The sequence below is a fragment of the Plectropomus leopardus genome, chromosome 17 (genome assembly GCF_026936395.1).
Source record: "Plectropomus leopardus strain MGB_pleo_1.0 chromosome 17, ASM2693639v1, whole genome shotgun sequence".
Taxonomy (NCBI): Eukaryota; Metazoa; Chordata; class Actinopteri; order Perciformes; family Serranidae; genus Plectropomus; species Plectropomus leopardus.
The window spans coordinates 16,126,409-16,189,643 of record NC_142192.1 but is presented as its reverse complement, the minus strand read 5'-3'; the positions used below and the strand labels follow the sequence as shown (position 1 = coordinate 16,189,643).

The window sequence follows — 63,235 nt, the reverse complement described above, 5'->3', positions numbered from 1 at the left end:
TGAGCATTTTTACCTGAGCTATAGTATGGCTTTTTTCGCCATACTGTACTTTGGCTTAAAACGCTCAAAATATTGACTTTTTGGACAGTTTATTCAACAGAATGTACTATAAACTGCCTAAACATGCTGTACTAGGACTTTTTTCAGCATTTGGAGAGATGACTTTTTTGAGCATTTTTACCTGAGCTATAGTATGGCTTTTTTTTGCCATACTGTACTTTGGCTTAAAACGCTCAAAATATTGACTTTTTGGACAGTTTATTCAACAGAATGTACTATAAACTGCCTAAACATGCTGTACTAGGACTTTTTTCAGCATTTGGAGAGATGACTTTTTTGAGCATTTTTACCTGAGCTATAGTATGGCTTTTTTTTTCATACTGTACTTTTGCTTTAAACGCTCAAAATATTGACTTTGGACAGTTTATTCAACAGAATGTACTATAAACTGCCTAAACATGCTGTACTAGGACTTTTCAGCATTTGGAGAGATGACTTTTTGAGCATTTTTACCTGAGCTATAGTATGGCTTTTTTTCGCCATACTGTACTTTGGCTTAAAACGCTCAAAATATTGACTTTTTGGACAGTTTATTCAACAGAATGTACTATAAACTGCCTAAACATCCTGTACTAGGACTTTTTTCAGCATTTGGAGAGATGACTTTTGAGCATTTTTACCTGAGCTATAGTATGGCTTTTTTGCCATACTGTACTTTGGCTTAAACACTCAAAATATTGACTTTTGGACAGTTTATTCAACAGAATGTACTATAAACTGCCTAAACATCCTGTACTAGGACTTTTTTCAGCATTTGGAGAGATGACTTTTTTGAGCATTTTTACCTGAGCTATAGTATGGCTTTTTTCGCCACACTGTACTTTGGCTTAAAACGCTCAAAATATTGACTTTTTGGACAGTTTATTCAACAGAATGTACTATAAACTGCCTAAACATGCTGTACTAGGACTTTTTCAGCATTTGGAGAGATGACTTTTTGAGCATTTTTACCTGAGCTATAGTATGGCTTTTTTTTTCATACTGTACTTTGGCTTAAAACGCTCAAAATATTGACCTTTTGGACAGTTTATTCAACAGAATGTACTATAAACTGCCTCAACATGCTGTATTATGACTTTTTTCAGCATTTGGAGAGATGACTTTTTTGAGCATTTTTACCTGAGCTATAGTATGGCTTTTTTCGCCATACTGTACTTTGGCTTAAAACACTCAAAATATTGACTTTTTGGACAGTTTATTCAACAGAATGTACTATAAACTGCCTAAACATCCTGTACTAGGACTTTTTTCAGCATTTGGAGAGATGACTTTTTTGAGCATTTTTACCTGAGCTATAGTATGGCTTTTTTCGCCAGACTGTACTTTGGCTTAAAACGCTCAAAATATTGACTTTTTGGACAGTTTATTCAACAGAAAGTACTATAAACTGCCTCAACATGCTGTATTATGCCTTTTTCAGCATTTGGAGAGATGAGTTTTTGAGCATTTTTACCTGAGCTATAGTATGGCTTTTTTCGCCATACTGTACTTTGGCTTAAAACGCTCAAAATATTGACTTTTTGGACAGTTTATTCAACAGAATGTACTATAAACTGCCTCAACATGCTGTAGTAGGACTTTTTTCAGCATTTGGAGAGATGACTTTTTTGGGCATTTTTACCTGAGCTATAGTATGGCTTTTTTTTGCCATACTGTACTTTGGCTTAAAACGCTCAAAATATTGACTTTTTGGACAGTTTATTCAACAGAATGTACTATAAACTGCCTAAACATCCTGTACTAGGACTTTTTTCAGCATTTGGAGAGATGACTTTTTTGAGCATTTTTACCTGAGCTATAGTATGGCTTTTTTTTTCATACTGTACTTTGGCTTAAAACGCTCAAAATATTGACTTTTTGGACAGTTTATTCAACAGAATGTACTATAAACTGCCTAAACATGCTGTACTAGGACTTTTTTCAGCATTTGGAGAGATGACTTTTTTGAGCATTTTTACCTGAGCTATAGTATGGCTTTTTTTTGCCATACTGTACTTTGGCTTAAAACGCTCAAAATATTGACTTTTTGGACAGTTTATTCAACAGAATGTACTATAAACTGCCTAAACATGCTGTACTAGGACTTTTTTGAGCATTTGGAGAGATGACTTTTTTGAGCATTTTTACCTGAGCTATAGTATGGCTTTTTTCGCCATACTGTACTTTGGCTTAAAACGCTCAAAATATTGACTTTTTGGACAGTTTATTCAACAGAATGTACTATAAACTGCCTCAACATGCTGTATTATGACTTTTTTCAGCATTTGGAGAGATGACTTTTTTGAGCATTTTTACCTGAGCTATAGTATGGCTTTTTTTTTCATACTGTACTTTGGCTTAAAACGCTCAAAATATTGACTTTTTGGACAGTTTATTCAACAGAATGTACTATAAACTGCCTAAACATCCTGTACTAGGACTTTTTTCAGCATTTGGAGAGATGACTTTTTTGAGCATTTTTACCTGAGCTATAGTATGGCTTTTTTCGCCATACTGTACTTTGGCTTAAAACGCTCAAAATATTGACTTTTTGGACAGTTTATTCAACAGAATGTACTATAAACTGCCTAAACATCCTGTACTAGGACTTTTTTCAGCATTTGGAGAGATGACTTTTTTGAGCATTTTTACCTGAGCTATAGTATGGCTTTTTTCGCCATACTGTACTTTGGCTTAAAACGCTCAAAATATTGACTTTTTGGACAGTTTATTCAACAGAATGTACTATAAACTGGCTAAACATGCTGTACTAGGACTTTTTTCAGCATTTGGAGAGATGACTTTTTTGAGCATTTTTACCTGAGCTATAGTATGGCTTTTTTCGCCATACTGTACTTTGGCTTAAAACGCTCAAAATATTGACTTTTTGGACAGTTTATTCAACAGAATGTACTATAAACTGCCTAAACATCCTGTACTAGGACTTTTTTCAGCATTTGGAGAGATGACTTTTTTGAGCATTTTTACCTGAGCTATAGTATGGCTTTTTTTTTTCATACTGTACTTTGGCTTAAAACGCTCAAAATATTGACTTTTTGGACAGTTTATTCAACAGAATGTACTATAAACTGCCTAAACATCCTGTACTAGGACTGTTTTGAGCATTTGAAGAGATGACTTTTTTGAGCATTTTTACCTGAGCTATAGTATGGCTTTTTTCGCCATACTGTACTTTGGCTTAAAACGCTCAAAATATTGACTTTTTGGACAGTTTATTCAACAGAATGTACTATAAACTGCCTAAACATCCTGTACTAGGACTTTTTTCAGCATTTGGAGAGATGACTTTTTTGAGCATTTTTACCTGAGCTATAGTATGGCTTTTTTTTTTCATACTGTACTTTGGCTTAAAACGCTCAAAATATTGACTTTTTGGACAGTTTATTCAACAGAATGTACTATAAACTGCCTAAACATGCTGTACTAGGACTTTTTTCAGCATTTGGAGAGATGACTTTTTTGAGCATTTTTACCTGAGCTATAGTATGGCTTTTTTTCGCCATACTGTACTTTGGCTTAAAACGCTCAAAATATTGACTTTTTGGACAGTTTATTCAACAGAATGTACTATAAACTGCCTAAACATCCTGTACTAGGACTTTTTTCAGCATTTGGAGAGATGACTTTTTTGAGAATTTTCACCTGAGCTATAGTATGGCTTTTTTCGCCACACTGTACTTTGGCTTAAAACGCCAAAACATATGACTTTTTTGGACAGTTTATTCAATAACGTACTATGGGCCGCCTCAACATGTTGTACTAGAGGCTTTTTTCAGCATTTGGAGAGATGACTTTTAAGCATTTTTACCTGCTATAGTATGGCAGGCTTTTTCGGCCAGACTGTACTTCTGGGCTTAAACGCTTCAAATATACTGACTTTTTGACAGTTTATTCAACAGAATGTACTATAAACTGCCTAAACATGCTGTATTAGGACTTTTTTCATATTTGAGAGATGACTTTTGAGCATTTTTACCTGAGCTATAGTATGGCTTTTTTTTTCATACTGTACTTTGGCTTAAAACGCTCAAAATATTGACTTTTTGGACAGTTTATTCCACAGGTTATACTATAACCTGGCTAAACATGCTGTATTATGACTTTTTTCAGCATTTGGAGAGATGACTTTTTTAGAATTTTATGCTAAGCTATCGTATGGCGCTTTTTTTTTTGCCGTATTGTACTTTGGCTTTAAACGCTGAGAATATTGACTTTTTGGGACATTTTTTCAGTAGTCAAGTCAAGTCAAGTCAGTTTTATTTATAGAGCCCATTATCACAAAATGACTTGAGCATTTGCCTCGCTGTAAGGGCTTATACAGTGTAATTTACATCCCTCTGCCCTGCCTCTGGTTCAGCCTTATACAGTACTGCCTCAACATGTTGTACTAGGACTTGTTTTGGGCCTCTGTTTACCTGAGCTGCATGGGCAGAAGTTTATAAAGGCCTGCCTCAACATGTGCCAAAAAGTACTATTTGGACTTGTTTTTTAAGCAAAAGCAGCATTTGAAGTGGAAAAAATATGAACCTTAATTAGGTAAAATGGCTAAAAAAGTTACTTTCCAAACTGCTGAAAAAAAGCTATAGTATGGGTAAAGCATGTTGAGGTGTTTATAGTACAGCCTATTGCTGGAAAACTGCCCAAAAAAAAGTCAATATTTTGGATTGTTTTAGTTAAGTAAAAGTACAGTGACGATGGCTTAAAAAAGCCATACCATAGCTCAGTAAAATGGCGTTCTCAAAAAGTCATCTCTCCAAATGCTCAAAAAGTCATAAATATCAGTATTGCTGAGGTATGGCTTACAGTATAACCTGTTGAAAATGGTCCTAAAGTCCTAGTACAGTACTTTGAGTTGTTTTGAGGCAGTTTATGGTACATAAGGTATGGCAAAAAAAACTGCCCAAACTATAGCCTGGGTAAAAATGCTTCAAAAAGTCATCTTCCGAATGTTTTGAAAAAGTCAAAGCTAATATTACCTGAGCTACATGGCAGTTTATAGTGCCATACCATGCTCATTGGAAAAAATGGTCCAAAAGTCAACATTGAATGTTTTCAGTCTCTCCAAATTCAACAGTCTGTACTATAAACATGCCATGAATTACAGCTCAGGTAAAAATATAGACCTGTTGAAAATGGTCCTAAGTCATCTCCAAATACTTTTGAGTCGCTTTTTACCTAGAAATACAGTATGTGTTTAGGCAGTTTATACATACTAGAACTGTTGAATAAAAACTGTCCAAAAGTCAATATTTTGAGCAGTCTTAGTTGCAAGCACAGTATGCTGAAAAAAAGCCATAATAGCATAATGTAAAAATGAGGACTTCAAAGCAGTCATTTCCATAGTATGACTGTTGAAAAAAAGTCATAATAATGGTCCAAAAGTCAATGAGGCAGTTTTTTATAGTACTGTACTTGCTTAAAACCAGTCTGGCGAAAAGTCACTGCCATACTATAGCTCAGTGTTTTAAGCCAGCACATGCTCGGCGAAAAAAGTCATCGCCATCAACTATAGCCTAGGTAGAAATGGTCAAAAAAGTCCTATATCCAGGATGACTTTAGGAAAAAGTCGTAATATACATAGTATGGCAGTTTATCGTACATAAACTGTACTGGAAAATGTATTCAAAAAAAGTCACTATTTTGATTGTTTTATAAAAGCACAGCATGGCTTATTAAAAAAAGCTATAACATAGCTCACTAGTGAAATGGCCAAAAAAATCTCTGCTCCAAATGCTGAAAAAGTCTTAGCATTAAGGAAGGAGGAAATTTATAGTACATTGTGTTGAAAGTAAACTGTCCAAAAAGTCAATACTCTTTTCGCCAAATGAAGCGGAAAAAAATGGTATGTCTACATAATGTTGACTATAGGCCCAGTTTATGCTCAGCAGAACCTGTCATCTCCAAAAAATGGTTCAAAAAGTCCTAGCACAGATATTTTCAGCATTTATAGGTATAACATTTTTGAGCCAAAATGAGTCCAAAAAGTCAATGGCTGTTTTCGCTATAGCTCACTTTTTGGCTTAAAATTACAGTTCGGTCTAAAAGTCATGCCATACTATAGCTCAGGTAAAATGGCTGAAAAAGTTTCATCTCCAACATGCCGTATGAGGCAGTTTATCGTATGTGCCTGTTGGAATAAATGGTCCAAAAGCATGATGAGTTTGATTGTTTTTCAAAAGTACATTCTGTTGGCTTAAAAAACTGTCCATAAAGTACATTTCTGAAAGCGTTAGCAGCGCCAAAGGGCCAAAAGTCATCTTCCAAACTATAGCTCAGGTAAAAAGTCTGCTAATAAACACTCATCAACATGTTGAGGTATGACTTTATAGTAGCATTGTGTCCCTGAATAAATCAATCCAAAAAGTCAATATTTTGGAACGCTATAAAAGTACAGTCTGGCTTAAAAACTGTCCAAAAGCTCATTGGCAATTTTGAACGCTGGAAGCAAGGCGTATGCTCAATAGAATTTCATTCTATAGCTGCTCAAAAAGTCCTGCTACAGGACTTTTATTTCCAAATGCTGAAAAGTCTCAGTGAAGGCCAGCCAGTATAACATTTATGAAAAAATCTGTTGAATAACTGTCCAAAAGCTAAAGTCATTATTTTGAACGTTTTCAACTGAAGTACAGTATGGCAAAAACAGTCTGGGCGAAAGCCATACTTATAGCTCAGGTGTGTAAAAATGCTCAAAAGTCATGTCATCTCCAAAATGCTCTGAAAAAAGTCCTATATTAGCATGTTTTCAGCATGTTGAGGCAGTTCTAGGTAAGCATTAAATAAACTGTAAACTATCCAAAAAAGTCAATATTTTGTTTTTGAATAAACTGTACAGTATGGCAAAAAGCTCATACTAGTAGCAGGCGGGACAGGTAAAACTGCTCAAAAGCACTACTTAGCCTGCATCTCCAAAACTGCTCTGGAAACATCCTAGTATTATATGTTTAGCCAGTTTATAGATGACTGAAAAAGCATTCTGTTGAATAAACTGATCCAAAAGTATGGCTATGTTTTTCAGCTTATACTGTATCTTTGAATAAACTGTATGGCAAAAAAGCCAGTACTATAGCTCTTTTGGTAAACTGCTCAAAACACTTATCTCAACAGTACATGTATGCTGGATGTAAAAACTGCCTCAGTACATAGCTCAGGTAAAAATGACTTTATCAAAAAGTCATTCCTCGAAGTTGAATAAACTGTCTAAAAAGTCAATATTTTGAACGCTTTGAGTACAGTATGTTGAGGCAGTTTATAGTACAGTACTGCGTAAAAAACTGGGTCCATACTATAGCTGACATTTTGAGCGTTTATGCTCATAAAAAAGTATCTATGGCAAAAAGCTCTAAACAGTCCTAGTACTAGCATGTGTTTCAGGCCAGTTTGAAACTGACATTCTGTTGAATAAACACTGTCTAAAAGTCAATATTTTGGAGCTCCAAACTGAAGTGCAGTATGGCAAAAAAGTCCATACTAAATATTGACTTTTTGGGCCAGTTTTATGCTCAAAACACTTATCTCTCCAAATGCTAAAAAGTCCTAGTAAGGGCACTGTTTCAGCTAGCTTATAGTACACATTCTGTTGAATAACTGTCCAAAGTCAAGCTATTTTGGCGTTTTCAAAGAAAAAGTAGTATGGCTTAAAAGCCATACCACCATAGCTCAGGTAAAAATGCTCAAAAATATGCTCATCTCTCGAAATGCTCAAAAAAGTCCTAGTACTAGGATGTTTTTCAGGCAGTTTATAGTACATTCTGTTGAATAACTGTAAACTGATCCAAAAGTATTTTGAGCGCTTTTTGAATGCTAATAAAGCACAGTACAGTGTGGCTACAAAGCCACCATAGCTCAGGTAATACTGCTCAATGGACAGTCTGGTAGGTCAACAAATGCTCTGAAAAAGCTCATCTCTCCAAATGCTGAAAAAAAGTCCAGTACAGGACTGTTTATGGGCAGCATTTAGTACATGACATTCTGTTGAATAAACTGTCCAAAAGTCAATATTTTGAGCTGCTTTTAAGTTGTGCACAGTATGGGCTAAAAAGTCATACCATAGCCTGACTAGCTGACAGTTTAAAAATGCTCAAAAAAATATCATCTCTCCAAATGCTCTAAAAAAGTCCTAGGTATAGGATGTTTAGGCAGTTTATAGTACATTCTGTTGAATAAACTGTCCAAAAGTCAATCAATTTTGATTTTGAGCGCTTAAGTTAAAAGCGGCACAGTATGGGCGAAAAAAGCCAAGTACTATAGCTCAGGTAAAAATGCTCAAAAAACAGAATCTCATCTCCAAATGCTGGAAAAAAAAGTCCTAGTACTAGGACTATGTTTAGGCAGTTTTATAGTACATTTATAGTGAGCATCTGTTGAATAAACTGTCTGTGTTAATATTTTGAGCGCTTTTTTTAAAGTACAGTATGGCTAAAAAGCCATACTATAGCTCAGTAAAAATGCTCAAAAAAAGTCATCTCCTCCAATGTTGAAAAGTCCTAGTACTAGTGATGTTTAGGTAGGCAGTTTATATAGTACATTCTGTTGAATAAACTCCAAAGTCTAAATAATATTTTGAGCGCTTTGTTGCGCTTAGCACAGTATGGCAAAAAAAGCCATACTATAGCTCAGGTAAAAATGCTCAAAAAAGTCATCTCTCCAAAATGCTGAAAAAAGTCCTATTAGTGGATGTTTAGGATGTTTATAGTAGGGCATTCTGTTTAATAGCTACACTGCTTTCTGTTGTCAATATTTGTAGCGCTTTAGTTAAAAGTACAGATATTTGCAAAAAGCCATACTATTGACAGTCTTATTCAAGTAATGCTATGGCAAAAAGTCATCTCCAATGCTGAAAGCCATCCTAGTACTAGGGGACTGTTTAGGTAGGCATTATAAAAGATGACATTCTGCTGAATAAACTAAAGTCAATATTTTGAGCGTTGGTTAAAGCTACAGTATGGCTAAAAAAAAGCCATACTATAGCTCAGGTAAAAACGTGCTCTAAAAGTATTGACTATTCCAACAGTTTATTCAAAAATGTCTGTTGAATAAACTGTCCTAAACATCCTGTTGAGGCAGTTTATATACATTTGTTGGAATAAACTGTCCTTGACATAATATTTACCTGAGCGTTAAGTATGGCAAAAAAGCCACTACTAGCTCAGGCTTAAAAACGCTCATACCATAGCTCTGTGTAAGTCAATCTCTCCAAAATGTATCTGGAAAAATCCTAAACTTAGTACAGGATATTTTAGGCAGTTATAGTACATTCCTGTTGAATAAACTGTCCGTAAAGCTAATATTTTGAGCATGGCTTTTAAATGCCAGTACAGTACTTTGGCTTAAAGCACAAGTCAGGGACTATGCCAGTACTATAGCTCAGGTAAAAAATGCTCAAAAATGCTCATCTAAAAATGCTTCCAAATGCTGAAAAGTCCTGTATTAGGATGTTTCAGGCAGTTTATACATTCTGCTGGACATTCTGCTGAATAAACTGTCCAAAGTGTCAATATTTTGAGCGTTTTGACAAGTTAAGCCAAAGTACAGTATGGCTAAAAAGCCACTACTATAGCTCAGGTAAAAATGCTCAAAAAGTCATCTCCTCCAAATGCTGAAAAAGTCCTGAAAAATAATAGGATGTTTGAGCAGTTTATATAGTGGTTCATTCTGTTGAATAAACTGTCCAAAGTCAATATTTTGAGCTGCTTTGGAAAGTTTGGTTCAGTATGGTACAGTATAATAAAAAGCCAAGCTACCTAGCACTGTGTAAAAATGCTCAAAAAGTAAAAATGCTCAAAAAAGTCATCTTCCAAATGCTGGAAAAGTAGTCCTAGTACAGGATGTTTAGGCAGTTTGATAAACATACCTGTTGCTGAATAAACTGTCCAAAATAATATTGTGAGCTAGCCATTTTGAGTGCTTAGTTGAAAGTACAGTATGGCGAAAAAAGCCATCACTATAGCTATACTTATAGCTCAGGTAAAATGCTCAAAAGTTATCTCTCCAAATGCTCTGAAAACAGTCCTAGTACAGGATGTTTGAGTTTTAGGCAGTTTATAGTACATTCTGTTGACATAAACTGTCCAGGGGTGTCTGTGTTCACACTATTTTGAGCTGCTCTTTAAGCCAAAGTACAGTATGTTACAGGCAAAAAGCCATACTATATGCTCAGGGTAAAATGCTCAAAAGTCATCTCTCTCCAAATGCTCAAAAAGCTGTTATTAATCTTCAGCATGTTGGAGAGATGCAGTTTATAGTACATCTGTTGAATAACCACCAGCTGTCACAATATTTGGAGCTGCTTTTAAGCCAAAGCGCACAGCATGAAAAAAGCTACTATAGCTCAGGTAAAATGCTCAGAAAAGACTATCTCCAAATGCCCAAAAAGTCCTAGTATTAGTGATGCATTTAGGCAGTTTTAGTACATTACTGTTGACATAACTGTCACAAAAGTCAATATTTTGAGTAAGCCAAGTCAAAGTACGACAGTGTGTATAAAAAAGCCATACTATAGCTCTAGGTAAAATGCTCAAAAAAGTCATCTCCAATATTGCTGAGCAAAAGTCATAATATAAGCTATGTTGAGGTGGTTATAGGGTACAGCCTGCTGGATAAACTGTCTGGGAAGTCAATACTGAGCGTTGTTGTGCACAGTAAAAGTCAGGCTTAAAAAGCCAAAATACTATAGCTCAGGTAAAATGCTCAAAAGTCATCTCTCCAAATGCTGAAAAAAGTCATAATAGCAGTAGGCATGTTGAGGCAGTTTATAGTACATTCTGTTGAATAAACTGTCCAAAGTCAATATTTTGAGCGCTTTTAAGTTAAAGTACAGTATGGCAAAAAAGCCATACTATAGCTCAGGTAAAAACTGCTCAAAAACACTCATCTCCAAATGCTGAAAAAAGTCCTAGTACAGCATGTTTAGGCAGTTTATAGTACATTCTGTTGAATAAACTGTCCAAAAGTCAATATTTTGAACGCTTTAAGTTAAAGTACAGTATGGCAAAAAAGCCATACTATAGCTCAGGTAAAAATGCTCAAAAAAGTCATCTCTCCAAATGCTGAAAAAAGTCCTAGTACAGCATGTTGAGGCAGTTTATAGTACATTCTGTTGAATAAACTGTCCAAAAAGTCAATATTTTGAGCGTTTTAAGCCAAAGTACAGTATGGCAAAAAAAAGCCATACTATAGCTCAGGTAAAAATGCTCAAAAAAGTCATCTCTCCAAATGCTGAAAAAGTCCTAGTACAGCATGTTTAGGCAGTTTATAGTACATTCTGTTGAATAAACTGTCCAAAAAGTCAATATTTTGAGCGTTTTAAGCCAAAGTACAGTATGAAAAAAGCCATACTATAGCTCAGGTAAAATGCTCAAAAAAGTCATCTCTCCAAATGCTGAAAAAGTCCTAGTACAGGATGTTTAGGCAGTTTATAGTACATTCTGTTGAATAAACTGTCCAAAAGTCAATATTTTGAGCGCTTTTAGTTAAAGTACAGTATGGCAAAAAAAGCCATACTATAGCTCAGGTAAAAATGCTCAAAAAGTCATCTCTCCAAATGCTGAAAAAGTCCTAGTACAGGATGTTTAGGCAGTTTATAGTACATTCTGTTGAATAAACTGTCCAAAGTCAATATTTTGAGCGCTTTTGGTTAAAGTACAGTATGGCAAAAAAAGCCATACTATAGCTCAGGTAAAAATGCTCAAAAAAGTCATCTCTCCAAATGCTGAAAAATGTCCTAGTACAGCATGTTTAGGCAGTTTATAGTACATTCTGTTGAATAAACTGTCCAAAAAGTCAATATTTTGAGCGTTTTAAGCCAAAGTACAGTATGAAAAAAAAAGCCATACTATAGCTCAGGTAAAAATGCTCAAAAAAGTCATCTCTCCAAATGCTGAAAAAAGTCATAATACAGCATGTTGAGGCAGTTTATAGTACATTCTGTTGAATAAACTGTCCAAAAAGTCAATGTTTTGAGCGTTTTGGTTAAAGTACAGTATGGCTTAAAAAAGCCATACTATAGCTCAGGTAAAAATGCTCAAAACAGTCATCTCTCCAAATGCTCAAAAAGTCCTAGTATTAGCATGTTTAGGCAGTTTATAGTACATTCTGTTGAATAAACTGTCCAAAAGTCAATATTTTGAGTGTTTTAAGCCAAAGTACAGTGTGGCTAAAAAGCCATACTATAGCTCAGGTAAAATGCTCAAAAAGTCATCTCTCCAAATGCTGAAAAAGTCCTAATACAGCATGTTGAGGTGGTTTATAGTACATTCTGTTGAATAAACTGTCCAAAGTCAATATTTTGAGCGTTTTAAGCCAAAGTACAGTATGGCTAAAAAGCCATACTATAGCTCAGGTAAAATGCTCAAAAAGTCATCTCTCAAATGCTGAAAAAGTCCTAGTACAGCATGTTTAGGCAGTTTATAGTACATTCTGTTGAATAAACTGTCCAAAAGTCAATATTTTGAGCGCTTTTAAATAAAGTGCAGTATGGCAAAAAAGCCATACTATAGCTCAGGTAAAACTGCTCAAAACACTCATCTCTCCAAATGCTGAAAAAAGTCCTAGTACAGCATGTTTAGCCAGTTTATAGTACATTCTGTTGAATAAACTGTCCAAAAAGTCAATATTTTGAACGTTTTAAGCCAAAGTACAGTATGGCGAAAAAAGCCATACTATAGCTCAGGTAAAACTGCTCAAAACACTTATCTCTCCAAATGCTGAAAAAGTCCTAGTACAGCATGTTTAGCCAGTTTATAGTACATTCTGTTGAATAAACTGTCCAAAAGTCAATATTTTGAACGCTTTTAAGCAAAAGTACAGTCTGGCGAAAAAAGCCATACTATAGCTCAGGTAAAAATGCTCAAAGAAGTCATCTCTCCAAATGCTCAAAAAAGTCCTAGTACAGGATGTTTAGGCAGTTTATAGTATAACATGTTGAAAAAATGGTCCAAAAAGTCAATATTTTCAACGTTTTAAGCAAAATTACAGTCTGGCGAAAAATGCCATACTATAGCTCAGGTAAAAATGCTCAAAAAAGTCATCTCTCCAAATGCTGAAAAAAGTCATAATACAGCATGTTGAGGCAGTTTATAGTACATTCTGTTGAATAAACTGTCCAAAAAGTCAATATTTTGAGCGTTTTAAGCCAAAGTACAGTATGGCAAAAAAAGCCATACTATAGCTCAGGTAAAACTGCTCAAAACACTCATCTCTCCAAATGCTGAAAAAAGTCCTAGTACAGCATGTTTAGCCAGTTTATAGTACATTCTGTTGAATAAACTGTCCAAAAAGTCAATATTTTGAACGCTTTTTAAGCAAAGTACAGTATGGCAAAAAAGCCATACTATAGCTCAGGTAAAACTGCTCAAAACACTTATCTCTCCAAATGCTGAAAAAGTCCTAGTATTAGCATGTTTAGGCAGTTTATAGTACATTCTGTTGAATAAACTGTCCAAAAGTCAATATTTTGAACGTTTTAAGTTAAAGTACAGTATGGCTTAAAAAAGCCATACTATAGCTCAGGTAAAAATGCTCAAAAAAGTCATCTCTCGAAATGCTCAAAAAAGTCCTAGTACAGCATGTTGAGGCAGTTTATAGTACATTCTGTTGAATAAACTGTCCAAAAAGTCAATATTTTGAGCGTTTTAAGCCAAAGTACAGTATGGCAAAAAAAGCCATACTATAGCTCAGGTAAAACTGCTCAAAACACTTATCTCTCCAAATGCTGAAAAAAGTCCTAGTACAGCATGTTTAGCCAGTTTATAGTACATTCTGTTGAATAAACTGTCCAAAAAGTCAATATTTTGAACGTTTTAAGCCAAAGTACAGTATGGCAAAAAAAGCCATACTATAGCTCAGGTAAAACTGCTCAAAACACTTATCTCTCCAAATGCTGAAAAAAGTCCTAGTACAGCATGTTTAGCCAGTTTATAGTACATTCTGTTGAATAAACTGTCCAAAAGTCAATATTTTGAACGTTTTAAGCTAAAGTACAGTATGGCTAAAAAGCCATACTATAGCTCAGGTAAAATGCTCAAAAAGTCATCTCTCCAAATGCTCAAAAAGTCCTAGTACAGCATGTTTAGCCAGTTTATAGTACATTCTGTTGAATAAACTGTCCAAAAAGTCAATATTTTGAGCGTTTTAAACCAAAGTGCAGTATGGCAAAAAAAGCCATACTATAGCTCAGGTAAAACTGCTCAAAACACTTATCTCTCCAAATGCTGAAAAAAGTCCTAGTACAGCATGTTTAGCCAGTTTATAGTACATTCTGTTGAATAAACTGTCCAAAAAGTCAATATTTTGAGCGTTTTAAGCAAAAGTACAGTATGGCGAAAAAAGCCATACTATAGCTCAGGTAAAAATGCTCAAAAAAGTCATCTCTCGAAATGCTCAAAAAAGTCCTAGTACAGCATGTTGAGGCAGTTTATAGTACATTCTGTTGAATAAACTGTCCAAAAAGTCAATATTTTGAACGTTTTAAGCAAAAGTACAGTATGGCGAAAAAAGCCATACCATAGCTCAGGTAAAAATGCTCAAAGAAGTCATCTCTCCAAATGCTCAAAAAAGTCATAATACAGCATGTAGAGGCAGTTTATAGTACATTCTGTTGAATAAACTGTCCAAAAAGTCAATATTTTGAACGCTTTTAAGCAAAAGTACAGTCTGGCTTAAAAAGCCATACTATAGCTCAGGTAAAATGCTCAAAGAAGTCATCTCTCCAAATGCTCAAAAAAGTCATAATACAGCATGTAGAGGCAGTTTATAGTACAGCCTGCTGGAAAAATGGTCCAAAAAGTCAATATTTGGATTGTTTTAAGCAAAAGTACAGCATGGCGAAAAAAAGCCATACTATAGCTCAGGTAAAATGGCCAAAAAAGTCATCTCTCCAAATGCTGAAAAAAGTCATAGTACAGCATGTTGAGGCAGTTTATAGTACATTCTGTTGAATAAACTGTCCAAAAAGTCAATATTTTGAATGTTTTAAGCCAAAGTACAGTATGGCGAAAAAAGCCATACTATAGCTCAGGTAAAAATGCTCAAAAAAGTCATCTCTCCAAATGCTGAAAAAAGTCATAATACATAATGTTGAGGCAGTTTATAGTATAACCTGTTGAAAAAATGGTCCAAAAAGTCAATATTTTCAGCGTTTTAAGCCAAAGTACAGTTTGGCGAAAAAAGCCATACTATAGCTCAGGAAGAAATGGTCAAAAAAGTCATCTCTCCAAAGGCTGAAAAAAGTCGTAATACAGCATGTTGAGGCAGTTTATCGTACAGCCTGCTGGAAAAATGGTCCAAAAAGTCAATATTTGGATTGTTTTAAGCAAAAGTACAGCATGGCGAAAAAAAGCCATACTATAGCTCAGGTAAAATGGCCAAAAAGTCATCTCTCCAAATGCTGAAAAAGTCCTAGTACAGCATGTTTAGGCAGTTTATAGTACATTCTGTTGAATAAACTGTCCAAAAGTCAATATTTTGAATGTTTTGTAAAGTACAGTATGGCTAAAAAGCCATACTATAGCTCAGGTAAAATGCTCAAAAAGTCATCTCCAAATGCTGAAAAAAGTCATAATACAGCATGTTGAGGCAGTTTATAGTATAACCTGTTGAAAAAATGGTCCAAAAAGTCAATATTTTCAGCGTTTTAAGCCAAAGTACAGTTTGGCGAAAAAAGCCATACTATAGCTCAGGAAGAAATGGTCAAAAAAGTCATCTCTCCAAAGGCTGAAAAAAGTCATAATACAGCATGTTGAGGCAATTTATCGTACAGCCTGCTGGAAAAATGGTCCAAAAAGTCAATATTTGGATTGTTTTAAGCAAAAGTACAGCATGGCGAAAAAAAAGCCATACTATAGCTCAGGTGAAATGGCCAAAAAAGTCATCTCTCCAAATGCTGAAAAAAGTCTTAGTACAGCATGTTGAGGCAGTTTATAGTACATTGTGTTGAATAAACTGTCCAAAAAGTCAATATTTTGAACGTTTTAAGCAAAAGTACAGTCTGGCGAAAAAAGCCATACTATAGCTCAGGTAAAAATGCTCAAAGAAGTCATCTCTCCAAATGCTCAAAAAAGTCATAATACATAATGTTGAGGCAGTTTATGGTATTACATGTTGAAAAAATGGTCCAAAAAGTCAATATTTTCAACGTTTTAAGCAAAATTACAGTCTGGCGAAAAATGCCATACTATAGCTCAGGTAAAAATGCTCAAAAAAGTCATCTCTCCAAATGCTGAAAAAAGTCATCATACAGCATGTTGAGGCAGTTTACAGGATAACCTGTTGAAAAATGGTCCTAAAAGTCAATATTTTGAGCGTTTTAAGCCAAAGTACAGTTTGGCCAAATAAAGCCATACTATAGCTCAGGTAAAAATGGTCAAAAAAGTCATCTCTCCAAATGCTCAAAAAAGTCCTAGTACAGGATGTTTAGGCAGTTTATAGTACATTCTGTTGAATAAACTGTCCAAAAAGTCAATATTTTGAGCGTTTTAAGCCAAAGTACAGTCTGGCGAAAAAAGCCATACTATAGCTCAGGTAAAAATGCTCAAAAAAGTCATCTCTCCAAATGCTGAAAAAAGTCATAATACAGCATGTTTAGGCAGTTTATAGTATAACCTGTTGAAAAAATGGTCCAAAAAGTCAATATTTTGAGCATTTTAAGCCAAAGTACAGTATGGCAAAAAGGCTATACTATAGCTCAGGTAAAAATGGCCAAAAAAGTCATCTCTCCAAATGCTGAAAAAAGTCATAGTACAGCATGTTGAGGCAGTTTATAGTATAGCCTGTTGAAAAAAGGTTCCAAAAAGTCAATATTTGGAGCGTCTGAGGCCGAAGAATGAACCAGTAGGTCACAGCCTGAGCACAGTGGAGTGTTTAAATGAGACTCAAGAGGCAAGAACGTAAATGTAAAAATATACAGGCTTTAGTAGAAAAATGGAAACATGCTTTACAGTTCAACAGGTTGGTGTTATAACAATTATATCACCAAAGGCAATTATCAGGTATCCAATTGGCCAATACCACTTCTATCCATTGGGTGCACCTTTTTCAGCTGAATTTTGTGTGTCACCTGAAATTCAAGTGTTTCTGATCCAATTCACAGTTCACAAACGATAATAAACGTATACATTAGCCACCAATGTACAATTCCAGGGAATGAAGAGGTAGTATGTTGGATTGAGTCCACAGTGCAAGAAAAAGTCAAAAAATGTAAGTATAAGTCCAAGGTTCCCGGGATGTCCAAAAAAAGGGTAAGTATGGGGGATTCAGAGTCCCGTGGAAGATGGGTAAGTGTATGTATGGGTGGTTGAAGAAAGGGGGGGTTGCATATGGGGCTGAGTGTGAGGGTGTCTGCAGATAGTGGTCCTACCACACCGCGGAGTGCAGCAAAACCTGTCCAGTGACCACAGGATATCTTGGTCTCTCTCTGGATCAGGATGGGAAGGCTCACCAACCATCTCGCTGGACAGGTCCACACGAAGAAACAAACCAACACAAAAAACCTGACCTGTCAACAAAGGTTCAGAAAAATATCAGGAGTTAACACTTTAAACAGTCTGTTTAACCTGTTTATAACATGATGGAATCAATATTAATGTCAACTTTTTAAATTAAAATTATACAAAATACTGCAAATTCCTTGTATCTGCATCTAACTTATTTTTTGTGTACATGTCCCTCAACAGTACAAATTGAAAATGTAACAATTTAGCTGCCATAATAAACAACTTTTTTTCACAAGTGAAAAAAAAGTGTAAAATGACTGAATTCATTGCAAAGACATTGTAAATAAACCTTAAATCCAACAACTACAGTATACAGAATAATTCAGACAGTACAATAATCATTCAATAAAGTGCTGAGTAGAAGGAATCTCTCACAGAAAGGCAATAATTATGCTTACCGATCTCCGTGAGTGGGTTGAGCACCGGAACAAAATATGGTGGCATCCAGTAAGGCCACGGGGCTCCTGCTCCTCCAAGCTTTACAAAAAGAAACCCTCGGAAATCTCCGCACTTCCAAACCTACGTGAGCAGACGAGAGCTAGTCAGTTAGCACTGCACTTTAAGCTAGCGCTAACAAGCTAGCAGGTAAACAGCAGCTACTGAGCTGAATTAACTCACGTCAAGCCACTTTTACGAGCGACCACTTAGGGGAGAGTTAAGTTATCTTCCGAAGACTCTGTCGCAATCTTTCCTTCTGGTTTTCAGTTTCTCTGTCTTTATTTAACTTTCATCTAGTAACTACGACGTGACGCTCTCTGTCTTTCTGCATGCACGGAGGAAACACAACAAGCTTGCTACCCACAGACCTGTACAGGTGGGCGGAACTACCTGCAGTAACCGGCTTTCTGATTGGCTGAACTCTCCGCAGTAACTATTGGATGGAAATACCCAAGAGGAAGAAATAACAATAAAAAATAAAAAGTAAAACAACTGTTTCGCGTTTTCTTGAGTCGGATTTCTGGGGCATAGTAATTCATAGTTTGATTGTCCCTTGTTTTCTTTTGCTTTTTTTCCATATATAGTCTATTATATTACTGTATGTGGGTTACAAAAAAATGATCGCTCCAAATGTTAAAAAAAAAGTCATACTAAAGGATGTTGACCCAGTTTATAGTATAGCATGTTGAAAAAACGTTCCAAAAAAGTCAATATTTTGAGCATTTTGAGCCAAAGTATAGTATGGGGGAAAAGCCATACTATAGCACAGGGAAAAGTGATGAAAATGGCCAATAATGTCATAATATAGCATGTTGAAAAAATGGCCGAAAACAACATAGTATAGTATGTCAAAAAATTTCAAATTTTGACATGCCAAAAAATGGCTGAATACAACATGTTATAGCTTGTAGAGGCACATCATAGTATACAATGTCTAAAAAAGGCCAAAATCATCATAATTTAGCATGTTGAAAAAAATTGCTAAAAATGCCATAGTATAATATGTTGAAAAACATCAAATTTTGTCAAAAATGTCAAAAAATGGCTGAAAATGACATATTGTAACTTGTCAAGACACGTCATAGTTGTAAAAAAGGCCCAAACATCATAATTTAGGATGTCGAAAAAATGGCCAAAAATGCCATAGTGTAGTGCAAATTTTGATATGACATAGAATTAGCTGAAATCAGCATAATATAGCTCGTAGAAACACGTCATGGTAGACTATGTCTAAAAAAAGCCAAAAACGTCATAATTTAGCATGTGGAAAAAAAAGTCTGAAAACACCATAGTATAATATGTCGAAAAACATCACATTTTGACGTCAAAAAATTGCTGAAAACATGTTATAGCTTGTAGAGACATGTCATAGTATACAATGTCTTAAAATAGGTCAAAATCATCATAATTTAGCATGTTGAAAAATGGCTGAAAAAGTCATAGTATACTATGCCGAAAAATGTCAAATTGCAACCTGTCAAAAAAATGTCTGAAAAAGACATATTATAGCTTGTAGAGGCACGTCATGGTATACAATGTTGAAATAAATGCCTAAAATGTAATAATTTAGCATGTGGAAAAAATGGCCACAGTGGCATAGTATAGTATGTCCAAAAACGCCAAATTTTGACACGTCCAAAAAAAAGCTGAAAATGACATATTATAGCTTGTAGAGACAAGTCATAGTATACATGTTGAAAAACGCCATAGTGTAGTATGTCAAAAAATGTCAAATTTTTAAATGTCAGTAAAATGGCTGAAAAGGAAAGGCTGAAAGTTGAAAAAATGGCCAAAACGCCATAATTTAGTGTGTTCAAAAAATAATGGATATGCCATAGTATAGTATGTCAAAAGATGGCAAATTGTGACATGTCAAAAAAAACCTACTAAAAACTACATATTATAGAATTAATTGTTACATGTCAATAAAATGGCTGAAAAGGAAATACTATAGCTAGTGCAGACACGTCATAGTATGCAATGTCGAAAAAATGGCTGAAAAACAACATAGAATAGCTTGTAGAGACGCATCATAGTATACAAAGTTAAAATAAAGGCCAGAAAAGGCCAAAAACTCCGTAATTTAGAAAGTCAAAAAATGGCCAAAAAGGCAATAGCATAGTATGTTGAAAAAAGTCAAAATTTGACTGCTCCTAAAAATGGGTGAAAGTGACATACAACAGCTTGTAGAGACACGTTATAGTGTACAAAGTGGGAATAAAGGCCAAAAAAGGCCAAAAACCTCATCATTTAGCATGTCAAAAAATGGCCAAAAAGGCAATAGTATAGCATGTCGAAAAAAATCAGATTTTGACATGTCATAAAAAAGGCTGAAATCAATATATTATAGCTTGTAGAGACGTGTCATATTATAAAAAGTGGGAATATAGGCTAAAAAATGCCAAAAACTTTAAATTTAGCATGTCAAAAAAGTGGTCAAAAATGGCATAATTTAGTGTGTCGAAAAAATAACTGAAATCGCCATAGTATAGTATGTCAAAAAACGTATAAATTTTGTCAAAAAATGGCTGAAAACAACATAGTATAGCATGTCTAGGAACGTGATAGTATAGCATTATGAAAGAACGGCCAAAAACATCATATTGTAGCATGTCGAAAAATGGCAAAATATGACGTCAAAAAAATTGCTGAAAACAACACACTATACCATGTTGAGACACGTCATAGTATAGAATGTCGAAATAATGGCCGACAACATCATGATAAAGCATGTCGAAAAAATTGCGAAAGACAACCTAGCATAGTATGTCGAAAAATGTCAAAATATGACATGTCGAAAAAGGGGCCTAAAAAACTACTTACTAAAGCCTGGTGACACACATCATAGCATATTGAAAAAACGTCCAAAACCATCATAATACAGTATGTTAAAAAAACAGCCGAAATCCACATAGTATAGCATGTCGAAGTAATGGCCGCCCGACATAGTATAGTATGTCTAAAAATGGCAAAGTATGACACGTCGAAAAAATGTCTTAAATCAACACAATATAGCATGTTGAGACACATTTTAATATAGCATGTGGAAATAATGGCCAAAAACGTCACGATAAAGCATGTCAAAAAAATGGCCAAAAACAACATAGCATTGTATGTTGAAAAATGTAAATATATGACATGTCGACAAAAGGGCTAAAAACCACAGTATAGCGTGGCGAGACATTTCATAGTATATTATGTTGAAAAAATGGCCATAAACGTCATAATATGGCATGTCGAAAAAACTGCGAAAAACATGGTATGGTATGTCGAAAAATGTTGAATATGACATGTCGCAAAAAGGGTTGAAAACCACATAGCACTGCATGTCAAGACAGATCATAGTATAGCATGCCGAATAAATGGCCAAAAACGTCATAAAGTAGCATGTCGAAAAAATGGCAGAAAATGATAAGTGGATATATGTGCCCATAAAAGTGGATATATCGATATTGGTTAAAGGCCAAATGAGTTATATGTCGGCATATCAGATATTGGCAAAAAAAAAAAAAAAAACAATATCGCAGGGCGCTCAGTGACTCAGTAGAGCAGGCGCCCCATGTTCAGAGGCTGTGTCCTCACCGCAGAGGCTGCGGGTTCGAGTCCAGCCCTGGCCCCCCCTTTAATGCTACATCTCTCCTATCTAATAAAGGCAATAAAAAAAAACAAAAACATCTTTAAAAAAACAAACATCCAATATTGTGCATCCCTAGTAAGCAGAAACAAAACTGCAGAGAGATAGAAGCAAGTGCTGTTCTCATTTCACAAGCACGACGACTTTGTATTATGACTTCAAGTGTTTCATAAGTCCTCCCGGATATCAGAAAACTTCTAAGAGCGGATACATCCCAGAGTTGATTTTCATCTCGTTTCATCTGCCTCTTCCTCATTTTCATCTCTCCCTCTTTTCCTCTCTTGAGCTCAAGTCACCAATAACTCAGCGTCCAACTTCATAGCTGGAGCGCATCTGATCCCCATTCATTTCCGCAGCGGGGAGAGGGAGAGCTGGCGTTGGCCACTAAGGCCCTGATCAATCATGATCTAGCACGACAGCTTGTATTAGAGACGGAGAGATGGAGGGATGGAGAGATACAGAGGAATAGAGCTGGGAATATAAGATATTCAGACATGGATATTTCTCTTCCGGAGATGCGTGTGTGATTTGTCGACATGACCAGATGTGATCAGAAGACGGTCAAAGGAAAAAGAGGAGGAGGGAGAGATATAAAGAAAAAAAACATCCCCAGCCCTGTTCGTTATTAAGAGATTAAATCCCATCTCTGACAGACTTGTCAGTGCGGGAGACAGAATCGAGCACGGCCGGTAATTTGACTAGTTCCCTATCTCCTCACCGCTCAGTTGGCCGATGACAGCCAGGCGACAGAGCGTTGAATATGCAAGATGTCTCTCCCTCTATCCCTCTAAACTCTGCTGTCTACCTCAGAGACACACACCTGCACTCACAAAAATGTATGCACACACATACAGCCCTGAAATGGTACATTTTCAACCATTTGCATCCTCTCCAAGAGGTTCTGACCTCTGAGGATACTGACAGATGAAGGCTCACAGGTTTAGGTTCCTCACATAGCAATATGAATTCTCAATTTAAATACCTAGCATAGGCTTTAGCTCCTCTGTCTGTGAGTGTGTGCACATCTCCAGTGACAATTCCTGTTAGCCTACTGTGCAGATCCTTCCAGCACACCCACAGTGAATCCAGTCAGGCCAGGTGTTATTTTAACACTCACTTTCGGAAGATGAACGAGGGACGTTTTCCTCCTCCTCCTCCTTCCACCTAACACATTCTCATCCCTTGTTCTTGCTTCCCCCCTAGTCCCATCCTTCCATTCGGAAAAGCCTGACCCAGTATTACGGTGACATTATGGGGCCACTTACCGCCCTGCTAAAATAAACCCCAGTGAAGGAGGCGTGTGACAGAACGGGGTTACAGCGTACCGTCGTGCAAATTAATCAAACAAATAAACGAGGAATTTAGACTTAAACAGGGAAGATCCTTCCCTCCTCTCTCATCTCTTCTCTTGTGTTTGTACCCATCTAATCCCTGAGACGGACAGACATGCAAGCGCGCACGCACACATACACACACACACACACGAACAGCAGCTACCTGCACGGTCACAGGTGAGACAGCAAAGCGATTTTTGTCAGGCCTGTTTGACATTTATCCGCTCATTCTTTTGTTTTGCATCAACTGGAATGGGTTACAGCCAGGCCATTTTTGGCTTTGAACCAGAAATCTGTTGCTGACGCTTATATGAAGCGAGAACCAGGGCTAAACCACAACATACGTTCCCTAATTTAAACATTTCTAACCAAGTTCAGTGCAGTCAAACTTTATACATATCAATGCCTACTCTTTCAGATTGTAAAATAGTTAGTCACTTACTTAGAACAGTTAAGCATGATTACTGTAGCATCACTGATGAGCTCGCTGTCCATGTTGCTTTCTTTTGTATGTTTTTTTTGGTTATCAATGTAAAAAAGGGTACTGGTACTCTCCAGAGGGTACTGATTTTAAAGGATCGATACTGTATGTTTCCCTCTGTAGTGTTGAGTGGAAGCAGTCACAAAGCTGTTGGTTAAATCCAAACAAATAAAACTACAGCAGCATAGTTTTGTATGAGTCTATACACTGTTTTTAATAAATCCTTCATAGTGTACCATTAAGTTTTGGTTATGCTTATGCACAAATCAGGTTTAGGAAAAGTTCCTGTTTAAAATGAGTCATTTTTTTAACAAGTCCTCCAACCCATACAACCTACATTTGTTTCTACCCTTACATATGGCTTCGGGGGGTGTTTCCAAAATTAGCACCTTTGCCTTTGCCAGTAGATTGACTCATTCTTATACCTAAATGTCAGAATAGGTTGTTTGCCACTGACTCACAAACAACATATAACAGTAATACAATTTAAACAAAGGGTAAACAGTAAAACGGTTGCCATTTGGTCACAGCAACGTAATTACTTGGTTAGGTTTAGGAAAAGATAATGACTTGGGTTAAAATATGTATGTTTGTTATGAAAGTTACATTGATATCTTGACTCTGATTGATTTTATTCGATACGCAAACAGTGTTCTCTTGGGTCAAAGTCCTGTGTTTGTTTGACCCATCAATCAACCCAGACTTTCTTCCTATGCGGATTGCCGCTCTTTATACTAAGTACGTCACCTAACGTCCTTATGGATGGGCAGTCTCCATTAACAGCATGCCAACGCTGTAATAAAATATTCTGTACCTTGCCTCATAATAAATTATCTTTTGGTCCTATTACAAAAGAGCCTAAAGGGGGACAATACGGTCAAAGAGGGAAGCACAGTGTGGCACCAAAGACATATAATATAGTAAATGGATAATTGCTGCAACCATAATACTCCACACACCCAATCCAAAGGTGACCCCACACACAATTATCACCACACACCACTTCACTGCAAATCCAGATGCTACACCACATGAGACTGTCCCTTGTGCTCCTACTGGCTGCCACCAGGAAACCCTACAGAGGGTCAGAGGACCACAGTATTATTTTTTTTAAAAGGCAGCATTAACAAACAAGAAAATCTAGTGGGTTATAATTGGTGCTTGACTGGAATTAATCGACAGAAAGACAAATTAGCTGGAGAACATTAATATGTCAAACGATCTCAATTCTTTACATACTTCACACAATCCAGGCGGTCACAGGGTTATGTTTCCTCCACAACAGCTCAGGCTAACCAGCAACTATACAAACAGGAGAAAAAAAGGAAACAATTAACCAGTCTTCAATATATACACCAGTAGTCTAACATAACATGGAATACATTCACAAGAATATGAGTTTGCAGCCCAAGCTTCCCAGTTCTTATCCGGGCAGCTTATTATCTTCAAACAGCTCCCAACAGTCAAAGTAGATGTAATGACAATTTGCTGACTAAGGTTTGTATAACATCATGATGTGGTGCTGAATTACCAACATTGTGCATTTGAGTGGGAAGGGCTGTGTTAAATCAGCTTTCCTAAGAGGACCACAAAGATGTAAATTTCCCATTAGTCTGCACATGCGACACTTAGAAAAGTCAAATCACTGCATGTCTTACCCTGGACCTTAGTATGTGTTTCAAGCAGGATGTGAAAGACAAAGAGCTCTATACACTTTTAGCACAAACTTGTCTAACCTAAGCACTTCCCCCTCACACACCCTACTTCCTCATCCCCTCATCCGCCAGATGTCCTGGGTGCAAAAGTCCCTCTCATTACATATTACCTGATTAGATTTTTCCTAATTGATGCCCTTTGACTACAGGGCGATGGCGTGTCCAGACTTTTTGTTGTTGGTGGCCCAAGTGGAGCACTGACTTACGCTGGGGTGGCATGATGTACGAGTACTGCTATGGGCACACACGTCTGTATGGCTTTCATTTACCGTCTTTGTCTCCATTACCCATCCCAACCCGAATAACTAACACTGCAGTGTCTTACAATCCTGTTTAAAGTTTAGTTTAAAGGATAAATTGACCTACCAATTACAACACAAAAGAGTGACAACACACAAATGTAAAATAAAGCTTCCATGCTTAATTGCTCTGCCAAAAGTAATTAGTACAATAGCAAGCAAAAAGTGCCAAAAAGATAAAATAAATAAGCTTGTCTGAACAACCCTTTAACAGCTGTCTCAATTCATTTGTAACATTAGTCAGACTAGACACTACTCTGGCACATAAATGCCAACGAAAATTCACTTTACTCATCAAACAGTTCAAACTGACAGGGCAGAAAGCCAATCATAATAGGGGGGGGCAATCAGATTTCAGAGGAGGAGCTTGCCACCCTAGGCCACTCCCTAGACACGCCCCTGCTAAAAGGAACTGGCAGTCAAATCCACTTTTGATAAGAATGGCTAAAAACCCTTCCTGATTAAACAGTGCCTGTGCAAATAAATAGAGTTTTCTAAACTATGTTTCAGTATTTATTCATCCATCCATTGTCCGTAACTGCTTGTCCTCGTAAGGGAGGAAGCCAGAAGGCTCGGAGAAAACCCACACGGCGAGAACAAGCACAAAAGGGCCCCCCCTCGCCCATGGTTCGAACCTCACCCCAACCCCGGTTTGAACCAGGGGCCCTCTTGCTGTGAGGCGACAGTGTTAGACTTTCAAATGCCACGTCTTTCAGTATTTAACTCAGAAAAATGTTAATGCTTCAGTTACAGATGTTGTTTATGGCTCCACTTCAATGACTCAATGACTGTTACTTCTGTCTATGATATCATACCTGTGGTATTTGATTTTTCTCTCAGTCTTCAATCAGATTTCCTTCTTTTGCTACAAAATACACAACTTTGCTATTAATGTGTTTTTTTAAGTGGGCTTTAAGGTGAGCTTGATTACCTTTTTGACATTGAGTGCATTAAATAAAGATGTTTTAATATTTTCCCATTGATCCACCCCTCACACAGAGCCAGAAAAAAAGAGAAACTCTTGCATTTAGTTAAAATAAAAGACCAGTTACTTATGCAAACATTTAGTCCCTGTGTCATCTCTCAACACTTTTTAGATTGCTCCCAGTGTTACATGCTGGTTACCATAGCAATGGCTACGAGGCCCATTCTGCATGCAGGCAACATCTTGATTAATCTTGACGATGACAGTTGCGACTCTTGATGTGGACGGCTCCACATTGATCCGTAATGAAGCCATTGAGCCGCATGACGAATGGAGGGGGAAGGAAATGTGTGAGCACATGATTAATGAAATAATTAATTAAGTAATTGGATTGACTTAATTATTTATTTCTCAATCCTTGAAGTCAGAGAAAAGTTTGATTGCATATTGAAATTAGGCAGTGAGGTGAGCAGTGTTCTGCTTTTGATTCTCAGTCAGTATTGCTCATGCCTACAGATCAAACGGCAAATTCACTTATCTACATCCACTCTTAGCCAAATAAACTAAATTTTTATCTCTTTTCAGGGATTCACATTTCAGGGACATTTTCCAACCACAGAAAGCAGATTTCTTCACATGACAAAGTGAAAGTGGCTTCCAAAGTTTAGGGATGATTTGTTATTTAGATGATCAGATTAATGAACATCTGGGCAGCCCGTCTCATGATCCCTCCAATTTGAGCCAAACACAATTGTTTCAGTTTTTCATATTGTTAATAATATAGATGATTAACTATCTTAATGAAGAGTTAAGCCTGTGATCCTATTCCCATATGTGACTCCTACTGCGTCTGGAAATAGATTCTGTGACTCCACATTGCCTTTTCCATCTGCTGCCTGCTGTTACAGGGTGTGTGGGATGTTTCCTGGACCTGCTGTCAGGACTGTGAGTCTTTCCAGGGAAAACATGCAGGAATTTTGGATCTTCTTTTAAAAACTGGCGTGGTCTTCCTCCATGAGCTTCTGAATATGTCATACCTGGCACTAGAGCTTTAACTTCACAGAAACTCAAATGGAAACTCTGTTCAAATGTCCAATAACTCACATCATAAATAGGCTTATATAGTGGTTGTGTGGGCCAGTTTGGTAGCCGCCTTAAATTTATAGCTATTGGATACCACAGCAGCACATTCTGCACAGCAGCTATGACTGCATGTCTGCAAATCCCAATCCATAACTGAACATATTTTTTTAACCACTTTCCATGTCTCTTCTGAAACATTTGGAAGTCTAATAAAAATCAGAATTACAGAATTATTTTTTTTACAACTTGTTTTTGTCCTGGGTCTTTGGACTTTGCTGAGTGTGCATGCTCTTTTTTCAGCCATTCCTCTCTTTGCAGCCCTACAGTTAGACATATCCACACCTGGGAGCTGCCCACTGCTGCCACAGTACTCCACCACCAGCCACAATAGCATAAAAAAACAAAAACATCAGAGTGCTATTTCTTGCATTTCCGAATACAGTATGCTGGAGTTAAAATGATTTATCTGGTAACTCTGAGAATTTTTTTCAGATCCCCCATGTCCTGTGTGTCTTGTGGAGTTGAAGTTTCAACCTGTTCAACATGGAATAGGCTTAGGCGGTAATCCTGACAATATGATTTTCAATACTGTCAAAATATAGAAATATATCCAGGATGTATTATATGTCATGCACATCACTCCAGAGGTCCATCTTTACTAGTGAAACAGGCAACTGAGCTGGGATACAAGGCAACTGCGACGGATTGTTATAACGTTACAGGATTATAAACAGCTGGGCAGCACCTGCAGAGAAAGACTGAGGAAAAATAGCATATTTTCACCACCCTACACAAATACCATTATATACAGTATTCCTGGGTGAACTTTCAGGGTATGAAGGTATAAAAATAAGAGGCCTAACACAGAACAAAATCTCCTTAATGTATGTGAGACAAAATCTGTAGGCAATGGGACAAGACTTTGGTATCTGAAGCACTGTAGTTTCCAATAGTAATCTGAGTAAAGGCAGACCAATCACATTTGAACGGCAGCTAAAGAGTCTCTGTGGAGAGTAAAAGAGGTGGAACCCACTGATCAAAGTGCAATCTTAGAACCCCTCCGTTATCATCTGAGAACTGTTTAGCTTTCCATTAAAATTCACATTTATATGCAGATATCTGTTTATAGACATTATCTACAATGACAAGGACAAGGAAAAGGAAATCTAGGCCCATATATATATATACTGGCTACACTTGAAACCCCCCAAATTTTGTATGTTGCCCCCCGAGGCTATTTCGTCGTCAAACCTGTAGTTGATGGGTTTCGAGATTGCACTGAACATAAACTTCAAAATGTACTGTATCCAGGAGAAGACACACCATTGTTTTAAAAAAAATGATGCAGGTAACCACGAAACAAACAAGAATTTTGGTATTAGAAGATTCTGCAATATTTTTGCATGTCAACTGCTGTATGATTGATGTTAGAAAAGGGCTGTGGTTATGGTGAATAGAAGAAGAAGAAATAACCAAAAAAATAGTGAGAAATTAGCAAAAAGTACAAAATTACCTGAAAAACTGTAATAAAAAACAAAACAAAAACCTTTCCCATAGCTTTTTTCTTTTGTTCCCTAGACATTTTCCCTGGCTTTTTAAAAAATAATGCTCTAAATCTACTAATTTCATGCAATTTGTGTAAAATTTCTCACCAAGTAGCTTATTGGCTTTTTTCCCCATGTTTTTGACAGAAATCACACGGATGTGCTCTGGGTTCTAAGGTTTAAATACTTGTGGAAGTCATCTGCAAGCAGCACAAGAAAATTGATTTCAAAGGGTTAAGGCTGGAATCAGACAAAAGATTTGCAAAATGTATTAAAAGCTCCCGACAATTTCAGTTATCTAATGCTTCACTCTAACAGAGATCTTTGTCAAGTATTGTCTGTCCATCATCCTGACCTCAACACATTTTCTTTCTCAACATAAATAGCACACTACTTCCTGTGTTGGAACAAATCCTTGGTCCATTATGAATGCTATTCATAGTGATACATTCAACAGCATTTCACAAACTAATGAGGTAACTATGACTTATAAGGAAACTGCCTTAATAATTCACAAGCAGTATCCATTAACTATCCAGCCCAGCTTTCAAAATTTTTAAAGAGTTGAGCACAAGATGTAAACAAAATGATCAAAGAAAATGGTGGTTGACCAATAAGTAATGTAATTGTAGCTTAAGACCTAATGGTTATGCATCCTCTAATGTTTGTAAGAGCATGTACTTATGAGTCTTTGTAAGTGTCCATGAGCCTGTGTGTGTGTTTGAATATGTGCTTATGTGTGCATGTGTTTATATGCAGCGTGTGCAGGTCTCAGTCGTATCGGAGATGATTGTGCATCCATCAGTATGCCGTTAAGCAGTGGCCAGTGAGGATATGAAATGGCTCTCACTTTGGGGCCATCGCTGATCAATGCTCATAAACATTTAGTGTCATAATCAGGCATCAGCACTAACAGCTTTTGTGCACTGACTGCAGGAACACACATGCACACACAGACGCACATGCTCGTACACACATGCATGCACAGGCTCACCTCTTTAGTGTAACATCTCTGGTACATTGGGTATGTATATTTTATGTGGAGGTGGAATCAACCTCTGCTCTGCACCACACGCATCCATGAGCACACACACATTAGACATCTTGCCTCACACGCCATTAAACAAACACACACCATCAACCATTTAGGTACTAAAATAATGTGTGTGCTCAGTGTGTGATGTTATGCTGTGGTCTGGGTGAGAGATGAAAGAGAGAGACAGGGGGAAAGTAGTGGGGTGAGGAGGAGGAGGGGGGGGTGTATTATCGGGGGAGGGCTTTACAAAGTAAGCCAATTTATACAAGGTATCCCGGCTCGAATTAGCGGCTAATGACTCTATTAGCTTTCATTTTTGCACCGAGGAGATTTGCCTGCATAAATTAGGGCCCGATCATTGGCAAAGTGTCACGGCCAAAGGACAGTTTATAAATACAACAGCCAGGCCCTGTCAGCCATGCCGGGCGCTGATATAGACGTCTCTGCAGACTTTGTCGTTGAGCGCAACAGACTTGTGCCAGTCAGACGGTGACAGGGGACCATGGGGGTCCCAGGGGGAGCTCTCTCGCCGTCGTCCCTGAAAAGGTCAACTTGACGCGGGCACAGCCCATCGACCTGCCCCCCTGTCGGCTCCGCTGATAAAAATCAGATAAACTTAAGACCACTTATCGATCCAGGCAGCGGAGCCTTAGGCAAATGTTGGCAGAGCCCTCCTCCTCCTCCTCTTCCTCATCCTCTTCTCCTGTGCATATGATTACACGCAAGCAAATTAAAAGGGGGTTGGAGGGGGGTTTATAGTAAGATAGAGCAGAGATGAGAGAGGAAGGCAGGAATTCTTGTTTCTCTGAGGAGAGCAGGGGAGGGATGTTATTAAGAGGTGAGAGGATGAGAAGTGGGAGAAGGGACAGTAAGATTAATCGCAGAAATTTGAGCAGAGACAGGGAAATTTCATTAACTATGAGAGCACTTGTTAGAGCTAAATGGTCAGAGAGAGGTGGGAGGTGGAAGTGGGAGGGGGGGCAGGAAGAGGTCTTAGAGGTGGAAGAAGTGAAAAAAAGGAAAGCAGAGATTTACACAAAATATGCCCATGTAACTTCCCTCACCATCCCTGAAAAACAGCACAGATTCCCTAATGTCCTGCTTTCCATGTCTTTTTTTAACTGTTAACTCTGAGGTGGTTGCAGAAAAAGGGGATGGGGACACAACAGACAAGTGAAAGTGGCTGTGGGAAAGAATGAAGGCAGAAGGGGCCCTGCAGCAGGAAGGATGCAGTGCCCAGCAAAAGGCCAGGAGTCAAAGCTAGTGAGAAAAGACCGAGCACAGACTGCTGCGGAGAGACAGAATTAGAGCAGGCAAGCTGAGGGAGAGAAACAGCGGTGCAGCACATCTGGCCGGCGACACAGTCGCCTCAGTAATCAGACCACACATCCTCTGCTGTTTCAGCCGCCATTACTCTCTCACAATGTCTCTCTTGCCAGGCTTGGGTGTCTGTCTGCTGCCCTCTGCACCCGCACTATCTATCCACACTTCCTCCCTCCGTCACTTCACCAAGCATCCACACGACTAACCCTTTCTACACAAACACACACACACACACACACACACACACACACACACACACACACACACACACACTCTGTCCCACTGTCTCTCTCAGGAGGATGAGCAATACAGCTCAGGGCAAAGAGGTGCTGATAAGGGGACAGAAGTGTAACGTGAGCAGGAGCCGATGACCACAGATAACACACTGAATTTTGTGTGTGTGTGTGTGTGTGTGTGTGTGTGTGTGTGCAGGCGTGTGAGGCAGGCGTGTGAGGCCCATAGTCGTCAGGGTGTAAGTGGGAATGATGAGGGTAAACCCCGTTATCAGCCCTCTCTGTGTCAGCACCTCCATCTGGTGTCGACTCTCTTGCTAGTGTGAGTGTGCGTGCGTGTGTGAGCGTGTGTGTGTGTCACTACAGGGCGATAGTTGTCTGGTGAGCAGGAAGTGCAGTCTGGGTCAGACTGGTGACACATGCAGCACAGCCTATAGTGTCCGTCTCGTTCTCTTGTTGTCTTGCTGTGTGTGTGTGTGTGTGTGTGTGTGAGCATTAACCTAATCTGTGCAGAAGAAGAGGAATAGAGGTTCGTATTTAAGGAAAATATATGATGTGCTGGGTCACCAATGCTTTTCAGCCTTCTTTTTGTGCTATCACTACACTCCACATCACATTTTCTTCGTATGTTTAACTCTTTAAACCCTGGACTGCATCTGTTTACTTGTGCAAGAATGGCTGACAATTAGCTTTAAAAAAAAGAGAAAACTAAATGTGTGTGTGTGTGTGTGTGTGTATATATATATATATATATATATATATATATATATATAGATATATTTAAATTTATTATAATTCTATATTCAAAATTAGGTTATAGTCAGACATATATATTATGATTCATTTATATTCATTATTTTAGTTGAGCACTTTTTTCAAGTAATTTTCTGTTTTTTATTATTTTCCTTTCCTCTTCTTTCCTTTTCTTTCTTATTTCAGGTGATTTTCGCGTAACTTTTTTACTAGTGTCTCCCTTTTGGGGGGTCATTTCTTGTTAAATACATCACTGCCTTCCTTTCATGTTTTGGTAGAAATCAAGTCAATTTGCTCATGTTTCAAAGGGTTAATTTGTACAGTTTCTAAAGTGTTAAGACAGTAATATTACAATCAGCTCCCAGAATAACATGTGATAAAATACTTGGGATTTGGAATCAGTTGCATTAACAATATATGCAACATCGTATCATGTTGTGACAAAAGAGATAAAGTTGCAGGCGATGTTAGCAGCAGAAAAAGTGTGTGTGAGTTCTTGGATGAAGCCATGAGTCACAGCTTTAGTCCTATGCTGCCAACTACTGGTGGAAACTTAGAAAGGCAGTAACTCACCCTGAATTCGGCGAGCCTCTTCTCTCCTCTGTGACTTCTGTCTCTGCAAAACCCTCAGCCACTGCAAATACAAAAATAAGCATGCCAGATGAAGTCAGTGTTGAACAATCGCTTCAAGATAACCAGAGTTCATAATGACTCATCATGACGTACTGTTAATGCAGAAGTGCCCCAAGCCAAACATATATACATTAAATGAAAGGTAGGAATCAGACTCAAACACCACCATCGATGAAGCCCTGTGGTAATATCTATGTCAAGACGGCGTTTTTGTGACTACTTACTCAAGATTCTGAATTTTTCACTATAGCTTCCTGTATCAGTTTTATCTCACTCATAAGAGGCTGCATAAATAAAACAGTGCAAAATCTGAAACATGTCTTTTGGGTACTTTTTTTTTTTACATGCTATTGGCTATGTGTGAAAGTATAGCACTTTTGGAGAGGCCATTCCACCATTACAGGCGTCTCCTTTCCATTATTTTTACTTGGTAACCTTAGCAGAAACGCAACTTTTAAATTAATCAAGATTGCAATTGCTATTGCAAGAAAATGTATAGTTTTAACATGGAAATCCATTTGCCCTCTCACCTTGTCAAAATGGTTCTCAGAAATGAATAAATGTGTATCTTTGGAGAAAATAACATGTTCTGGTAGATAGATAGATATTATCATTAAATCAAGCTATGGCAACCCTACACTGATTATATAGACTCTCAGTCTGTAATTTATTGACCCATACCTGATGCAGACTCACTGTGACTGACTGTATTTTGTTTAATTTATTTGACTTTGTTGACAATGTTTGCAAGGTGAATCTGTAATGGGGTAGGGGAAACAATCTTGTCTTGGTCTTTATTGTTATTCTGTTGCTTAAACATGAAAATAAAAAGAAATTACTTAAAAAATAGGCATATTAAGCTGAAGCTGTATGAGGAAAAAATTATGAGGATATCAAATGTAATGTACAAAAATGTCACATGTCAAGAAACAGTTTTAGTTCTTATCAGTTGAGGACTTACATGTAGAGGCAAAGCATGTGTGGAATTAGTAAGGATTTTTTGGGAGAGGAAACAGTGACTTTCCTCTAAATTTGCAAAGCTTTTGCAAATTAACATTTTTTGAAGTAATATTTGTAAAATGAAAGCTCTTGCTGCAAATGCAGTAACATGTAACTCATTGTGACTCTCTTCTTTTGGATTTTAGCCTACATATTTTTTTAAAGAATGAAAATGTTTTCTTTTGACTGTGTGGGAGAGTTTAACAAAAGCTTTTATATGAGAAATGACCAAGGACGTGGGTGTCATTCTAACTCTGATGGGGACTTATATGGGGAGTGTGAAGGACATCAACCTGAGGATTTTGAGCATTACACAGTTAATTTCCTGCAATCTGGTGAATTTTTAGACAACAATTTGTGCCATTTCTGTATCAATTTGTGGTGTAAATGTATACTTTTTTCAAAATAAAAGTTCTCTGCTACTTTCATGATTTTAATGGGCAGACATATGCATCTGTATTGAGTGGGACATGTCCCTTGATTCCCCCCGAAATCTACATCTATGCATGTCACGCTCATTTATTTAGTCCCCTTGCGCAGTAATCCCTCAATTTATTGTGTAATAGTTTGTCTTTTTCTCTCAAAACATACTACATTAAAATCTGAGATATGTATCTGACCAAGGGACATTACAACCAAAATATATCTTGTTCTTTATGCATATGGTAACGAACTCCAATCACAGTGGCCACTGCTGCTCTCTTATCTGAAGCAATTTCACCTTTTTCCACTTCACAACAACTCGCACCACCAAACACCTTCGTTGCAACACAAAAAGTAGACTTTATCATCCTAAATGTATGTATGTGATGCAGACGCTTGATTCATATGGACAAATCCTGACATAACTCATAGGAGATAGGTCATTATGATTACACAGAGTGCTCCCTACTGGCCATTATCATTCAAGTGCATCTTTACACTGAAGGACACAGCAAACCCTGTTTGGCTCTGACACTATGGTACAATTTGTGGCTTTGTGTGTGTGTGTGTGTGTGTGTGTATGTGTGTGTGTGTGTGTGAGAGAGAGAGAGAGAGAGAGATGGAGACACAGCTTCTTATTTGGAAGAAACAGGGAACAGGTGCACTGAGTATTGCAGAGTGAGTTTTTAAGGACAGTCAGATCAACAGTACATTAATAGCAGAATAAGTCATTGCAGCTGAATGTGTGTGCATACGTGTGTGTCTGTTTGTGTGTAACCAGGAGAGCCGAGTCTATTTTATCATAAGTTGCAGTGGACACTAAAAGATGCAAATAGGCTAAATAAAATATCTGTTATTTTTTTAAATCTAATATTGATGATTCAGTATGTAGCCTCTCAATAAAACGTTGCAGTAAATGGCCGGTGGATTTATCTCTAACCATAACCTGACCATAAGGTTAAGTGTTCCTAATAGTTATAAATGAGAGGCTGCCCGTTACTTTTGTTTATTGGCATGCTTTCTTTAGGTCCCCTTACTGATTCCAGTAATATAACATGTCGCACTCACCGCGCTTGCAAAATGAGATTAGACTCTGACATAGGCCCCGCATCATCCGCCGACGAGCCCGCACCATGAACTCTTCACCCGGGCACGGCACGGCGACGAGACGACGCACGGAGGCGGAATATTCAAGCAGGAAGTCAGGGAGGCAGTCGGCGGCTGCGCGCTCCGTGGAGCTCCAGGCGCGCTCCTCCGCTCCTGCAAGAATTAGACATTCAAGTGTGCCATCTACCGACGAAAAAACGCAATGACACCGTCAGATGTGAGTGCTGAGAGTCTGAAATCCTTGACAAAATACTGTGCTATACCAAACCTCATAAGCACTCAGTAGTGGGTTTATGAAAAATCTGTAATACTGAATGCTATGTTAAATTTTAGTGTCACTATCATATTATTACAGTTTTATTTCCCCATTATATCCCTTCAATGTTTTGCTGTTCAGGAATTAATGTTGAATATATAGCAATTTTTTTTGCATCTATTATTTATTGATTTATTTCATAATATTCATGTTGGGGTCCTCTGGTGATATGTTGGAAATATTACTGTGAAGGTTGACAAGGATTTCTTATGTATCTTTAAATTGCAGCATTTCTGTGAGGGTGTGAGGTTGAGCCCATCTGGACAGACAAACAGACAGACAGACAGACAGACAGACAGATCGATAGATAGGTATTACTTTCCGTAAACACACTTAAATATACATAGGGTATTTGCACGCATGCACACACGCACGCACACACACACACACACACACACACACACACACACACATACTTCTATATATATTCAATAAATACGCTAAATAAATACACACATACTTACATACATGCATACATTTTGTACATACATACACACATACTGTACATACATACTGTACATACATACATGCATGCATGCATGCATACATACATAAAGTGTACAGAGAAGGAGCTGCAGAAGGAGAAACAGAGGGACATTTTATTGGCCTGGTTTTATTGCTCTCACTCAGGACTCATATCCTGAGTTTAACAGGGCTAAAGGCAAAAGGTTTTAAGTGTGTGTGTGTGTGCATGAATGTGTATGTATCCACGTATGTGTGCAAGAGAGAAGCAGGGGGTTAGTGCCTATTACTGAGGACTGCACATGTAGGCCAAGGCCACATTTTGTTGAACTAAACTGAACACAGTAATGTTGGCCAAAGACTGTGTTACTGCCTGCATAATATGATAAGAGAAGGGCAGTTACCATTTATTTTATGGTAATATTTCACTTTATAGTGAGAAAAATAACAGTAATCTGTAATTTCCCACTCTTAATGCGGCATAAAGCAGTTTAGAAATGGAAATTAGGAGATTGAAGGTGTCAGAGGGAATATATAACAAGGGAGAAAATAACCAACAGCTCATAATATAAGCTGCCATCCCCATCTCATTCTGCACAAAAAAAATGTTTGACATAAGCTTTTCCACCAGTTCCAACATCACAATATTTACAGATCCTGTTAATAGTGTGAGGGATAGTGTTTCCCAGATGGCCTGAGATGCATCTTTGCGCTGGATCATTTTACAGTTTGTTTATAACACAAGCAAACAAAAGATTCCTCCCCGTTATTCAATCCATCTGAGTTTGGGCACGATCACTTTGAAGATAGAGTGACACAAAATCATTGCATTGTTTCATCCTGATATCACAGTGCAGTAATGAGGGATATATAAGCAGGGAGTGGTGCAGAGTTTGAGCTCTGCGTAGCCTTTGGGGAGTGCTGAGTAAACATGAGCTACAGTTGTAATGCTCTTTAACGACCATATGTTATCTTTTACATTCTTTTTTTAATGGATTTCAAACTCTTTGTGGTTTTAAAAATACATGTATGGGTTTGAGTGGGTTAATCCTTTGCCTGTATTTCCTCCAAATATTGCTGCTTCCATGAGGTCAAAGTGCACACAGAAAAATGCCTTTGTACAGAGCTTGGAGGGGAGACAGGTTTGTAAATCATTCCTAACAAAATTATTACTTTATTTTAGCCTTCTAGCTTTGTGAGGTTTTTGGGACCATTAAACTAAATGAACAGCAGAGACTCTGTAGAGTGTTTTTGACATAAAATAGTGCTGGGCTGAAAGGATGCACGCTGACGATGATTGTTTAGAGAGGCTTCTTCCTCTCCGTGCAGGGCAAGGACAGTTTATATGCAGAGTAAACTTAACTGTGTCAAAACCCTTAGAGCTGCAGTTTGATTGATATCAACACACTGTGAGAGTGTTTCATTTTTGAGGGGCAAAGTGACCTGAATCCTGTATAATTTCTCTCGCATTGTTTTATTTCATTTACCCTTTGAAAGCAGACCATGGGCCTATTTAAATAGATTTAAATAAAGAGCCATAATATTTAGAGAATTCAATCATTTTTGCAGCAGAAAGGATTCAGCCTTCCGTGTCATAACGTCATGAACTTATGTTAACTCACCTTACATGAGGTGCAAACGTAGTATTTCGCCGTAATTGTGCCGGATAACGCCGTGGGACCGCAGGAGATCCCTGTTTCCATAATCCTGTATCCCCCTAAAATAAAAACAACAATAGTTACAGGCCTCCATTCTTTTTTACAAGAGAAAGCTAGCTTCTGTCTTCCATGTAATCACTTCGTTACCCTGTTACCCTACCTCATGTGTTGTGAAAACGTAGTATTTTGCTGTATTTACGGCAGACTTTGCTCGCGGAAGGCCGCGGGGGATTATTTGCACGATCCTGTATATACCGACCTAAAATCAAAAACACAAAAGCTGGGGCATGTTTTTGCTGTAGAAAGCTGAAGTTTCCCTCTTCCGTTTCATAGCGTTGCACGCAAGTAGTGACGTCATTACGCCACGGGACCTGCGGTGCAAAAAAACACACGGTGGCGCCAGAGGAGCGAGTGATGGATGAGTGATGCCTTTGCGCTCTGATCATAAATATGAGCATATCTCACATAATGTATAGCCATTAGTTTAAATAACTTATGCAGTGTTAAGGAATATTTAGTTTGTGTTTCTAAATTGAAAATTATTTTGGATCGATATGTTTTGGGGTTTTTTTAATTTGTAAAATTTTATGAAAATGTCATTTTTTTATTTTTATGACAGAATTTCGATACTTCTGTCAATTACTATGGCTTATTGAATTATATAACCTTTTAATTTAAATTGGACAGATTTCAGGGATTTGAAGCATTTGAAGATACTCTGATAAATTACATCACAATAAACAAAAATACCAATGTAGGCAGACCATTTCTATTGCAGAGGTCAAAGGGTTAACCACTCACATGCTTTCTGTCTGATTGATGGGTCACATGCATGCGTCAGTGTTTGTAGGCTATTTTCATCACACATGAACATGTGTACTAAAATGTTGCAATATGCGGAGGCTAACAGTGGATTACAATGATGCAATGAGGTTGCTGCTTAAGGTTCCCAGATGGCATAGTGCCAATAAACTGTTTGTGTCCTCTGGTGTTCCTACTAGTGAGGCATTTCTAAGACATCTGATGTACAATTTTATGTGTCATTTTGATGAGTCAGAGAGTAGCATAATAGAGGCTTTAACCAGCCTGAGGATGAGCTGCTTTTGGTGCTCATCCAAACTCAGATAACACTGGCAAGATAGCCTATAGATGAATGGCTTTGGTAAAGAAAAAAAAAAAGAATGATGACTTGTGCTTGATTTTATTTTGTATGTTTTGTATTACTTTTTTAAACTGAATATCCTCTAAATATTAAGCGCAACACTCATAAGATGAGGCTAATAGAGATTATGTTGGTGATTACTGTGATAATGATTATGGCACAGAAAAGGCACAGATTTATTTTTCTTTCTTCTCTTCTTCACCCTACAACAACAACAACAATAACTACTACTACTGCTATTATTATTATTATTATTATTATTATTATTATTATTATTATTATTATTATTACCAGTAGAAGTAACAGCAGCAGAAATAGAAGTAAAAATACTAATAGCCAGTACATGGTGTGCAGGAATAGCGCAGGTATTAGTAATAACACTAATAATGGCAGCCATCATTCATTTTATTATTAACATTTCTATTAACAAGTCAAAATGTCTTCAGTAAAAAAAGATCACCAAGACAGATAATAGACAAAGGACTAAAACAGAAAGATAAGTAATACATCAACGTAAGAAGACAAAGTGATATAAATATCAATTTACATTTAAATAAATTGTAAAATTCACCCAAATATACCTTGAAAAGATACAAGTGCAGAGTCATATTGGGCAATGGTTGGACACGGGAATTTTCAAAATGTAGCATGTTTTGGACTATGATCTGTAGATGGCAGTAGAAGACAAAAAGTGGCCTCCTCTCTCATTGACCTGACATGATGTTAGTGTGTTGTGACCACGTTCCCACTGCTTGCTAATTGTGCCCTAATGCCATATTTTGGTTGCCAAAAGCTGAACAGAGACCCGGAGATCACATTTAGCAAGATTCCACACTAAACTAACACTGTAATGTTTTGATAACCGAGTTAAAACTGTATTTTGGTCTCTTTTAAGCAGGATTCATCAGCAATTTCCCTCACACTTCATCAACAACACTCACAAACACACACACACACACGGAGGAAATTCTATAGTGTGTATAAAGCGTTTACTTGGAGTAAATGCACCTCGTTGCTTGATGATAAAATTACGGGGGCCTGCTTGTATATCAATTTATCTCTGCCTCGCTTTGTATTTCAAATTGATTCCATCTAATTCTATTACAAGCTGCTAAACCTGCATCCGTGATCATCTACACATAAAACTATAATTGACAATCTTCTTGGCTGTCGTCATATTAAGGCGGGTTAAATGCAACGTGGAGGCGCGCTTCGGGCAGACTATAATTAATATGAACTGTTTACGGCGTCGACTGGGCCACGTCGGTTAATGGTGTTGTTTATTGTGTTGCAGGAGCCCCGCGTTTCCGGTGCATCAATCCTCGTGTCAGTGCCTGGGCCCCGGTGTCGCCGAGGAGTGATGGCCGTGCGGTGATTATAACGGAATAAAAGGACGTAATGAAGTGCTTTCCGCCCCGTTATTCTCGTGTGCCCGGCTGCTGTCAGCCACCTCCACGCTGCCTTGATGCTCCACTCCTCCCCCCTCCTTCCCTCCCTCTCCATCTCTCCATCCCTTCACTGGATTGCCACAGACTGCTGCTTGTTTTCTCCATTTTAAATATTTTTTTCATCATACGGTTCATATAAAGTTTAATCATCTAAAATGCTAATAAGTCGACGGGGGCCACAGCTGCAAGTGCTGTGTGTGTGTGCATGTGTGTGGCATTTACTTCCTTGTGGTTTCTGTTAATATTAGTGTACACTGTAAAATCTGACAAGATGATCTTACTTAAACAATCTTGGAAATCAATTCCCTTAAAAAAGGAAAGTACATATAACTATTCATCTTCATTTATGTTTACTTTATATCTAATTGTAATCTATAGTTACAGTTTAGTTGTATTTACTTAATTTTGTGAAGCTGCCGCAACCTAAAAATGACTTGGAGTTACCTCAGTAAACCACGTTAGTCTGACTTAACTAAATCATGACAGAGAATTCTGCCAATGATAAAGTTAGGAGATCTGTTTTCTTAATATGTTTAAGAAAATACAAATATGATTGACGAGTTTGCAACCAGCAGAATACAAATATATAGCAAAGTACACTTGGTTTACTGAAGTTGCTAAAATGTAGAAAGGTTGATTTAAATAATTATGTCATTTTAAGGTTGCAACATCTTTAGAAAATAGTAAATGTAACTAAATTTTAAGTAAACTTAAAAATTAGATGTGAACATAACTTAAGAGTAGTAGTTATATTTTCTCACATCTTTCAAGGCAATTGGTTATCTAGATCTTTTTAAGGAAAATCAACTTGACAGATTTTACAGTGTATCTGCCTTATTTCTATATCTGATGTGTGCATATAGCTGTGTGCGTATGCACGTGAGGGAGAAAGAGAGAGACTAATGGAACAGGTTGGTGGTGATTAATTGAAGAAATAGAGAGTTGATTGTAGTAATTAAACAAAACAAGGTAAAGCAAACGACTGGGCTGCCATCTGGGCCCGCAGGCTGAGAGCACATGCATTTACCCACTGCCAAGCACACCATTTATTTACCCATATAAAGATGCTAGGGGACCGGCTGGGGCTCACTGTGCTTGTTTGTGTACGTGTGTGTGCATGTGTGTGTACATGTGCATTTTTGTCAGCCAGAAAGAGAATTTTATTCATCATATGGCAATGTGCGTACGTGCACATGTAGACTAATGTTTTGTTTTTAGAGAGAATGGCTAGTTTGGTTCCTCAAATGGGAATGCTGGATATATGTGTGCAAAAATGTTTATATCATATTTGCATCTGTGATGGTAGAGACATTCATCTAGTGTCACTCTGCTGATCATCTGTGCTGCTTTGGTGGATAAACACCACAATCAAGTGCTGCTGTGATGGAGAGTGAATGTGCAGAGATGCATAACAGAGACATGGATGGCACCAGATTAATTAACACACACACATCCAAACATGCACATAGCCATATGAACTCAAATGCTTTTACACACGCAGACATCCACCCACATGCACTCCCAGGCTGTGTGTTATTTTTGAAATCAGTCAACCATCAGCTAAATCTGGTCTCTTCATTTTGCCGGGCGCTTCGGAGAGAAAGCTGTGAGAGGTGGTGTGCGCATATGAAATTGCTTACATTATATGCTGCAATGTTTTTCCAATGGGCTGGAACATATTAAGCTGAAAATGAATAGCAGGTCTTCTCGACACCATGTTGAGCGGTGGATAAGCCTTCACTTCCCCTTCTCCGAGTGCTCCATCATAACGACAGCTGTCACTTTTATAGTGAGTGTATGCGTCCGCCTGTGTGCATATACTGTGTTTGTACCATATGTTTGAATTTATGCGCATGCATGTGTGCATTTATGTGACTGAGCAAGTGAGTGTGTGCCTGCTATTGTACAGCGGTGTGCAGTGGCCCTCTATAGCAGGTCATGTGTTGAGACAAAGGATCACATCTGCCTGACTCCCACTGGAAAGGGAGCCATGCACATCTATTTGTTTTAGCGTTGGTCATACAAAGCAGGAAGATGTTGTAATGATGTGCATGCAGATGATTATTATAAATATGACATCTTTTATATACCCCAGCAGGTACAGAGTGCATGCATCTAAGCATATGCATGTGTTGGGGCGTGTGTGTGTTTGTGATCTCTGTGTGTTCACATATGCATATTTATGTCTGTGTGCATGTCTGCATGTGTATGTGTGTGTGTCAGACGGTGGCTCATTGGTATGCGGAGTGTCTCCGGTTCCCCTGTGGTGCTGGGTGGGATAGGAAGCATCTGTCACCTCTGCAGAGATCCAGCATGCTGCCGACTTAACCCTTAAAGCGCTGCATCACCTGAGGGCTACTATCTCAGAGAGAGAGAAAGAGAGAGAAAGAGAGGGGGGGGGGTTCCTATTGGCAGAGACACCCAGATGGGTGGGTCTCCTGTCAGGATTTTGCCTTGATTGATAAATCAGAGGGAGGAGCAAACACAGAAGGACATGGCCTATCCCAGCAAGAGGTGGAGCCTTGTTGCCGCAGCACCCCAACACCTTGATAACCAATTGGAGGACCAAAAATTGCTGACATATTGCTCTCTTTCTTTCTCTTTTCTCCCTTTAGATCCTTATTTCCCTTTCTCAGTATCTCTTTTTGGCTGGACCGCAGCATGTGATGCCAGCCCTACATATGCAAAACTCTCTGTAACTGGCTGACTGAGTGATGAAGTTGTAGCATTGGTCAGTATGACGTTGCTGTTTTCCCATTGGCTGTTGTTTTTCAAAATAAATAGGCGCGGACACAGTGGACACGCTGACAGATGTGGACAGTCCTGTATTAGTCCAGTGTAACATTGTAGCATGGTGGAAATGGCAAGCTAGACAGCTAACTAGCCATCTGACAGAATTCTCCATTTGGTGATCAGCAGCAATAGGACAATTCACAATCTATTGTTACCAGCGGAGCTTGGCTCTGATAGCGACTGAAGGCAGCAAAGCCTCCGCCAGTCACACAGGGAAGTACATCCCCGGAGCTGCAGAGGGAGGATGTGTTTATGATCACCCGGTACAGCTCCAGAGAAAGCAGCTCCTTCCGGTGTGACTGTGTCTTACGTTAAGTTTACTGTTCTCCATGTAGGCTACGTGAATTTTGGGCTGGACAAAAACAATGTGTTTCATACACCTCTGGTTCATAACCTAGGTCCCGACCCCAGTGTGGGTTGCCAAAGCTTCCCAGGGGGTCTTGAGGCCTTCTTGGTTTTAAGGGCTGTCAAAAAAACTTTAAAAATACATTAAATAAAATAAACAGTAGGCCTATCTCAGCATTTCATTAAATTATGCAGAGATAAGTAAAGGCAATGGTATTTTTTTAAGTTTAGATTAATGTTCAGTTTTAGGTTGAGAGTGCAGTTTATCAGTTGTTCTACACTGTTATTGGTATAAATTTAATACATTATGAATCATCAGTTTACTTGATAGTATAGAAGTCCCTGAAGGAAAAAGTTGGAACCACTGTACACAATCCAGCCGCATACTAGGTTTTAAGCTGCCATTTTGGATGACATGCTATATAATGTGATATATTTAGTGTGTAAAGTCAAAATGTCTCCTGTGCAAATGCTTCACTTTTAACCTCACAGGTGGGACTTTAGTCTCACAACTCTTTGTGCTGTACCACAATTTGACACAATATCAGTACAGACCTATGAAATACTTCACACCAAAAAAAAGAAACATAGGAATCATATCTGTTCGCATATCTACCCTTTCTCGTTTATGCAAGGCTGTGTGTGTGTGTGTGTGTGTGTGTGTGTGTGTGTGTGTGTGTGTGTGTGTGTGTGTGTGTGTGTGTGTGTGTGTGTGTGTGAGTATGTCCTCCGGGTGTCATTGAGCTCTGGTATAAATCAGCTGGGTGTGCGAGCGTCGGGCTGCAGTAAATTAGCCAGGTTTTAATTGTGTCTGTAATAGATGACTATAATTAGTCAAGGCTCTTCCTCAGCCTCTGCTGCCCTGACATAATCTTCTTCTAACCAAACTACACATCCCTTCGCCTCTCCATCTCTCCATCCTTCATCTCTCTGTAGCCTGGAGGGACAGGAGGGATCTTCTCTTCCTCCTCCTCCCTGGATCCCCCTCTCTGACAGCTACTCAGAGAAACCCACCAGAGAAAGGCCCTCTCTTTTTGTCTATCTGAAGCGATTTTCCATCTGCACATCTCATTGGGAAATCCTTTTTTCTAAAAGAAATTGTCATTTTCAAGGCAAGTTTCAACTTTGAGTTGACAGCCGCAGTCACCTTTGGACCTGTGGTTCAGATCAGAGCAAGTTTAAAAAAATAAGCATTGAAGTGGCCATCTGTTTCCTGGGAGTTCAGTCCTTGTAGAGATGTAACTTCTGAACATAATTAAACAAATTAAATGCTATTAGTTCACTTAGTTATCCCAAAGCTGTACTTGCTCTCTCACCATTACTGATGCAATCCAAACTAGATTTCCACATAGAGTACACTGGCACAAGGCAAAACAAGTTTAGAGACAGATACATTAGATTGTGTGTGTTAATGTTCAACTGTGAGGACGTGAATTTTCAACATGATGCTGAAGTCATCTTTATTAGCAGGGAGGAAACAACTGCCCACAGCCATAACTTAAATGACAGAAGTGTATCAGGCTCCTTTGGTGGTTGAGACGTCCCTATGAGTTCCTGCTCCTCAGATACTTTAAATGACTAAAACAATAAGAAAAGAAACAACAACCTTCAAACGCTGTCTGATCTTCAAATAATGTAACTCTCTGAAACCAACAATCCAACAAGCACCTCTTTAGACTGTCCTCATTCACAGTTCGTACGTATGTCTACAAGTAATGCACTATAATTCCTATACAGCCCACATATCCTGAGCTAGGAGGCTGTGATCACGTGACCTTTGTGCTGCAGGCTGTCCTCCGTCATATGACGGTAGCAAAGGAGGAAGTCAGGTCAGCTAGTACGAAGAGTGAAAAAGTCAAAGAACAGAGAAGGTCACTCACTTGTCCAGTGTGAAACCAAAAGTCAGAGTTGAGTTATTTTATCCCTTTGAAACCTGAGGGAACTGGTTTGATTCTCCCAAATCATTGGGAGAAGGCAGTGAGAAACTTAACAAGACATGGCACAAAAAATAGCAAGAAATTAATAAAAAAGTTACACAAAAATTACCTGAAAATGCGCAAAAAGGAAAAAAAAAAAAAAAAAGAAAGAAAGAAAAGTAAGGAAAATAACCCCTGTAATTTGAAAAGGAAAAAATCATAGCATAGTTTTAAATAAATTGAATATACAGTAGTTTTCTGGACAATTTTCCTGTTTTTGTTTTGTTTTATTTCCAACTTTAAAAAAATTGTGTTTTTCTTATCGCTTTTTACTAGTTTCTTGAAATTTGTGGGACATTTCTTGCCAAGTTGCTTTGTGCCTTTTCACCCATTTTTGAAAGAAATCAAATCAATTTGCTCAGAGAAAAAAGGGGTTAAACAAAATTTTAAAACAGCATTTTAAAAATGAAAACGACCTCCGTGCACACAAGTGTTTCAGCACATTATTACAAAATTAACTCAAATGTGTCCAACATGCCTTAAAGCGCTCATAACATGACCATTTCATATACACAGTGCATGGGTTTGCCAAATATGAACAGGAAGCAGACTGTCCGCTCTATGGTTAGTTGTTTAGTTACTGAAAATACCACTGAGGAAAAGTAAGACCAGAGATTTCTTTGCTTGGTCTGATGACAAGGTGGACTCTTACTGAAGGTAACACACATGGTGGTCAAGGCAGTGGAAACATAGATGGGAGTTTTTGCAAAGCAATTACATCCATTAGTTCAGTACTGGGAGCATTATCCATCACTGGAGGAAGGCATGGAAATGGGAAAGAAGTACCCACATAAGCAGGATGAAACAACCTGTTCTCATTTCCAGGTAGTCAAATACCAACATTTTGTCACGCTCCTCAGCGTCTCATAGCGATGCGCACGGCCCCGTTTACAGAATATATGACATACAGCTGAAACACACTGTAACCTAAAGTTTAGGCAACAAATAAAATACATTTAAATAAATGTATGCAGGTGATGACCGTACATAAATTGTGGAATTGAAAAAACAATTACAACTTTTGGTTTTACCTGGGATATAGGTACATAAGGTACGTTATGTAACACTGTGTTAAAACAAACATCAACGTGTCTAAAATCTCTGTCTCCGCCCAACCAGACTAAAATGCAGCCCTGGAGTTTTCAGATTAAATTCCTGACAGCAGCATTTTCAAACGCCTTGGTTTTCTAAAACAAAAAAAAAGTATCATTGTGGATGTTGCCAGCCCCTCTCTCTTCAACTGATAATAAAACACCTATTAACATGCCTCCTTAAAATGACCTGAACTTCCCAACAACCTAAATGTCAAAATCAATTGTTTTGAAGATGATCATAGACATGTGATGTTATGCAGCTGAACTTCTGCACCCAAACACTTTCCTATGAACACACAGGGCTGCTGCAGAAATCACAGCCCCTGCTTGATAATCTGTAATGCACCTAATCACCTACAGGTGTACGTGACAGAGGGGTCGCACCAATGGGATTTGACACAGCTGACGGCCTGTACCTGATAAGGCAGGACAAAACTGAAAAATGTTGCTGCAGGGGGATCCATGCGCTGATTAGGCTTGTGTTCGATTCCTCCGAGTGCCGATTCATCAGTGTCTACTAGCACCCGTTTACCCGGTTCTTGGGTGTCAGTGTGGTCACATCACTGCCGGGACCTCGCCAATCTCTGTCGCACAGAATCAGCATCCGGGAGGGTAGCAGCCAACACGTTCAGCTCACCTCTGCCCCTTTCAAACACACACACAAACACACACACATACACACAGCAGTGCTGTGCCCCTAATCACAGCAACAAACATGATAAACTGCGTACACTAACCCTGCCTGTAAACATAGAGCACACACACGACTTCAGCTGAAACTGACCACACACACACACACACACACACACACACACACACACACACACACACACACACACACACACACACACACACACACACACACACACACATTAGTCCATTCTGAGATGTGACCCCCCCCGAAGTGCCTTGGTCACCAATCAGGACCACTTTGTCAAGGCACAGGTAACCGTGACGACTCTAATCCCTCGGCAATCGGCCGGTCATTCATCACCGCCGAGGGAAGGAGAACGAGAGGAGCTGTAGAGAGAGAGGGAGGAGAGGGAGGGAGAAAAAGAGGGGGGGCGGGTGTCACAGACAGGGGCAACGGTGCAGACAAATGGCCCCAAAAATTCAGTATTAATCAGCAACTGATTTGCTGCCCCTTTAAAGCCAATACCACTTAACAACTTGGGAGAGGGAGGGTGGGGATGGAGGGATAGAGGGAAGATGAGTGTGAGCAGGAAAATATAGACAAAACAAGGGAAGAAGAAAAGATGAATAAATAAATAAAGGAATAAAGAAGAGAAAGAGAAGAAAGAGAAAGGAAAGCACCTTATTGGAGTCTACTGTTGCATTAGGTGTTCAGTTTGTGACATGGTAAAATGCTGTGTAAGGTCCTCCCCTCGACACACACACACACACACACACACACACACACACACACACACACACACACACACACACACACACACACACACAAGTAGCCCCTGTGTTGATTTGTCACTGGAGTTGATCAATAGCTGTGATGGAAACAGAATCAGCTCAGATGGATTAAACGTCCCAGTGGCTCTGACGTTATTTTCCCATTAAGAGAAGGCTAATCATTCCACACACACACACACACACACAAACACAGGTACACACACACACACACACACACACACACACACACACACACACACACACACTGAAGCACATACATATGCATAAGTCCCTTCTGCACTAAATGGATGCAGTTTCATATCAATTTAAGCGCAGTTAGCGACATAAACATGAACACTTTATACACAAGGTGGCGCAGCTAAAAATAAAAGCACACACACAATACCACACAGATGTGCGTTCAAGAAGCTGTGACATAAGTGCTAACAGTGTGACTGTATTGATCTGAGCCTGTTTCCCTCAACAACACACACTTAGGTCTTAAACAAAACTCACTTATCACTATAATTGACATGAAAGCAACATTTTACAACTTTTCCACTTTTTATTCCCCATGTGACTCTTGTGAGAATCAGAGTAGAGGTTAATTTCTCTGGATTATTGCCTATGCAATGCTGTATAATGTATAATATATACAATTGAAAATGGAAAAAAAATCCACATTAGATTGATGTTATAGTTCAAATCTGAATTTAAAGAATCAAATACCGAAATTGCATTTTTAAAAAAGTTGCCATGCCAATATGTGTGGTTTTATGGCAAAGTTTTGAGATATTCCTCGAGGATTTCCACACCTGTACTGAGACGGAAGGAAAAGGAAAGGGAAAAACCAACATATGCTGTCCTAAAGTTCATGCGCCACCATGGACCTCCAAAACAGCTTGCTGGCATAGATTCTGCAAGCCTCTGGTGCTCTACTGGATGGAGGGACACCATTTTCCCAAAAGATAATCCTCATTTGGTGTTAACGAGCTCTGTCACCTGCCAAAACCTCTGACTGATGTTCATTGGGGAGATAAAAGGTGACCAGGAGTGTCATAGTAGAGAATATGATTCATTTAATATTCATACTTACCATTCAGTGACCCCTTATGTCCAGTTAAGCAACTGCATTTGTTTTTATTCATTTATTTATTTATTTATTTTATTGGCTTTCACTTGTCACCCACCTACAGTATCTCAAAACCTGGGGATATAAAACCAAAACTATCAACATGGTTACCATGGTTACATGTAGCCTATAGGTTTATACACTGAGGGGTAACACCAGACCCCTGCAGATTTTGTCTCCCTCAGTCAGTACGTTTACATGCACACCTACGTCAAGCTGCGAGTACAGTTCGATTAGGCCATTTAATCCGAATATTGTCCTTTATGCTCTTCAACTTCTAGGTCAAAGCCCGCCGCAGGGACTATAGAGCATGCACAGAACACCTACGCAGGTTAGGGTCCAATTTAGGTGCATACATGAAAGAGTTATTTAACCCCCAACCACATTATCTAGGTGTGTTAGTCCCACTTCAAGTAAATCAACTTAGTACGATTTCAGTCAGACTAGCATGTTTACATGCATTGTAAAAGTCAAGTTTTAGTCGGACTAACACAATATCTCGACTTTTTCTAACATCATGTAAACGTACTGAATGTTCGCTCCATGGCTATGGCCTTGTCACTTTGAGACTAAAAAGATGTTCAGTGCTACAGGGCAAGTGCTTAAAGATGTATAGATCTATAGCACAGAGGAATATGATATTTCAGCCTTTGCCTATACAGGCAATACTTGCTACTGGGATGAATTTATTGTTTGTTTTGGTATTTTTGTGGGGTTTGTTGACATTTAGAGAAATATGGAACGTCTCCACTATAATCCCCTTAGAATAAAAACACCACACCAGTGACAGAATTCAAGTTCACCCTAGAAAACCCTGCCAACAGAAGGTATGAGTTAAGTGTAAGACAGTAAATAAGGTAAATACTATACATGACCAAGGACGCGGAGGTGAAATGATACATTATCTGACGTGTGATGCAGGAAAGAACATGAGGCAGGAGTGCAGAGAGAGAGAGAGGAGAGTGATAGCTCTGCAGGGAGGAAGCATGAGACCATCTGCTGTTGGTTACCTGCTGTTCCCCCTCTTTCTCTCCGCTCACCTTCCCTCTCTTCTTTCTCCCCATTTCCCCTGCAGTCTATGAAGGTACTCAGTCAGTTAGTGTCAGAGAGTCGGCGTATACACACCAGGGACTCCACACACAGATGCACATACAGTACAAAGCCGGCATTCAGTTGATTTTTAGCTTTATATGTAATATTTATACTCTCCATTCGCTGCATGCTCGTTGCAGTCACTCTGTTACCCCTCTTTTTCTCTGTGTTTCTGTCACCATACAAACATGCATACATGACAGGCACACACATACATATACAGATACACAACAAACACACACACACACTGTGAGAGGGTCCCTCTAATGGATTCTGAAGATACCAATTTCCCCTCTGCCACCAAAGACAGAAAACCCTCTGAGCTCAATTACCCCTGTCTCACACACAGCAGACGAGACCACATGCACATACACGCGCGCACACACACACACACATACGTGCACACACACTCATCTTCACTTGTAATCATAGGCGCACACACACACACACCTTAAGCCACAGTGACATGTCAAGAACCACACAATCAGAGTCCCGCAGGCGAACTGAGAGGAGTATTAGTCTAAGGTAGATTTTATGTGATAGGAGATAACAGGGTGGGGGAGGGGAGAAAAATTGAGGGGTTGCTGGGAGGTGAGGTGCAGGGGGAGAGGCCGCAAAAAGTGGAGATGGTTGGATAGGGGATAGCCAGATGGGAGGTTGAAGTCAAAGATGCAGAAAGAGAAATATGGGAGAAAGAAAGGCAAAGAGAGATGTGAGGGAGATATAAGAGCAGACTTGAGAGGAGGTGCGGGCCTCTGGCTTTTACAGAACCCACTCTTCCAGAAACCTTATTAAATTCTACAATTAGCTGAACGTCTCAGGCTATAAATAGGCTCACTTTTCCCATTCCGTGATGTCAGTCAGCGGGCCAGGCCTCGACTGTGGGGGGAAACAAAACAATTTAAATTATAGCGAGGCTCTCTCTTTGTCTGGCCACCCTTTTAACGGGATAATTACTAGTCTATTCATTCGCGCTCGGCCAGGGCGATATATCACCTCACTGCGCAGCGGCCCCGCTTTCTGTGATAAACGTCCTTTACTGGAGATGTGGGGAAGGAAGGGGAGGGGAGGCTGAGGGTTAACGTGTGCCCGTTGATATCAGCTCACTGTCTGCTGCTGGCTTTCACCAAAAGCCTCGTCGGCTAGATTGAATAGCCTCCTGCCAGAATCTGGAGAGCACCAGGAGCGCTGCACCTTGGTTTGCAGAGTGACACCGACACCCTCCCATGGGGCCCCGGCGATGAGGAAATGAGCGAGAGCTGGGAATGAAAGGGAAAGAGAGGGAGCGAAAGGCATCTATTATTCAGCACGGCCCCGACCCCTGCATACGCGCGCCATTAAAAATAGGAAATCCATAGCGGAGACAAATGGCTTCTAAATGAAGCGCTACAGGAGGAGAGCGGAGATAGGGACCCCTGTCACATGCGCTTTAATTGTCTCCCGGGGCGATAAGGGGATTTATCAAATTCATCGTGCCAGTAAGAGCTGTTAGGCCTACGACGACGAGCGGTTGGAGAAACAGCGCAGCACGTGTTTGTTCGTTCAAAGATACGCGCCATGAGACGGGATGGGCAAAGCAATTAGAGCGGCCATAAATTGTGCCAAGCTGAAACAACTCCAGCGCCAATTGACGGTTATGGTTAAATAAAACCCAATGCATGGGCTGCTCCTTTGTAAGTAAAAACACAAAAGAGCAGGCAGTGATTGACACGTATTTACTCAGCAGGTATGACTACATGGTAGGTGCTTGACACTCAACTGCTGGAGACGTCATGAAAAAAATCACTACCTTCATCCCCATAAACTGCGCCGTCGTCCTCACCATCAGAAAAAAAAAAAATAGTGCTTTGTCATCAACCGAGCAGCCTTCACCTAAAAACGCTCTAATGTTAGCAGACCCGTTTGACCTTTCTGAGATCACAAAGGCTCCTCCCACAGAGGCCAGAGGGCTGGAGGAGCTTCTGAGAGACATGTTTTTTTTTATTTGCTTCTGCTATAACTATGGCAACACTGGGGTTTTGAGCAAAAAGGACAGACTGGGGACAGATACAACATACTTCAAAGAACGACCCAGAATTATTGAGTGGTGTTTTGGGGCTATTTCAGGACAGTGTACTAACACTCACAAATGCATAAAGTAGTTTTAAAATGTTTATTAGTTAATTTAGATACATTTTAGTTAATTCACTTAATTTAATTTGCTAACAGACTTACATGACCGCCTATAACCCCAACCATAAAATTATCTTATCCTGTATAAGATCGCAATAAGGCTAGTGATATTCGAGATTTCTTTTATTTTCAATCAATCTTCTGTTATTCCTCTGTGTAACAGATCTCTGTTGTTGTCCAAAAACTATTAAAAACACATCAGTCAGCCTCACTGTTGCAATGGATGTTTTTCTTTATCACAATGAACATGGGCACCGTAGGTGTCCTTCCTTTTTTTATGTCAATCCCAGCTGTTTAAGGAAATTACTGAGCCTCAAAAGAACAAAAGAAATTAAATGTGTGTGTGCCTTAGTTTTCTTTATCTTATGTCTTTGGAAAACTTGGCTTGACATAGGGATGAGTGCCGCAAAAGGGGCAGGAAGTTTAACGGCACTAAAAGACGAAGTATTAACACATTTGTTGGTTTTTCTCCATTATCAGAAACACAAGATGACACCAGTCTTATCCTTTTAAATGAAGGGTTTCTTTAAAACTCTATTTTTTGGAGAAAAAAATCATCTTCATGCAATTTATCAATTTTTCAAAACAACAAATGCAACTGCAATTGCAGCGCAGTTGGGCCACTGTGTAAGACATATATTAAAAACTAAATACAATGGTTTGCAAATAGTTTTTGACTTGCAGTGAGGGATATAAGTATTCATCAAGTCACTTTTCCCATCACACATTTTCCAGTGCAGCTATTCACATGAAATTCAGACCGAACACTGGTGATAACTGAATAACACTGAAAGAGAAAGCTTAACATTTCAAAGAAAATGGACCTCCCTCCCTTTGCATGCACGATCCTGTTTAAATACATTTAAAAAAAGAACCACCTAACTCTTGAACACTGGTTGTTTTTGCAGCAGAAAGATAAGGAGTCTCCCCTGTCATCACATCATGGCCTTCTGTAAGCTTACCTTACGTGCCGTGCAAACGCTGCGTTTCCCGTAATGACCGCGCGAGATTGTTTTTTGCATAATCCTGTATATAAATCGATCTAAACTCAATAATAATAAAAATAAAAGCTGGAGCATTCATTCTTTTTGCCGTAGACAGCCGAAGTTTCCGTCTTCCGTTTCATCGCATCATACGCAATTGATGACGTCATCACGCCAAGGTACCTGCGCTCAGAGCCCCATTCAAGTGCTCTACCTGCGCTGAAAAAACACGCGGTGAGTGAATCCTCCTCATCTCATAATGTGCATAGATCAAACTTAAGTTACAAAGGGTTAAGAGATATATTTTTATGTTTCTACATTTAAAAATCTTTTAGATCAATGTGTTTTGTTATTTTATTTTGTGAAATCAGATGAAAAAAACATTTCTGATTTTTGTTTTTTAGCAATTGTTATGGTTTATGGACTTACCTTTTAACTTAGGTTGTACAGATTTTAGGGACATAAAGCATTTGAAGATACTGACATCATGGTATCATAAGTAAAAATACCCATGTAGGCAGGGGTGGACCAGTTCATACAATACCTGAAATATAATCAATACTTGGAGAAGCCTTGGTTTGCAATGTCAGCTTCCTGAATGAAGAAAGCAATCTCCCACAGTCTTTAAGCCTTAAAGAAATTTCACTTTCAAAATTTCCACACCTTGTGTCCTCAGTTTCCAGATTCTTGCTGAGTGTTGTTAAACGAACGGGGGATGTTAGGTTTTTAAGTAGTAAACACGCAAACATTTTTGGAACATGTTGCAGGCCTCAAATTAAGAATGACTGCATATTTACAAAAAACAATTATGTTTATCAGTTTGAACTCAAAATACCTGTCTTCAGACTTTATTAAACTGAGTAAAGGAAGGAATTTCAAATCACCGCATTCAGTTTTTATTTACATTTTACACAGGGTTACAACTTACGAGTTACAAGTCTGGGCTGTAATACTATTCTACCTGAGTACTTTCTGAGCGCAGCCAGTCGAACCCAGACACACTCACACTTGCTTTATTTTAATGCAAGACAGCATTTTGTCAGTTAATGTCATTTCAGTTGTTTGTGAAATGCAGACACACGCAGCCATAATTCCATGTGCTAATGTAAGCAAACATTGTTTGTCTACAAACAAATTCCTGCTGTCACACTGGTCTTTATCTTCCATCTACATTAAACAAAGTGACATGTGCCCTGCCGCTGCACTTTGGGATAAACACCAGTTTACCCGAGACTGGGATTCTAATTTGGTGTCATGCTGTTTCCATTTTAGCTCTAGAGTCACTGGTGTGCATATATCCATATTTGCTTTCTAAAAACACACAGAGGCATGCAGCATGCATGGTTCTGTGGTTGAGATGTTATAAATGACCCCATTAAAATTAATGACAAAAGTAATTACAATTTAATTAGAAAATGAGCACTTTTTATGATTATTACAATTAACCCCAACTGATGTTACAACTGACCCTGGTTGCAGAGTAGATTACGTCAACGTGCCCCTCTGCTTTTGATAGAAGTGCATTTCTCTTTGGAGATTACGCAGGATGCTTGGAATCAGACAGTGCTCACTATCAAATTTGACGTCTCTGGGGGAAATAACCACAGATTAATGGGGTAATAAACCAACAGCATTTCAGCAGTCCCTGCTCTCATTTAGAGCCGAATTTGGGAGGCAATTCCTTCTGCAAAATACTTTTCTGACAGTTATCATCAGGGGCAGAGACAGAAAGAGAGCAGAGGAGAAAAAATTATCAAAAGAGAACAAAAAAGTGTTTTATCTAAGTGGAAATTTACATGAAAGCAGAAAAAGGCGTGTTTAGCTTTGTATCCCAGGGAGAGAGTGTGTGTGTGTGCTGTCTCTTGTGATGGATGAATGACAGTCGGCATGGCAGCTCATCTCCTCTCAGGCGGCTGGGTGACAGAGAGAGATGTTACAGCGCCGAGACAGCACAACCGCCACACCAGCGGGCAGGTGTCAGACACACACACACACAGCCAAACACACACACATATCCAAAGCATGCACCTGAATGCAACATCAAGATCCTTGTCTGCTCCTTCCTGGCTTTCACCAGCTTCCCATTTCACAACCCTGCCACCTCTGTCCAGCACCTCTGTCTACTCATCTCCTGCACCCCGCCTCCACCCCCCTCCATGTTCTCTGTAAGTGAGCTGTCTCTTTGTGGGCGGCGGCCTTCTCGTCTTCCTCATAGCCTCAGACCTGAGCCTGTCAAAGGCTCGCCCCCTCCTCTCCAATACCTCCCATCCCAATCAATGGGAGCACCACGAAGATTTCACACACTTCAGGCGAGCAAGAGGAGGAGGAGGAGGAGAGTCCTGGTCGCCTGGAGACGGTGGGGGGGGGTAGAGGTATGGTGGGGATGGAGGGGGTGATTTAGGCTGTCAGGGCGCCAGTTTGGTGGAGAGATGGGGCTTCTCTTCCTGAGTCAGACAGGGCCAATAACTCATTAGAGAGAGAGAGAGATGTAGAGGTGAAGATGTGGCAGAGAGGAGGCGAGGAGAGATGAGGGGAGAGCTCCTCTCCGCAAAAGCGAGGAGAGTTTTTGTTTCCTCTCTCTCCCTCTGCCTCTCTCAACCCCTCACTTCAGTCTCTCCTCTTTTTTCTTCTGACCCCATCTTCCTCATCTCTCCTTTTTTTTATTATCCCCACCACCCCCCACCTACACACACACACACACACATGCACCCCATCCCCTCTTTCCCTCGGCAACTCCCTACTAACCCCTCTCCTCCTCCCCTCCCCTCCCCCTCTTCTCCTCTCTTTCCATCTGTCTTTCTTGCTGCAGTGCCCATGCTGCCAGGCAGTATAAATCACATCTCTGGGCTTGGCTGCAATGGGCCTGAAAATAAAAAGGCATAAAAGTGTCGGGATGAGCTACGGGCTGGGGGGGAGAATTCCTTTATGATGGGTCTAAATCCTCCTCCCGCCCCGCGTGCTCCCCGGCACACACACACACACACACACACACACACACACACACAGACACACACACACACACACAAACATTGTAGATGCATACACATGCACAACATACGCCTCTACTCTGAAATTACCCCCCCCAAACAGCAGCAGTTTCGGTCTCTCTCTTTCTCTCTCTTTCTCTCTCACTCTCTCTCTCTCTCTCTCTCTCTCTCTCTCTCTCTCTCTAACTCATAGACACCTGTGCATCCCTCCAAACACACACACACACACACACACACACACACACACACACACACACACACAGCTACACATCATTTGAAGCTCTTTGTTGGCTGTGATCAGAATTGAGACGTCTTTTCCCCCTGCCCCATCTTTAAAGGGACAGTTCAACATTCTCCGGTCCGTGTAGACACAAGACTGTCACTGTCATCTGTTCACATTTCTCTTAAGGCCCTGACACACCAAACCAACGGTCGGCTGTTAGTGAGTATCGGTGAGCATGTGACACCCTGGTTTTCACAGTGTGGCATTATTTTGTGCCTGTTGACCGTTTTTCAGCACGGTGAATCGGTGTGAAAGATGGCACAGTCCATGAGTGAATGAGATCCATGTAATTGGCCATACAGCTCAGTGCACAAAAGAGAAATAGAAGTGAGGAAAGCAAACAAATGGCTAAAGTCAAAAGGGAACAAGATCAAAACAAATTTGTTATATTAGGTAAGTTTTTTATGAGACATTGAGCTCTTTAGCAGAAACAATCAGTCATTTTTTGCGTTATACAGCAACGCAAAACGTCACACAGTAAATATCATTTATTCTTTCAATATCAGGCTGTTTTTAATGTGCTAACTAACTAACTAGCATCTTGAATTTGTCCTGTTGGTCTTCCAGTTTCCCTTTATGAATAACAAACATACTAACGCCACCGCAGATGTATATTAACTTGATACCAGATGACAAGATGGTGCCTATTCATTCCAGTGGAGTTGCCAACTTGAAACATATGCCAAAGAAGTTTCTAGCTTCTGGGTTTACTCCCACAGTAAGCAGCCCACTGAATATGCACAGTAGTGTTTCTCCTGCTGGTCCAGCTCACAAGTTTATGTACAACGGTCATAAAGGGGATTTTTTTCACTGCAATACTGCCGGTGGCCACCGGAAAAACTTGGAAGCATGGCTGAGCAGCTTTCCTGGGGGCCTGGCCGGTACCTGCTGCTAGAGTTATTTTGTCTCAGCAGGCACAGAATATTCAGGCTAGTTGAACGTTGAGCTGTAGTCTTTGTGGTGTGTTTATGTGCAACTTTTTGGCCAAGAAGCAACAGTTGGCCTTCTTTGCCACTAGATCTTTTTGATCATTTTAGTGTATCTGGGCCTTCGGGGTTTGCAGTGACCTTAGAGACAAACTGCTTTACTTTTTTGAAAGTGCAGGTGGAGATAAAGGATGGCGTGAATGTCATCTACAAATTGCTACATTCGATTCAAATGTGCAAAGGGAGGTTAAAAGAGCAATCACGTTACTTGCAACTTGCAGCCCTTGAAGTATTTCACTTCTTGTATGACTGATGTACCCTACTAAAGGAACGAGGATCTGAGTTTTATGAAAAAAAAAAAAGAAATACCTGTCATTTGAAATAAGAGTACATCACTAGCCCTTGCAAAATGAAGCAGAAACTAGAAGTCACAGGTGATAAAAGGATAACACTTCTGCAGACAGGGACTTTGACATTTTTGGGGGCATCAAATGATGGATTCTGTTCACAAAAATGATACACAGGGAGCTCTTCTAAGGTTTAGTCAAGTATAAATGAGGGGTAAACGCAGTGGATGTGAGAGTAAATGTGAACCAAGTACTAAAGTCGTCCTTCTTTAATGTCTAAGATGGATTTCTCAAAGGTTTTCACCCTGGATTATAGCACAAAGGAGAGTCACTTCACTGTGTATAATGGTAATTGTGGACAATTTATGATCTCTCTCGCCTCCATCTATGTATCGTTCTGAGTAAATAAACCAATAAAAAATGATTGAGGTGGCCTGTAACATATTGAAATGAATCTGCTGGCAGAGATGCATTGTAAAGGTTGTCTAAATGATTACGGGAATGAAGATGGAGGTGAGCGAAAGCATGGTGAATGAGCGACTCCATCACCTGCTAAAATCAACCTATAGCTCAGGGTTCTCCTTTAATCTGCGTCCCGATGTGCACTTTGTCAATTCTATTAGATCACACTGTGTGTGGTATGAACATAGACACACACACACACACACACACTCACACAGAGTGATGATGATAATGGTGAGCACCGAGCACCTCCCTAGGTGAAGCCTATTCAGTCACAGTGGGAGCCATCTCAGACCTAATTATGCTTGGTTTGGCGTTTTAACTGTATTGATCAAAACGCTGAAACAAACGAGAAATGCTTATCAAGCTAGAAAAGAAAAGCCCTCAGGAGTTGGTGTGCGTGTGCGCGCACACGTGTGTGTGTGTGCTCCACAGGAGTGAGTGAGAGTGATGGCACAGGTCTAAGAGGTGGTGAGATATTGGTGGTTATAAAAAATTGCAATCCTGAGCTTATGAGTTATTAATTACAGCCTCCCCTCCTTCACCCCTTTTTACCAGCCATTAGAAATGCTGCCACACACACACACACACACACACACACACACACACATTTCTACACATATAAGCTCACGTATGTAGGCCTCAGGACATGCACACATCCAGCATCGTGCACGCACTCACACACACAAATTAGCTCGTCCATACCAGCACTAAGTGCACAATACCCTGCTCTGATGAGCAAGCTCCCGTCGACCTTGGAACTCTCTGGAAAGACAATGCAAGGGGAGCCATGCTGCGAAAGGGAGGGAGGTGGGGGTGGTGGGAATAGATAAGGTGGAGGGAGGGATGGAGAGAGGGAGACAATGGATGAGAGAAGGAGGGAGGGAAGGAGAGAAAGAGAGAGTGTAAGTGGTGCTGCTCAGTATAGGGCAGGAGGGCAGCGCTCCCTCCCTCCTCTCAATCTCAGCTCATCTTGAATGCAAATGTGGTTTCTATACGGTTCCTTTGTGCCGCTTCTAACTGCTCCAGAGAGAAGCAATTACAACTGCTCCATTCACTCAGAAAGAGGAAGACACGCATGGATAGAGAAGGGTAATTAATAAAGAGATAGGAGGGATGAAGGAGGAGGAGAGGAGGTGAGCACGTACCTGTGGAGGATCTTTGGAGTATTGATTGTAGTGGCAGCTTTGCTATTGACACACACTGAGCTGACATAATTTCTGACCAGCCACTCTATGAAAGGTCAAAGGTGAGAGGTCATTAGCATTACACCAGAAATGTTATCAGTGTGTAATAGGACACCCCTCAGTAAATATGCTACATCTATCTTCAAGTCGTTATTCCCCCAATTACTGCTTCAGAATATATATTGAATCAAGAGAACTGTCTAGATATGACGTCACCCTCCATCAGATAGTTGCAGTGCGAGTGGCGTATCCTGCTGCATTCGCAGCGGCTGGGGTGGCGCTGCAAGGTACGCCGGGACTTTTTATGGCAGTCATTTGGGCTGCTAATATGTCATCTCCATTAGCCGACTTTTAACACTCGCAGATAGATGGCCCGGTGACATTTATCTGCGCACGGGTCGTATTTTAGCTGTTAAATGGCCGGCGATGTGCGGAGTGCGTGCGAAATGAGTGTGTGTGTTTTGGCGGGGGTCGGGAAGGGAGAGAGAGATGCATTGACTTTTAATGATGCTCTATATGCAATAGCACTTTAGAGGTAATAATCGCAAATACAATGCAAGTCGTCACCTCTGACCTCCTCGTACGCGCCTGGCGAAAAAGAGCAATGCAGGAGAGACGGCTGCGAGGTCAAGACCCAGGCCTCCTTTCTCAAGACTTAGACAGCTGAGGTACAGTGAGCTGAGGCGTGCAGTGTCAGCAAAGAAACTACAAAAGAGAGCAGCTAATTAAGTTAGCAGCCTATAGAGAGATGATGAGGGTTGAGAGAGAGAAAGATAGAGAGTGGAGAGGAAGGGTGGTGGAGACACACTATGGTTGCAAAAACAAGTGCAGGGAGAGAGTTACGCGGGATAATTGCTCGTATGGATTTTGCCATTGTTGGCTTTTGTAGGGTCAAAGAGGTGAAGCCATTCCCCGCTGTGGCTTCAGGTGAAAATCTAAATGAGCTAATAATTTAGACTCATAAACTAATACCAATATTGACGGCCACCGCACATATTGAAAAGCATTAGAAAGGATTCCTCCCATAAAACAGTTGTAAATATGATATACCGTCCCATCATTTAACTCGTCGCATATGGTGGAACCTTTTAACCCTGCGTATAAAAATACCATCCACTATGCTGCATGAAAAAGTCAAGAATATGTCATTTTATGTGTAGCACGGTCACCTGTCCAGAGGCACTGAAGTTGACTAATGTGACAGAAAATTAACAATTAAAAATATCACACGGGCCCAGAGCCCAGCGCGACGTGGACCGTTCACAACTCAGTGGACACTCTAATTGCTTTGAAATACAATTGGGTTTGGGCTTTGTTTGGTGTTTTGGAGGTATGAAGCGCATCGATGCACACTGGAAATTGAGTTATAAATTACCGAGCTGAAATAGACATGTACGGTGAATACTCAATATCCAAATGCTGGATGTTCTCCGCTACAAAAAGCTGGATGCGCGCATGTACGCGCACACAAAAACACAAGATGCCACCACTTCATTTTGTTGGAAAATTGACTGGCTCTGAACCAAACAATGTATATGTGTGTGTGTCGTGCTGTATGGCTGTCATGGGGAATGTTGATAAGGTCAACCTTAGCAGCAAACAGAGATGGAGAGCACCAACCACAAACCAGTGGGACCCGCAAAATGACAGTGGATGAAGAAAAAAGAAAATGTTCATTCATCCACAGCTTTCCACCATGTGTGTGTTTGTGCTCACAGCTGTCAGTGTGTTTTCGGACCAACGCTGTATGTGTTCGGCGTATGAATACAGCTCAGTGGCTGGTGTGTGAAGTCACTGACAGCTTCATTATGGCTTGTGCGCACAAGGGAGACAGCACCATCCAGGGGAAGGAGAGAAGAGGACAGAGACAGGGGACAGGCCAGGTTTACTGTTGGGCCGGCCCACGTCAGTCCAGCAGTTGGTGGGAGGGGAGGGGTGGTGAGGACAGCTGCTGTCTCCTTTAATGAGCCTTTGCTTCTTTCATCAGCTTTCAATTTACGGGGTTGTCCTGCACTCTTGCACCCCCCATCACATACACACACACACACACACACACACACACGCACACACACACACACACACACACACACACACACACACACACACACACACACACACACAGTTTGAAGCTGTCTTGTTTCTTGCAGGTAAATCCCAAGAGAAGTCTGCAATAGTTAAATTAATTTGCTGTCTTCCATTAATTAGACCAGCTCACTAGGGACAGCAGTGACACAGGGACGAAATGTGACCAGCACTGGACATCTCATCACAAAACGTAACACACTTAAAACCTAACATGCACATTTACTCAGTAGATAGTCGATATGGTACATAAACACCAACCTACAGCAGCAAGAGAGATTCCAGTTTGTAGAGAGCAATGAAGGAAACTTGAGATTTTAGTCAGACTTTGCCATTTGTTACATACACCAAGTTGCCCCCTTTTAAAACTAATGTAGTTGAGCACAACAGCTCTGCAGTAAATCCCACTTTCATAATCATCATGAGGCTGTAATGCTCAGTTTTTGTTGACAAGGGGTTGATTCAATTTTTAATTTTTACCATAGATTGAGACTTAATACCTTTCGTTTACTTCGTTCGTTGTTTGCCCTTATTCCAAAAAAGACAATATTCCTACCAAGTTGTTTACATGACTGACGAAAATTTATATTCTACCAATTTTCTCATTAACACGCATCCATACAACCTCCAGTTAACAGGCCATAACATGTCTTTATCACATCAAATGTAGAAAATGGGACAGCTGGAGCTACTTGTCATTTTGCATCCTTGTTTAGAAATATTTTTCCTAAAGTTTCCTACTGGTGGAAGGACTTGTGTGAACAAAGCCACCTTCTTTTATTCTTTTACTGATCTTTCTTAAAAAGGTCTTTGATGCAATGTTTCTGTCTATCCAAAAAACTGCAAAACTCAGTTTGCTAGGCTGGGCATGCATCTCTACCCGAGCTTTACAAACTGAGTGTTGCACAAAGTTGACTGTAAACAGCATGTGGCAAACTACATTAAAAGCCCCAGGGTGATGCATATTTCAAATGGACTGTATATACAGGTATGCCCTAAGAAGGCTATTAAAAATGAATATTACCAGCATGTGTCGATTAAAAAATGCTAAATTTAGAAAAAGCCTAACTCAGAATATCAAAACAGAATAGGCTGTTAAATAATGCACTTAAAATTAAAAATAATGCTATATTCTGAATAACATTGAAATTGGTGTGTAAATGTAGTCAGTGAAAACTTAACACTTTAAACAAGTAAACAATATAACCTTGATGAAGGCAGGATTTGGAAACTATATGCTAAGGTTTAATGTTTCCCTGTCATTATAAGCACACTTTGTACAACTAATACCCAATAAGAGTGTACAAAAGGACGTAATAGGATGATTATTATTGATGGGAATGTAGTCAGCATTATGATTATGATATCATTATGATAACCAAACACAATTTCTTTTCTGAAAAATACATCAGTAACTT

General features: G+C 39.4%; 1 long non-coding RNA gene across 5 annotated transcripts; it reads right to left on the bottom strand.

The window, feature by feature from the left end:
• Positions 1-16,941: 16,941 nt before the first annotated feature.
• On the bottom strand, positions 16,942-38,280 carry LOC121957477 (uncharacterized). Of its 5 annotated transcripts, XR_015779496.1 has the most exons (8): positions 38,103-38,280; positions 37,907-38,001; positions 35,468-35,659; positions 32,918-32,978; positions 24,673-24,735; positions 24,434-24,508; positions 17,945-18,065; positions 16,942-17,548 (listed from the first exon to the last, which is right to left on the bottom strand). It is a non-coding gene; the product is annotated as an uncharacterized LOC121957477 (long non-coding RNA). The 5 variants fall into 5 exon arrangements; XR_015779495.1 differs by lacking the exon at positions 24,434-24,508; XR_015779497.1 differs by lacking the exon at positions 24,434-24,508 and having other exon boundaries at positions 37,912-38,001.
• Between the last annotated feature and the right edge of the window lie 24,955 nt (positions 38,281-63,235).